Below are 71,884 nucleotides of genomic sequence, written 5' to 3'. Positions count from 1 at the left end.
GCACATTTCTTAAACTACTCTTTCAAGTTATATCTGATACCTTCATATTGCTAAGAGGAGAAAACATGAAAGTAAAATGTTTGCATATCTTTTCTTCGATTATGACATCTTGTTTTTTTTTAGCATGCGGCAAGAAACCATATTTTTGAAAACACATAGCTACGGTTACCTAGTCTGTCGTTAAATTTTTCTCAGAGATATAAAGACTTTCGACAACAGCCTGTGCAACTATTCTATTGAGCCACTTCTTTACTTTTATCCAAAAACGTACTTAACGACTTCTCTCAAATAATAATCGTGACTTAGGGATTCTGCTTTCAAAGTCTGAGGAACAACTCGAGGAATACCTAACTCAGCAAAGTGCTTCTCTAATTGTCTGCTTCACTGCCTCTCTCACTTCACTAATCTTCCAGCAGTAAAGGAACGGGTTTAACGTCGAGTTGAAGCAAAGTAAAATAAATGCTACTTCCCAGATGACGACTAGGAGAAATGAATATTTTTTGGTATGAGCGATCACAATATTCACTGTACACATTGGTGCATAACAAACAACTAATGCTAACTGCACCCACAGTGCACTGTATACTGCCTTTCTGAATCGCGCCGTGTTCAGTGTATTTGTTTGGCTCAGCTGTTGTTGATCTCGTACTTGTACTTGGTGATTTCTGAGAGTGCAAAAAATTTTTGTGTACGATGCGAATGATATTACCAGGCAAAGTAATATAACTAGGGAGCTGTACATAAAGATTATACCGTGATAAAAAAATCCACTTAATGAAGCGACAAGGGCAAAAACCCAAAAGGTAGTTACAATAATATACGTGCGCTTCAAAGTTACAATTTGCTTGTATCGCAGTCCCAACAACAGGGCGAGAAGTCTGTCCAAGCTTATGGCCGTCATCGTCATCAAAGACACTGAAAACAATACACAGGCTGTGATGTTGGCTGCGTCTCTTGCGTATCGACAAAGGCTCCAGTGTTCTTGAAACACGGACATCCAATATAGAGCACAGAGAGGCAGGGAAACAAGACCAACTAACAGATCAGTTGTTGCCAGACAACAATACAGGAGTTTGGACGGCGGATGCAGGGAAGATTTCTTGCGAAGTGCCACAAGGATAAGAAAATTTCCAGCAAATGCTGTGATGGAGAGGAGAATGTCAACCGCTAAGAAGCAAATTGATTGTTGTTGAAGCCCACCCACCAAAGAGGGAGAGCATAGCAGTTCTTCATATGATTTCGTGTGACTTCTACCGCTACTGAAATTTGTTGTCGACATAATTCTGTCTTCAGTGTTTCCCTTTTCTCATAGGTTTCTGTTCTTGCAACGAAAAATGACAGCAAGGATTACTGTAGCTTTACTTCCTAACTAACAATCGCATGCTGACTTACTCATTTAAAATGCATCAGGAAATTTTCGATTGGATCAAAAAAAAAATTTTTCCCGGGAACCTTTGGGTGCCTCTGTTATGAAATAGCAATAAAAGGCAATTATAGAAACATCTGTTATTTCAGTGTTTTTGCAGGGCGGCAAAGAGTCGCTCTTTATCAGAATTAAATTTCATTATAATGGGATGCAAATCAAGGGTCCATTCCTTTCGTGTGAAGTTGAGACTTGAATCATTATCAGCTACGGAAAGCTAAAAATGCAAAAGCTCACTCTGGTGATGTCAATTGTACTAGGAGAAAACTTGAATTTGTGACAATCACCCAATGTACTAGGTAGAAAACACAATTATTCAACTATGCAAACTTGTTTCAAAATATTTGAAATTAACTGTGTATCTACCTTCGCTTTGTGGGTTTTTTTTTTCTCTCCGTTTCGTATCCGACTAGAATTAACAATAAAACAGTAACAGGATCAAGTTATCCCTTTGGCAAAACATTTTCTGCAACTGTAAAAGGAAAGTTATTCAATTTTTGTCCCTGCGATTCTCTTGAGCAATTAACGATTCTACTTTGGTGATAACAGTTAGTTTCCAATTATGAAGTAGACAGGATAATTTATTAATCGAGATGGAAAATGAAGGGATGGGCGCTCAAAGCTTAACAACAGTCGATGAAAAATTTACAATTGTTCTAGGAGAGGCTTCGTCTTTACCAACTCTGACCCATATTTCAAACTCTCTAAGATTGTCTCGTGCTTTATATCGCACACTGAGGAACGAATAAATTGTTAAGATGACACCTGCTTGCCACGACAGATTCGGACTTGCATTAGGCCTAGTTTACATGATTACGTTTGTTTCGACGTTATACATATAAGTAAATACCCGTTTTTAAAAACCTTTCAAATTTGAAAATAAATATCAAATAAATTTATCTTTTCTTTTCTCATCAAAAAAAGACACCGTGATGAGAAAAGAAAATACACACACACACACACACACACACACACACACACACACACATATATATATATATATATATATATATATATATATATATATATATATATACATAGACCATTTAATATATTTTTTTCAAATAGCAGCATTTTCGAATATATAAACCTTTTTTTCGAAAATGCTGCTATTTGAAAAGATATATTAAGTGGTAAATGTTTATATTTATATATTAACTTTAGATCCATTGTTTTGTTTTCGGACGGGAAAATTGCTGATAGACAAACCAACAACTCATCCAAATCTTTTATATAGAGTAAGTGTTTATCCAGAAAATTTTCAATTTCTGCAGCTGATCAAACTACTAAAAGCGTTTGTGTGGGTTGCGACAAGTTTTTAGTCTCAAAGGTATTCAGTTTTAACAAATTAGCACTAAAAGGTAATTTCGTTGACAAATAAATAGACATCGGCTATACTACTGTTTGACAATACTATAGAAGAAATTTTTTTTCACCTTTTGAAATGATGAAATACGCAGTACATTAAGATAAGATCTCATATAGGTGTCCATTATTAAATTGAAATATTCTCCCTTTATTGAAGACAGTACTAAACAATAACGAGGATAAGTTAGCCTATGTGACCCTATGATGTAGTTTTCTTTCTTCCTACGTCTACGTTAGTGAGATAACAAAAGTGTTTTTGTATCAAGAAAGCTCTCATGTAAACGGCAGGTAATTTTGCGATGCTCTGGGGCAATTGTCAAAATTCTCCTTTTAGTCACAACGGTTACATCTTAATACTGAAGTGAAGAAAACAATTTATAAGTGGTGGTCGAAAATCAATGGACGTATTCTAAGGAATTATCAAAACTCGCCGCACAGTTCTTCAATTCTGCCTTCATCAGCAACATTTACTTCAAACTCCCTCACTAGCGTTTACTCTTTGAAAAGACTACTGACAAAAGCTCGACATACAACGATTCTGCTGAACTTCTTATTTCCTCCTCTTAAGTAATAATATCTTTGACGAGCGCTCCCTAATAATAATCGTGACTTAATGAAAGTCTTACAAGACCAAACCGAGGAGGAGGTAACGCTACGGACAGCAAAGTGCTTCTCTGATTGTCTGTTTTACTGTTTGTCTTACTTCACTAATTTTCCAGCAGTAAAGAACGGATATAACTTCAAGTTAGAGTAAAGTAAGACAACTGATGTTCTCCATATAACGACTAGGTGTGACTGATATGTTTTACTATAGATTGGTGCGCAACAAACAACTAACGTTAACTGCACCCGCAGTGCACTATACACGGCCCCTCTGTATCGCGCCGACCGACTAGCGACTGCATCTGAACCAGTAAACAGTGTGTGTCAACCCTTTAACTCCCAGATCAAATTTGTAAGTCTCCTTAGTATCAGTCATACAATTCTTATAATGTTAGTCCAGAGAATATAGTATTGGATCAAATAATTTAAAATTAATGTACAGCCACACATACAAACTTGTTTCAAAATATTTGAAATTAAATGTTTATCTAATTGCCCTGTGTGGCTTTTTTTCTGTCCGTTTCGTATCCGACTAGAACTAAAAACAAAATAGTAACAAGATCAAGTTATTACGCCAGCAAACAATTTTCTGCAATTTCCTCTTTCTCTTCAACTGTTGTCCTTCTTCTTTGGCCAGCAAATTTATATTGATTATCCCGGATAATGACGAACGAAAGATGGCCTTCTAGAACCTATCTGCAATTTGTTTGTTTCTAATGTCTTGTTCAAATTATGACGAGAAAATAATTTATTTCCATATCAAGTAAGTTTACATGTAAAGGGAAGTTATTCGGTTGTTGTTCAGGCGATACTCTTGAGCAATTAACAATTCTCCTTTGGTCATGACAATTAGTTTCCAATAATAAAGTAAACAGGGTAATTTTGTTATCGAGATGGAGAATAAGAGAATTGCCGGTTTATTTAGATATAATGTCATTATTTTGGGATGATGATCACTTGGAGAAATATTCCCTGTATGGTGGTAGATTATGAATTCCAAAAAACTCGGTCGACTTTATTCTGTTTTCGTTTCCCGTTTCTTGTCATGATTGCAGCGAGAAAAATATTTAGTTAAGGCAGCAATTGTACAACGACGATCACTTAAACCCTATTTGCTACATAGCAATCATGTAAAAGCTTCCTCACTATTATTTAATCGTTAAAATACGTCAGATGATCGTCTGCTGTGTCAAAAAAGTCTTTTTTTGTGCCTAACTTGTCATATAAATCACCTATGAAATAAGAATAAGAGACAAATATTTAAACACATCTTTAAGATAATTTTTTTTCATGTTGCAACAAACAATCCGCTTTATTTAGCCTGCGAGAAGGCACTCACTATAAAGGCTTCAATACGAGTTACTTTGCCCGTGAATAAGTTTGAGGCTTCGAGTAACACGACTCGGGGGCGAAGGAACGCCGTGCCGCAGTGCTGATAATGAAACCTGAAACCATCGAAGGGCGATGTTTATACAACCTTGTTTTATTAATATAGGCTGTCAATCAAATTTCAATATCATTTGTGTAAGGTTGAGCCTTGAATCGTTATCGGCCTCAGCAAGCTGAAAATAAAAGTTTAAGCTAAGGATGTCAAACCTATGACAATCAGTCCAGTAATTTGAATTTGTACAACGATTCAAAATTAATGCACGGCTACAGATGATTTATTTAGGACATTTGAATGCAACTGTGTAATTAGTAACGTTTTGTGGCTCTTTTACCTCCATTTCGTCTCCGACAAAAGAAGAACGAAACTAAAAAAAAGCAAGAAATTACGTGTTCAAACAATTTTTCGCCGTTTATCTTACATTCTTTATTTGTTCTCCCCCTTTCGCCAAACACATTTAAGTGATTCTCCTGGAAAAATTATAAAACAAAGTTCGTCTAAATTTTTCTTTGCTAACGTCTCGTCTGCGTAAAGAGAAGAAAAATAGCTTGGTTTCAAGCAAGCTTTCATGTATACAGCAGTGACTGAATTCTTCATGTCGTAATTCCCCTGGGCGACTAGTCATTCTCCTCCAGTAACCAGAGTTATATGGCTATGCTTAAGGGAAAATGATTATCTATTGATCGAGAACGAAAATGAAGGAATGGATACTTAAAAACTATCAACACTCGATAAAAATATTTAACAATTATTTGCCAAAGATGAAGTGAATATTGTTGAATAATTCCCAAGAGGAAGTCGAGGTTAAAACCTACACCTAGTTAAACGTACGTTAACAGCATTTATTATTTGTGAACCTAAGATCACTCTTGGTTGCTTGTTCAGCAACTCCAGCGTATCTTTCCAGCTCTCCAAACTTCCTGCGTGCATCGTATATTAATGACCGCACACTGACGCACGAAGCAATTGTTAAAATACCCGGTCAAAGATTAGGGAAAATTAGTTAACCACCACAGATACGCCGCCTCGTTTTAAGTTGGAAAAATTTTCGTTGTTTCAAAATAATTACTCTCTATAGATTAAACATTTTATTCCGGCTTCAAATCAGTCATTTCATTTATCAACGGAGGATTAGCTGAAAAAAAAGCCAGAGGAAAGATTTAATCGTTAAAAGATGCGTCAATCCCTCCTTTAACAAGAGTTCTTTCCCAGATAACTTTCTCTCTGATCCTCTCTGATAATTTAGTACCTTAAAAATTTAACAAGAACATGTTCGTCGCAGCCAGCTGTTGATTTCAGTAAATAACGTTTCAGTTTAATTTCAAATTAGCACTGAAAGAGAATTCCCTTGACAAACACAAAGACGTGAACTATATTTTTTGTTTTACAATATGATATGGGCCTCCTAAGTCTTAAAAATCTATTTTACCACTTCTTCAATGGGTACATATACATGTTTTTAGGGCGATAATTAGATGGTATGGCATTGAAGCAAATTCTGAGCTCATACAAAAGCTTTGAAAACGAATTTAAAAAAAAACGTTTGAGGAACCTTTGGACAACAGTTAATCGCTCGGAAATGGAGGAAATAAAATCCGTAAAACTCAGAGACAACCTAAAGATACACCAGCAACAAACTGAACATATGGTGACCTCTACACAATGATGCGAAACTTGTTTTCGCCGTTGTCATTATAACTTCAGCACATCGATCGATCTGTAAAAAAATTCCGTAACGAACAGAGATGGTCAATTTTATTTCATACACTTTCGTAACCTTCAGTTAAATGAACAAGTGACAGAAACTTCTTCACATAAGCTTCACGGATAATTTTCTAATCACAAAACAAACAAATTCAAGACTAAAACTGGACTGTCTCTTTTGGCAATATGGCGTCAACATCAACGTCAAGCACTTTCTTTTAATTATAGAAAAAATGAGTCAAATAATTTTCTCGTAATACATAACATCGGCCTCAAACACATTTCTTAAACTACTCTTCTGAGTTTTATCTGATGCCTTCATATTACCAAAAGGAGAAAACATGAAAGAAAATTGTTTGCATATCTTTTCTTCGACCATGACATCTTGTATTTAGCATAGCGGAAAGAAACTTTATTTTTTAAAACACATAGCTGTGGTTACCTAGTCTGTCGTTAAATTATTTTCAGAGATATAAAGACTATCGACAACAGCCTGCGCAACTATTTTATTGAGCCACTTATTTGGTTTTATCCAATAACTTATTTAACGACTGCGCTCTAACGATAATCGTGACTTAATGAGTCTGCTTTGAAAGTCTGAAGAACAACTCAAGAAAGACCTAACTCAGCAAAGTGCTTCTCTAATTGTCTGCTTCACTGCTTGTCTCACTTCACTAATCTTCCAGCAGTATAGGAACGGGTTTAACGTCGAGTTAAAGCAAAGTAAAATAACTGCTACTTTCCGTGTGACGACTGAGAGTAATGAATATTTTTTAGTATGAGCGATCACAATTGACACTGTACATACTGGTGCATAACAAACAACTAATGCTAACTGCACCCACAGTGGACTGTATACTGCCTTTCGGAATCGCGCCATATTCAGTGCATTTGTTTGGCTCGGCTGTTGTTGATCTAGTACTTGTGCTTGGTGATTTTTGAGAGTGTGAAAAATCTTTGAGTACGATGCGAGTAATATTACCAGGCAAACTGATATAACTAGGGTGCTGTACAAAACGATTATACGGTGATCAAAAAATCCACATAAAGAGGCGACAAGGTTAAAAACCCAAAAGGTAGTTGCAATAATATACGTGCGTTTCAAAGTTACAATCTGTTTGTATCTCAGTCCCAACAAAAGGGCGAGAAGTCTGTCCACGCTTACGGCTGTCATCGTCATCAAAGACACTAAAATAAATACATAGCCCGTGATGTTGGCTGTGTTCCTTGCGTATTGACAAAGGCTCCAGTGTTCTTGAAACACGGACATCCAACGTAGAGCCATGTGAGGCTGGGCAACAAGACCAACCAACAGATCAGTGGTTGCCAGACAACGATACAGGAGTTTGGACGGCGGATGCAGGGAAGATTCTTTGTAAAGGGCAACAAGGATGAGAGAATTTCCAGCAAATGCTGTAATGGAGAGGAGAATGTCAACCGCAACGAAGCAAATTGGTAGTTGTTGTTGAAGCCCACCCACCAAAGAGGGAGAGCATAGCAGTTCATAAAATGATTTTAAGTGACTTCTATCGCTACTGAAATTTGTTGTCGACATAATTCTGTCTTCGGCGTTTCTCTTGCGTCCTAGCTGACAGTCGCATAACAAATTTTCTGTTGAGTAAAAAGAATCAATTTTCCCGAGAACCTTTGGGTGCCTCTGTTATGAAATAGCAATTAAAAGCAAATATAGAAACATCTGTTATTTCAGTGTTTTTACAGTGCGGCAAAGATTCGCTCTTTATCAGAATTAAATTCCATTATAATGGATGCTAATCAACGGTCCATATCTTTTGCGTTATGTTAAGACTTGAATTAGTATCAGTGATGGAAAGCTAAAACTGCAAAAGCTCAAGCTGGCGATGGCAATTGTTGTAGGAGAAAAATTGAATTCGTGACAATCACCGAATGTACTACGTAGACTACACAACTATTTAAAATTAATGTACAGCCACACATACAAACTTGTTTCAAAATATTTGAAATTAAATGTTTATCTAATTGCCCTGTGTGGCTTTTTTTCTGTCCGTTTCGTATCCGACTAGAACTAAAAACAAAATAGTAACAAGATCAAGTTATTACGCCAGCAAACAATTTTCTGCAATTTCCTCTTTCACTTCAACTGTTGTCCTTCTTCTTTGGCCAGCAAATTTATATTGATTATCACGGATAATGACGAACGAAAGATGGCCTTCTAAAACCTATCTGCAATTTGTTTGTTTCTAATGTCTTGTTCAAATTATGACGAGAAAATAATTTATTTCCATATCAAGTAAGTTTACATGTAAAGGGAAGTTATTCGGTTGTTGTTCAAGCGATACTCTTGAGCAATTAACAATTCTCCTTTGGTCATGACAATTAGTTTCCGATAATAAAGTAAACAGGGTAATTTTGTTATCGAGATGGAGAATAAGAGAATTGCTACGACAGATTCGGACTTGTATTAGGCCTCGTTTACGTGCCGGATTATGTTTCTTTCGACGTTCTACATATATGTAAATACCCGCAGTAGAATAAGTCTAATTTAAATTCAAATTAGTGTTAAAAGTTAATTCCCTTAACAAACACAAAGACGTCGGGTATATTTTTTTTGACGATATAATAAGGAAACTCTCTTTTGTCAGTTTGTGAGAGACATAATAAGCAGCCTATTTAGATATAATGTCATTATTTTGGGATGATGATCACTTGGAGAAATATTCCCTGTATGGTGGTAGATTATGAATTCCAAAAAGCTCGGTCGACTTTATTCTGTTTTCGTTTCCTGTTTCTTGTCATGATTGCAGCGAGAAAAATATTTCGTTAAGGCAGCAATTGTACAACGATGATAACTTAAACTCTATTTGCTAGATAGCAATCATCTAAAAGCTTCCTCACTATTATTTAATCGTTTAAATTACGTCAGATGATCGTCTGCTGTGTCAGAAAAGCCTTTTTTTGTGCCTAACTTGTCATATACACACGTATGAAATAAGAATAAGAGACAAATATTTAAAGACATCTTTAAGATAATTTTTTTTCATGTTGCAACAAACAATCCGCTTTATTTAGCCTGCGAGAAGGCACTCACTATAAAGGCTTCAATACGAGTTACTTCGCCTGTGAATAAGTTTGAGGCTTTGAGTAACACGACTCGGGGGCGAAGGAACGCCGTGCCGCAGTGCTGATAATGGAACCTGAAACCATCGAAGGCCGATGTTTATACAACCTTGTTTTATTAATATAGGCTGTCAATCAAATTTCAATAACATTTGTGTAAGGTTGAGCCTTGAATCGTTATCGGCCTCAGCAAGCTGAAAATAAAAGTTTATGCTAAGGATGTCAAACCTATGACAATCAGTCCAGTAATTTGAATTTGTACAACGATTCAAAATTAATGCATGGCAACAGATGATTTATTTAGGACATTTGAATGCAACTGTGTAATTAGTAACGTTTTGTGACTCTTTTACCTCCATTTCGTCTCCGACAAAAGAAGAAACGAAACAAAAAAAAAGCAAGAAATTACGTGTTCAAACAATTTTTCGCCGTTTATTTTACATTCTTTATTTGTTCTCCCCCTTTCGCCAAACACATTTAAGTGATTGTCCTGGAAAAATTATAAAACAAAGTTCGTCTAAATTTTTCTTTGCTAACGTCTCGTCTGCGTAAAGAGAAGAAAAATAGTTTGGTTTCTAGCAAGCTTTCATGTCTACAGCAGTGACTGAATTCTTCATGTCGTAATTCCCCTGGGCGACTAGTCATTCTCCTCTAGTAACCAGAGTTATATGGCTATGCTTAAGGGAAAATGATTATCTATTGATCGAGAACGAAAATGAAGGAATGGATACTTAAAAACTATCAATACTCGATAAAAATATTTAATAATTATTTGCCGAAGATGAAGTGAATATTGTTGAATAATTCATGAGAGGAAGTCGAGATTAAAACCTACACCTAGTTAAACCTACATTAACAGCATTTATTATTTGTGAACCTAAGATCACTCTTGGTTGCTTGTTGAGCAACTCCAGTGTATCTTTCAAGCTCTCTAAACTTCCTGCGTGCATCGTATATTAATGACCGCACACCGACGCATGAAGCAATTGTTAAAAATACCCTGTCAAAGATTAGGAAAAATTAGTTAACCACTACAGATACGCCGCCTCGTTTTAAGTTGAAAAAAATTTCGTTTTTGCAAAATAATTACTCTCTATAGATTAAACATTTTATTCCGGCTTCAAATTAGTCATTTCATTTACCAATGGAGGATTAGCTGACAAAAAAGCCAGAGGAAAGATTTAATCGTTAAAAGATGCGTCAATCCCTCCTTTAACAAGAGTTCTTTCCCAGGGAATTTTCTTTCTGATCCTCTCTGATAATTTAGTACCTTGTAAATTTAATAAGAACATGTTCATCGCAACCAGCTGTTGATTTCAGTAAATAGAGTTTCAGTTTAATTTCAAATTAGCACCGAAAGGGAATTCCCTTGACAAACACAAAGACGTGAACTATATTTTTTGTTTTACAATATGATATGGGACTCCTAAGTCTTAAAAAATCTATTTTATAACTTCTTCAATGGGTACATATGCATGTTTTTAGGGCGATAATTAGATGGTATGGCATTGAAGCAAATTCTGAGCTCATACAAAAGCTTTGAAAACGAATTTAAAAAAAAAAACGTTTGAGGAACTTTTGGACAGCAGTTAATCGCTCTGAAATGGAGGAAATAAAATCCGTAAAACTCAGAGACAACCTAAAGATACACCAGCAACAAACTGAACATATGGTGACCTCTACACAATGATGCGAAACTTGTTTTCGCCGTTTTCATTATAACTTCAGCACATCGATCGATCTGTAAAAAAATTCCGTAACGAACAGAGATGGTCAATTTTATCTTATACACTTTCGTAACCTTCAGTTAAATGAACAAGTAACAGAAACTTTTTCACATAAGCTTCACAGATAATTTTCTGATCACAAAACAAACAAATTCAAGACTAAAATTGGACTGTCTCTTTTGGCAATATGGCGTCAACATCAACGTCAAGCGCTTTCTTTTAATTATAGAAAAAATGAGTCGAAATAATCTTCTCGTAATACACAACATCGGCTTCAAACACATTTCTTAGACTACTTCTCTAAGTTTTCTCTGATGCCTTCATATTACCAAGAGGAGAAAACATGAAAGAAAATTGTTTGCATATCTTTTCTTCGACCATGACATCTTGTATTTTAGCATAGCAGCAAGAAACTTTATTTTTTAAAACACATAGCTGGGGTTACCTAGTCTGTCGTTAAATTATTTTCAGAGATATAAAGACTATCGACAACAGCCTGCGCAACTATTTTATTGAGCCACTTATTTGGTTTTATCCAATAACTTATTTAACGACTGCGCTCTAACAATAATGGTGACTTAATGAGTCTGCTTTGAAAGTCTGAGGAACAACTCGAGGACTCCTAACTCAGCAAAGTGCTTCTCTAATTGTCTGCTTCACTGCTTGTCTCACTTCACTAATCTTCCAGCAATAAAGAAACGGGTTTAACGTCGAGTTAAAGCAAAGTAAAATAACTGCTACTTTCCAGATGACGACTGAGAGTAATGAATACTTTTTAGTATGAGCGATCACAATATCAACTGTCCATATTGGTGCATAACAAACAACTAATGCTAACTGCACCCACAGTGCACTGTACACTGCCTTTCGGAATCGCGCCATGTTCGGTGCATTTGTTTGGCTCGGCTGTTGTTGATCTAGTACTTGTGCTTGGTGATATTTGAGAGTGTGAAAAATCTTTGTGTACGATGCGAGAGATATTACCAGGCAAACTGATATAACTAGGCTGCTGTACAAAACGATTATACGGTGATCAAACAATCCACATAAAGAGGCGACAAGGTTAAAAACCCAAAAGGTAGTTACAATTATATACGCGCGTTTCAAAGTTACAATCTGTTTGTATCTCAGTCCCAGCAACAGGGCGAGAAGTCTGTCCACGCTTACGGCTGTCATCGTCATCAAAGACACTAAAATAAATGCATAGCCCGTGATGTCGGCTGCGTCCCTTGCGTATTGACAAAGGCTCCAGTGTTCTTGAAACACGGACATCCAACGTAGAGCCATGTGAGGCTGGGCAACAAGACCAACCTACAGATCAGTGGTTGCCAGACAACGATACAGGAGTTTGGACGGCGGATGCAGGGAAGAATCTTTGTAAAGGGCAACAAGGATGAGAGAATTCCCAACAAATGCTGAGATGGAGAGGAGAATGTCAACCGCTACGAAGCAAATTGGTAGTTGTTGTTGAAGCCCACCCACCAAAGAGGGAGAGCATAGCAGTTCATAAAATGATTTCGTGTGACTTCTATCGCTACTGAAATTTGTTGTCGACATAATTCTGTCTTCGGCATTTCTCTTGCGTCCTAGCTGACAGTCGCATAACAATTTTCTATTGAGTAAAAAGAATCAATTTTCCCGAGAACCTTTGGGTACCTCTGTTCTGAAATAGCAATTAAAAGCAAATATAGAAACATCTGTTATTTCAGTGATTTACAGCGCGGCAAAGAGTCGCTCTTTACCAGAATCAAATTCCATTGTAATGAGATTCTTATCAACGGTCCATATCTTTTACGTTAAGTTAAGCTTGAATCATTATCAGCTACGGACAGCAAAGTGCTGCTCTTATTGTCTGTTTTACTGCTTGCCTTACTTCCCCAATTTTCCAGCAATAAAAGACGGATATAACTTCAAGTTAAAGTAAAATAAGACAACTGATACTCTCTATATAACGACAAAAAGCGATTAATATGTGTTACTAGTGATTGGTGCGCAACAAGCAACTAACGCTAAGTGAACCCGCAGTGCACTGTACACAGCCTCTCTGTGTCGCGCCAACCGAATAGCGACTGCATCGTAACCAGTAAACAGTGTGTGTTAACCCTTTAACTCCCAGACCAAATTTGTAATTCTCCTTAGTATCAGTCATACAATTCTCATAATGTTAGTCCAGAGAATATATTATTGGATCAAATAATTATCCCCAAATGGAGATTTATCTTGATTCTCACCTCTTATCTGGTTAATTTTGTATTGATTTTGTAAGGAGAAATTCTGTCTTGGTCACTCATGGGAGTTAAAGGGTTAATTAAGATATGAAGCTCGCAGGAAGCTGAGGAGACATCATCAAGCCATGACACCCTCGGCCTCGTTTTGAGTACGAAATTTAATCAAATACTTAATTATTCATTTCGTAACATATTTACTTTTCTTTCGACTGTACGTCATTTGTTTTAACTTTTAATCCGTTATTTTATTCATCGATGATGAAATAGCTGAGAAGCAAACCACACGAGTGCCTTCATTGTTAAATAAATGCAACAACTTATTTGATTCTTGTGTAAAGTTCTTTTTCCGCCAATTCTTCTTCGCATTTATCTCTTCTTTAATTATTCCGAATAGCGACTGCAGCTTGACTAGTAAACAGTAATAAATGGACAACACAGCGGTCAAATGATTACGCATGCGCTTTAAGATGGATAATTTGCTATTGTAAACATTGAGAATCTAAATGATTTGTAGTTTTTCGCAGTTCCTTGAAAGTTCAAAGTTTCTAAGGCCCAGACTAATACACATTGTTGTTCTAGACTTAACCCATGCTGTGATAGTTTACACTATCGTACTTTCTTGTACACTTTCCTTGGAGGCGTGATGGAGTCGTAAGCTTGGCCGTGCTGGCGAGGGTAAAAGAAAAGTTCTGTCTTTTGCCTTTATCGCCGTAATAAAGCGTCTGCGTTAAAAATAAGTTGGGATATATATAAAATAAGACCAAGATTTAAGCTTTCTCGGAAATCCCTCTTTCCATTGTTTTACGCATTCAATTTGAAATAGTTAGGAGTTTAACCTCTCCTTCTTCACTTTACGCATTAAACGCGTTTGAAAATCCTTCGTATTCTTTTCAAAACGCGTGCATGCGCAGTGTTTGACCGCTGTGTTTAAATTGGCCGCTATTAGCTGTTTACCTCAATCAGTAAAATTTACTTCGAGTACAAATTAATTAGCACTAAGGTCAAATCCCTTGGCGAACATGAAGACTAAGCTAAATTGCTGTTTTTAATACAACAAAGGAACTCAACTGCCATTTTTTTAAGTAGCGAAATAAGCAGTATGTATGTACTTTAGTGTTAACAACTGAGTTGAAAACGCTCTGACGAAGGGCTAACGCTCGAAACGTCAGCTTTTTTACCTTTTACGGTGGCTAATTTACGTTTTCAACTCAGTTGTTAACACTAAATTACCTGCTATACTCTCCCACCGACGCAGTACCACGATTTCTTTAGAGATTTACCCCTTCATTCAGTATGTATGCGCTGCTATTTCTATGCCCGATAATCAATTGGAAACATTCTCGCTGTATTTTGGTTAATTCTGAATTCAATAAAACTTCATGAAACGACTTGAAAGAAATGTAAGGGAAAGTTTGGGACAGTTAATCGCTCGGAAATGTTAAACATAGAATCAAAATCACGTGGAGACAGCTAAACAATACACCAGGAACAAACTAAATATAAAGCGACCCTTTCGATCGAATATTTTTAAAAGTCGATAATTTCTTTCATTCAATATTCCCTTTTCCCCTTCAGCATATAATTTCAGCAAAAAGATGAATATGAAAGAGAACTTTGTAATAATTGTTCTTTCTTCAATTTTGTTCCTTACGCTTTCCTATAATAACAAACCTGAGAGTATGATCATGCGCGCGCATATCTTTCCTTAAATTATGAATTGATCTATTCATGATAATTTGTGGTAGCATTAAAAACATTTTTAAAAGTTTATGGTTACCGTTTCCATTGTCTTCCCCGGCTTTAGCTATTAAGGTGCGAAAAATTCAAATGTAAGACCTCGAGCAAACATATACATATCTGATTGACGAGCTTCCTTATCAGTCAGTTTTGACTGAAAGTACCAGTACGATCGGGTAAAACTCGAGATGGTCTAACCCCAAGGACAGCAAAGTGCTTGTCTGATTGTCTGCTTCATTTCTTGTCTTACTTCCCTTATCTTCCAGCAGTAAAGAAACGGGTTTAACGTCGAGTTAAAGTAAACCAAGACAATGGTTATTCCCCTTAGGATGACCAAGTGCGATGAATGTGTTTTACTATGTGCAATCGCGGTTACCACGATAAAGAATGGTGCAAAACAAACAAACATGCTAACTTCACCCACAGTGCACTCTACACTGCTTTTCTGTATTGAGCTATGTTCAGTACATTAAGTTGGCTCGGCTGTTGTTAAACGGGATCTGCCTGAACTTGATGATATCTGAGAGTGCGAAAAATATTTGTTTATGATGCGAGTGAAATAACCAAGCAAAGTGGTACAGTTATGAGACGGTGCAAAAGAATTATACGGTCATCAAGTAAAGCGCATAAAGAAGAGACAAGAGACAAAATCCAGATGGTAGCTACAATGATATATGTGCGCTTCAAAGTTACAATTTGTTTGTACCTCAGCCCCAACAATAGGGCGAGATGTCTGTCCACCCTTATCGCCCTCATCGTCATCAAAGGCACTAAGAACAATACAGAGCCCGTGATGTAGGCTGCGTTAAATGCGTATCGACGAAGGCTCCAGTGTTCCTGAACCAAAGACATCCGATAAGTTGCATAGAGAGGCAGGGCAACAAGACCAACCAACAGGTCAGTTGTTGCCAGAGAACGGTACAAGAGTTTGGACGGTCGGTGGAGGGAAGACTCCTTGTGAAGGGCAACAATGATGAGATAATTTGTAAGGAATGCTGTGATGGAGAGGAGAATGTGCACTGCTGAGAAAAAAGTAAATATTTCATGTAATCCACCTCCAAAAGATGAGGTGCATAACAGTTCTACAAATGTTTTCGTCTGTGTTCCACTCCTAGTGAACTTTGTTGTCGACATTGTTCTGTAATCGTTTCCTTTTTCTTGTACTGAGGCAACTGGCAATGAGAAATATTTCGTTTAAACACCCCAAGCTGTGCAACGATGACTGAACCTTCCTTCAATAAACACATAGAGACTTCCTCATCAGCGTTTGCTTGTTCAAAGTGCGTAAACAAATTGTCTGTTGTGCCAAAGAGTTGATTGCTTTTTTCCGGAACCCCTCAGATTTAAGCTTCTTTTTAATATTAGAATTCATTTACATTTTAATGGTTTGATGCAAAATTTTATACAGATGATATGGACACTTGACTAGCTCTCTATCGATGAAAGATCATTAGGAAACGTGACCAAAATAGGAACAAATGAGCTTTAAGAGTCAAACGTACAGACAGACATCTTTGATACTATTAGTATTTCACAATTATTTTAAACGTCGTCTTCTCGGGTAGAAATTCACCTTTAGCTGAGTGGAGAAGATGGAGTCTTACGTTTAATCTCGGAAAATTGGAAGTTTTGGAAAGAATTAATTAAGAAAAGGAAAGTGTTTATTTAAATCCATACACCCCCTTACACAATGTTTGTTATTATCAATGACATTTTCAAACATTCATAAGCAATGTGGATATTTTTCTAATGACAAAACAAATTCAAGTTGAAAACTGTTTATAACAAGGACATGAGAATTGCCAGGAGATGCTGTGATGGGAGGAGAAAGTACACCGCAGAGAAGGAAATGGCTGATTGATGCCGGTAACTCATCAGCCAGAAAGGTTGAAAAGCCACTTTCCAAACCTGGTGTTCCTTTGTGTTACACCTCCTATATAATTAGTTGTCGCCATGCAGTTCAATATACGGTCGTTTTCTTTTCCCCGCTAGTTACCTGTATTTGAAACGACAGATATTTCCTATCAACGGCACCTGGCCGGTCACGATCACTCAGACCCTTATTTCTTAAGGCCCGGCCACACGCACGCAATATTTCAACGCAACATCTTGCAACATTATTATAAATAAAGACACTCCGCAAAATGTGTAGGTTTTTGTGAAGGTGGCGTCGCTTGCGTATCGACAAAGACTCCAGTTATCGTTAGCCAAGGACATGAAATAAGTAGCCATCATAGACTGGCTAAAAATACCAACTAACAGGTCAGTCGTTGCCAGACAACGATACAAGAGTTTGGACGGCGGATGAAGGGAAGATTCCTTGTGAAGGGCAACAAGGATAAGAGAATTCCCAAGAAATATTGTAATGGAGAGGATAATGTAAAATGTAGCTGAGAAATGGATTGATTGTGGTTGTAATCCACCTGCCAAAAAAGGGGAGCACCGAAAATCTTCAAATGCGTTCGTCTGTGCTCCATCTTTGGTTAGATTTGTTTCCGCCATCATTCTGCAGTCGTTTTGTTCTTTCCTTCAGATTACGTGTGATTCGCTCCTGTGATTGAAGGGCTACTTTACGTTGAAGATTTCACCACTAACTGATTTTTGCGTACATGACCGTACATGGAATTTATTTGCACTTGTAGTAATATAGTCAACTGAAAAATTAAATTAATATGACAAAGAAGGTTATTACACATGTCGATTTCGGTTGAAGCGACGGGAAAAATATTATACTTACAATTTGTGTTCCATATGCGGCTAGTAAGCTTCGAAGTGCGATCTGTGGTGACACTTTTGAAATGTAAGTTGCGTAACGAACTTCTAGGTTTTTAAATAATTAGTCACCTGATCTATTTTTGCCGCGTTGCGCTAAGATAATTAAATATTCACAAAAAAAATGACAAACGGCTTGAGAAATGCAAATCAACGTGTGATTGCAGCATAAAATGTTGCGTCTGGAGAGCACCTGCCAGCCTTGAAATCACTTAAACTGCTTTGATCACTGAAACTTAATAATCATATGAATAATCATATGAATCATCGTATGAAAACTTTTTCAATCGCGTTTACACGTTTGAAATGCTCGGGAATATTGTCATTTGTGTCCAAAAAAAAATGGTGAGCCATTTTTTTAAAGCCCTTCTTTTGATGAGTAGGTCTGATCATTTTGCAAAGTTTGTTTTTCACAAACGATTGATCCTTAAAAGAGAACTTTAGGAGAAACAGCAATAATCAGGTTTGATGTTAATAAAGTAAAACGTTTAATCAATGCCATTCACCACAAATTGTTGTTTGGTTAGAAATCCTTGATTTCATATTTCCCATGTCAGGATTTTTGATAAAAACGAAATCTCGAGTCAATATTTAGTTCTACCTTGGTGAGATGTTTCTTGGTTCAATCGCCATCAGGAGATGCCTGTATAATTCTCCTTTGCTATTTATGCAGCTTTCTTTGTGAAATGGTTATGATAATCTAATGTTGGGTAATGATAAACACCTTCAAAATAATAACAATCCTTTCTCATCACCTGTGTTCTAGATGATGTCTTTATTTGCACGAAAAATCTTTCCGGGTTTTCATTGATTCAAACAATGTTATCAATGAGCTTCTTACAAGTTGGTGAGTCCATTGGCACCATTTTGACTATATCTACCAAAAAATGCTCTAAATATAAGTATTCTCTACTTTTGCGAAATATTTTGCCATCAAACAAAATATTAGCTGTTCAATATTGAAGGGATTTCTTCAAGAATAAAGTGTCTGAAATGTTTACTAGCCTCACGAAAGTTCTTTAGACAAAGTTTAGTCGTTGTTTTACAAAACTGCGTTCTAAGCCATCTTCAATTTAGTTGAACCTCTTATCTTGGTATAAATTTTTGCGAATAGTATCTAGAGGGTCGAGATCTAATAAAGGAAGGACATTTATTATGTTCTATCTACCCTCTTATAGAGAACACCTGCTTTTCACTGCTTGCATAAAACCATGGTTTGGATTAGACATTGTGTTGCATAAAACCATGGTTTGGATTAGACATTGTGTAAATAACCGGCCCCTAAATTTTTTATGAAGCATACCATTTATTTTGCTACAACACTTTTCAGTATTGATAGTAAGTTTCCTTCTAACTTATCAGTGAGTTTCATATCAATATAACCCATTGAGTACACTATTAATCAAAACATGATTATGATTAATTGATGATTAATAATAAATTTTTAGAAACAAACGAAAATCGTTAAGAGAATTATCTTAGGACATTGTAATTTTACCATTAATTGGTCCTCATTAGTAATTTGATGATAAATTTTAAGCAACAAAATATTTAAGAGAATTCTCAGTAAGAGCCTGTAATGTTAAACTGTTTCTCATTCGCTTACTTACTAGCTATTTACAGTTTATAGAAGTATCATCACACATTGATAAGCATTATGGACTTTTTCGCTCAAAATTACGATTTCGTGTCTTTAACAAGCCTTACTTTGAACGGTTCACGCGGTAATATTGAGTCAAAGTCAAACGCTTTATTTCATGTAGTGAGGTTAAAAATTTGAAATTATTTCACCATCCGTTGGATAAGAACTTAAAAGTCACTCCTTCACTACCCTTTCACAATCAATTTTATCCTATACATGTACTTTCGTACCACTAAGATTGTAAAACGAGTAAGTAAAATCAAACTAGCTTCCCGTTTTTTGCCCTACCTTGCGTGGACGGTATTTTCTATGTCGATCAAATCATAATTTGTTGTATTCAAAGTAACTGCCGTCGCATAAAACTTACTTGTCCCAAGTATTGCCGTTAGTGATACGACTCTCTGGCCTTTAGCTATACGTGCACTTGGAAATAAACTTTATCCACAGAAGCCTCGATTGAAGCCACTGGTTGTTAATAAGATAAGGAATTTTTTTCGTATCAAGCCAGCTGTAGTCAAACGCCTCCCTCAGTTAAGATAAATACCATTCTTAAATTCCTACGATATCGTTAACGTGTATATTCCATGATTTTTGCTTTTTCATGCACAAAATGAGCCATGTTCATCCATGATGAGAATATCTAAACAGCTTTGTGCAGCGACTTCATTAAGCTTCTTACTTCTTCCTATTCAATGATATACCCGACAGGATGCGTTATCTAATAGCGTCGTCACGTTACATACTTGCTTGAAACAACTAGGTAAAAGTATAATGGAAGAACTAACCCCGTGGACAGCAAAGCCCTTGTCTGATTGTCCGCTTAACTGCTCTTCTTACTTCACTAATCTTCCAGCAGTAAAGAAACGGATTTAAAGTCGAGTTAAAATAAACCAGGGTATTCACTATTCCAAGAGCGACGACTAAATGTGATGAATCTCCTTTTATATGAGCCATCAAAATTCCCACTACACTCATTGGTACATAACAAGCAAGTAACGCTAACTGCACCCACAGTGCACTGTACACTGCCTTTTTGTATCGCGCCATGTTCAATGCATTTGGTTGGGTCGGCTGTTGTTGAACATGACTTTGTACCTGAGCGTGTCGACGGCGAAGGGCACAAAAAATCTTAGCATATGAAGCAATCGAGATTAATAGGCAACATGAGATGACAATTCGACCAAACCAAGGCGCTATACGAGAATCTAACACGTTGCATAGAGTAGCGACAAAAGTTATAATACAAAGAGTAGCGACAATGATATATGTGCGCTTCAAAGTTACCATTTGTTTGTATCTCAGCCCCAAAAACAGGGCGAGAAGTCTGTCCACGCTCATGGCTGCCATTGTCAACAAAGACATAAGAGATAATCCATACCCTGAAATGGAGGCTGCTACCCATGCGAATCGACAAAGTCTCCACTCTTCGAAAACAACCGACATCCAAAGAGTAGCAGTGAGAGGCTGGCTTACAAGACCAACTAACAGATCACTTGTTGCCAGACAACGGTACAAGAGTTTGGACGGCGGATGGAGGGAAGACACCTTGTGAAGTGCAACGAAGATCAGAGAATTCCCAAGAAATGCTGTCAGGGAAAAGAAAATGATGATTGCTGACAGACGCAATGAGTATTGTTCAAATTCGCCAGCCAAAGATGAGGAACATACAAGTTCTTCAAATGTGTTCACTTGCGTTCCATCTCCCATTGAGTTTGCTGCCGCACTGAGAGCACCTGCGCAGCGTTGATCACTTAAACTTTTTTTTTTTTTCAAAATAACCATATGAAAACTTTTTCAGTTGCGTGTAGTCGTTTGAAATGTTTGGAAATACAGTCATTTGTGTCCAAAAAATGGTGAACCATTTTTCTTAAAGCCTTACTTTTGCCTCAGCTATGATTTATCAAAACGCGATAAGAACAAAACATCCACGAATGTTAATATTTTATGGCGCGATGGACAATCCTTCGTTACTCAGACGAGCAAGAGCTGTCAATTTCTTCACAAGAGTCACATTAAATATAACTCTTTGTAAACTTCTTTGTAACGGGTAATTCTGTCACGTTATTCTATCGATAAACTCTAGAAGTTCCCACCAAAGATGAAATAGTTTTTTTTACAGCGACTTTTCCTTCAAATTATCTTTGGTAAATAGGAGAGGCAGGATGTTTGTCGCCTAACAGTGTTAAGCGTCACAACTACACCACATGTATATTCAACTTGTTAGGTTCAATCTTTGAATGACTTTGCGCTAAGAGGTAAAATTAAAATAAAATATTGTGCGTTTTTTTCCATCCCACAGTTTAAGGCAAAAACCAGCCTTACTAAGAAAGAGTGACGTTGATAGCCGCATAAATGAGTTAGTGTTGTTTAAATTATGATCAGCTTCTGGAAACCAAATTTGAATGGGAAGGCGAAACGTCAATCAGTTGGAAACAACTTGAATGCTGACTGTGGACTTCTAACATAAAATCAGGGGCAAAAATGATTTATTTTCTCGACACCACTGTCGTTCACTGAGTTCAAAAGCTCATGACAACAAGAGGACTCTGTAAGAACCGTTTGCAGTCAATTTCATTTCACATATGCATTGCTGAGAAAAAAGTAAATCTTTGATGTAATCCACCTCCAAAAGATGGGGCGCATAATATTTCGTTTAAACAGCACACGCCGAGCGACGATGACTGAAACTTTCTTCCATAAACACATAAAGACTTCCTCATCAGTGTTTGCTCATTCAAAGTGCGTAAGCAAATTGTCTATTGTGCCAAAGAGTTGATTTCTTTTTTCCGGAACCTGTGACGAGCCTCTTGTATGAAATAGCAGTAAGAGGCAAATAGAGAGACATCTGTGATACCATTTTTTCACAAGTCGAAAAAGAATCCTTTTTCAGCTGATCGACCGTTGGAACCTGTGGACCTGTTCAAGAAGAAAACGGCTTTGAATGGAACATGAACTCGATAGACTGGAAAAACGTAAAATAATAAAAAAATTGTAAAAACAATAAAAATAAAGTATAACTAATCAGATCGCATGAAAGTGAGAGTCATGTGAAGCGCTCGGGAAGTATTTTAGTAATGTTAGGGTATGTGTATACGAAGTATGCTGAGTTTTTGGGAGATTTCTTCTCCGAGTATATTAAGTATATTTTGGTTGCCTTTGGCCTCGCACCAGCTGCAGGCATTGTAATCAACAACGTATGAATAACTGGGTTTAGTTTCTAAGGAAATTGTGTTGCCGCGTCGATGAGGGGTACAACGAGATAATTTGGTTTTATAATCTAACTGCACAAGGTAGAGTTCAAATAATGCAAATATATGTATATACCACACGTGTACAGTTGGTTATTTTGTACTGTAAAAAAACCTGTTTAACCGGTCGGCTACGCACACTGCGCTTCTCTATCCACTTTGCTTTTCCTGCCTTATGAGAAATGAGCAGAAAGACATGGCGGAATAAAAAGCAGTTGGATCATAAATAACCTACTAGACTATTCATTGGTTTGTAGTATTGCCTAGTACTTTCACTCCTTGTTTGAATTTGACGAGCCTGTGGGGAAAGTCAAAATACGGCACAACTCATAAAAATATTCAGGTATGCCACCGCCAGGTAAAGAAAATCCGAAAAAATCCGAAAAAATCACCATGAATCTTATTTCGCAAGATGATCATCTCGCAGCTGTAGTTTGGGCTGCCTGTGGTGTGAGTTCAGACAAGGTGAAGTAACGCGATATTTTCCTCCGTTTGAAGGTCATGCTCTTTTTCTGTTACAAAAATGAAAACATTAGGTACACAAAGTGTCCCATCTCAACCCGCCCATGCAACGCATACCTATTTTCTTATAGATGATGTCATTGATCAGGGGGCTGTGCACAAAGAATAACATTAACCAGAAATCTTGGGCTCATTTGATAAGTGTGGTGGTTTGTGGTCTTCGCGAGAGCCTCGTTGATTAAGGTCGAGATTTATCGGGACATGAAAGTTTCGCATTTCACTTGTTGTGTTATTTTTAAGTCAAACGTGTTTTTACGGCTCCTTTACGCGCAACGAACACGCCTAACAACTCACGTTCCATCACGTACCATAAAAAACGTCCAAAGTCCATTAGAACATACCCAATCATTGCACTACGTTAACATTAGGCAATTTTTCACGTGCTTGAATTGTATTCCATCAACCAAATTCGCATCTACGCGCGCCCGTGTATTATTCACTATTTATGACTCATTTCCTCGGGAAAGTTCACAATGTGTCATCAACTTTTGGTTTTCCTGAGAATGTCACGCAATGGTAAAAATATCATTATGGTCGTGAAACAAAAAGTGAGTCATTTGCATCATTTTGGTGGCAGTGAGAAATTTTTAACGCTTGCCATCCCCAGCTCGAAGCGTTGCTTCTAGGTTATCGCGAGCTAAATTTCAGAGGAATAAAATCAAATATTCCTACGTCGTGAGACCACTAGGAAAAGAGTACCCTCTCGACGCCGTTCGTGTTATAAGTCACCTTCTGAAGAATTCATCAAAATATCTTCGGTCTTGCAAAATTTTACAAATTTAACAGGTTCTTAGGGACGAATTCAACGCTCCATCGCTGACGAAACGTCGTTTTAAGGTAAGCTCTGAAATAATTAATTAGACCAAGTGGATTTTTGTCTCACCCACTCGCTGTGTTCCATCAATAACATTGCCAGTTTGTATTAACAAAGAAAAACTTATTACATTGTAAAATATAGACAATCCGGTATGAGGCGTGGGGTCTTGGTTTCATATAGGTCTTTCAGCAAAGTAAGCCGGCAACAACACACTAGAATAAAGGGGTAAGTTTCTAAAGAAACTGTGGTGCTGCGTCGGTGGGAGAGTAAAGCAGGTAATTTAGTGTTAACAACTGGGTTGAAAACGTAAATTAGCCACCGTAAAGGGTAAAAAAGCTGACGTTTCGAGCGTTAGCCCTTCGTCAGAGCGATGGCGAAGGGCTAACGCTCGAAACGTCAGCTTTTTTACCCTTTACGGTGGCTAATTTACGTTTTCAACCCAGTTGTTAACACTAAATTACCAACAACACACTAGACCATATGATCGCAGACAAGAGCAAGTTATGAAAATGTTATCGATCTAAAGTGCTGTGTCCCTGCTTACTCTATTTTTTTGGAAGAATATTTAGTGAGAACCGAGAAAACTGAGTGTTACGAGATAATCTGAAGCCTTTTTCCTTTTTATTTTGATTATAAACTACCGTCTACGTGTTACATCCTGTTCGCATTATAGAAATTGAAAGAGGAAGCAGTTGTCACAAACACACGTTTCGAGGGGAAGATGTAAAACATTCCTTGCTTATTAAATGATACAAAACTTGGCAGGTATTTTCAGTCAGAGAAAAATTTAAGGCGACAAATCAAAATACGAATTCTTTAACACATCATTTGACTTCTTTTGAAAAATGTAGGTTATATTAAGAACACAGCGTAACTGAATATTCATCAGCACACCTGTAGAAAATGAAAATAGGCTGAAATCCAGCTCACACATAGATTTTGGAATTAATGATCGTCTTCTTTGCTCTTTTCTTTGTCCTACATAAATTCACGAGTGAACCACATGATCCTCGTTCTAGTTCGTCATAACTTGAGTCGGAAATTGAACGAAAATTTGAAATGAGATTGCCTAATTGCATTTGCTCGTTCCACATAAAATCATGAGTGCTACCCGTTGGTGATTTTCATTGAAGGCATTCTGGGTGGCGAATATCTATCTATTAAGTTTAGTTTGAAATAACAGAAAGAAATAGTTCAATATGAAAGAAAGAAAACATAACAATTAATCCGAGTCATTTCGTTCGTGCCATACCCCCTGACTGTGGTGTATTCAAAGTTCTAGGGAGCATGCCCGAAGGTGTGGTTGCATAAACAACATGGCGCGATCGGTAAGAAGTAAAGATCGTGTAGATAATTATTGCTTCTAAAGGGAAAAGGAAATATAAACCTGGGGTAAAATTGTATCAAGTGGAAAGACTTGTCGACAAATGGAAATGGTCGAACAAAGTTTCGCATATTATTATGATAATTTTGCAGAGTTGCAAACAGTGGACAGCTGATTTTATGACTAGCGTATTTACGTGTACACTATAATATATCACATTTAAATTACCTACCTTAGAATGCCTAACTAAATTTTCAAAGTGGCTACCAAAACAGCGAAAAAAAAGTGCCGATGCGGCGAGTGCTCTCTATATTTTTTGACTTGTTGTGATACATCACTGGTGAAAATCTTTGAAGGATCTTTAACAATCCTACAAGATCTTTATGAAAACCTTTCAAGATCTTTACAATTCTAGTTAAGAGCTTCAGGGATATTTCATTCTCTTGTCAGGATCTTCAATGATCTTCAAAGTTCTTGCCAAGATCTTCAAGGATCTTTTACTTTCCTGCCAAGATCCTGAACGATCTTGGCAGGAAAATTTTGAAGATCCGTAAAGATCTTGGCAAGAAAATTCAAGATCTTGGAAAGAAAATAAAAGACCCCTGAAGATCTTGACAAGAACTGGAAGATCCTTGAAGATTTTGAACATTTATTTTTTATCCCACACATTTCTTTATAATTGTTTCTTGGCCAAGGCCTGGAGAGGTCAAGTATGATCGATATCTCGGATTTCTGGTAATGGAAAACTACCTTGTTGTCTCAAATAGAGTGAATTAATACTTAGAAACGAAATTGCCATCATATTTTAAGATATGTATATTTCTTTTTATTTTGCTTCCCTGGCTTAGTCTACTGATTACAAATTTTATTTCAGCAATTAAATTCCATTTTGCCAAATTAAACTTCGCTCCATCACGTGTCATTTCCTTGTAAACAATCTGCATTTAATCACGTATTCTAATCGCAATGTCCAACCCCACTGGAAAAAATTCACACTAACTGCTACCGATAGTGAACTTTTAACGCAATTCTCCCGCGTTTTAACTTTTTCTACGAATAAACTCGGCTTTTAACTACCTTGAACTTAATCCAATCGCATGTTTATTCCTTGTAAACAACCTGCATTTTATAAAGTATTTCACACACAGTGGGCAAAGTCCAGATAGTCAACAACCAATCAAGGAGCCCTCCCTCAAATATTATCCTTTTCTCTTGTGAAATGTATCTTCATTGGTCGAGATCGCAATATATCTTTGGTTAGATTCTATTGAAGATACAACAGAGTTTCAGTTTGATTTTCGTAGTAGAATGACATGGAATTATATTTTTTAGGCATCTAACTGTAGAAGAATAATTTTGATTTTCTCTCTGGTAGAGAAACGGCAGTAAGCGTTTGGTCTCATCACGCTACGCGCTCTCTCTCCGTCGGGGAATAGATGGCGTTGTGTTTAGACAATAGAGAAAATAGACCAAAAGATACCTGTGTGAGTTAAGCTAAATTACCTTTTTTCTCTCTTTCTCTTAAGGTGAGGTAATGCAATATTTTCGATCTTTTATAAAGTTATGCTCTTTTTCTGTTACAAAAATAAAAACATTAGGTACACAAAGTGTCCCATCTCATCCCACCCGGTCAAAAAAAAAATAAATCTTGCATGCTGAGCATGCCTATGTCTTTACTTGGAAGCCAGAAAATTCCCAATAAACTAGTTTAGTGCAAGTGACATTAATGCATGAGTATCACCTTGCTTTCGTGAGCTGTACTGAGAAATATTGGCACGATGACATTTCTATACTGCCGTAACCTTGGGCCAATATTCCCAAGTAAAGACTCGTGCTCGAATGGTTAGTAAGAAGTTAGTACTGGCTTTCGAAAATGTGATCTACATTGTACATGTATCTAAGGCTATTCTGAATTCCAGAACAATTGATTTCCTTGTGCCTCTACATTTCTTGAAATTTTTTGTACGTGAAGACAGCCAGCAAGGATTTTATGATATTTGAAAAACAACTAGTCTGGATTATCAGGATAGTTAAAGTTAGCATCAAAGACAAATCAATTCTGAGCACTAAACAGAGTAAACATGAAATAATTGCAAAAACAATTAGTTTAATATACATATACTGGTAAACCACAAACATCAGCACCTGTACCAAATTGAAATCCATATCAACATACATTAGCATGCATTAGTGTATATATTTCATTGTTTTTCCTGTCATAAGTGTCCAGTTGAACTAACAGGGGCACACATATGGATTTCGGTTCAACTGGAGGAAATTGAATAAAAACTTACACATTTTGTAAGTTTTGACCAGTAATCCCTATTTAAAAATCAGCTAAGAGAATTTTATTTTGGTTTTGCAAAAGTTGTTTCTTATGAGAAAGGATTTACCATAAACTCTCCCCTCTTGTGGAGACATGGTGGCCTTATGATTAGTGAGGTGAAGTCAAGAGATCTGCATATGAAACCTGGCCAGGTCATGTATTTTTGTGCAAAATAATTTACTCTCATAGTACCCCTCTCCACCCAGGAGTATAAATGGGTACCAGACATTAGTCAGGGGAACCTGATGAAATGACAGGAGGGAAGAGGGAGGGGGGGGGGGTAACCATGGGGTGGACTGTCATCATGTCCGGGGAGGAGTAGTAATACCTAGTCGCTTCATGTGAGGAATCCAGGATTATAAGCTCAGGGCCTGGATGGGCCACTGCTTAAATACAGACTTTACCTAACTACCTACAACAGCCTCTGGTTTAAATAATTTCAATTGCTTCTGTTACTAATTATACGAACTTGCAACATACAGATGGTGATTTTTTGCCCAATTTATTTCAGTCAATTAGGACTGTCTTTTGTAAATCTTGAAATTTTCAAAAATCCAGACAGAGGCGGAGTTTTCTATACTAATGTCGGAGCACTTTGTAGGCTTCCCGCAATCTGGCGGGACGCGTAATTAAGTACACAGTGGTAAAGGGCCCTTCCGCAGTAGCTACAAGACGCTGACAAAACTTTTTTCTCTTGACCGAAAATCACATCAAAATTTGCCTTTGCTAAAGTTCAAGTGTGCTGCACGTATCAGCACCCCCCCGGGAACCCCTATATATAAGAGGGCAAGGATGCGCGCCGGAATTTCGAAAACGACCCCCATAAAATTGTAAAAGGTACCTGAGTCTTATCCGTGTGGGAGTGGCAACAACAGATATCTACCCCTATAAAGTATCTATTTAAACTCAAAAAAATTGAAAAATCCCAAAAATAAGAACTTCTTTATCGATGTGCTCTAGAGGCTCAAGTCAGATCATTAAAATCGTCCTAGTGCTTATTAAATGCTTATTTCAGGTATCTTATTGAGCGAAAAACATCTTAAAAGGTACCAGCTAGGTCTCTGGCAGTCCACTAAAGTTGGAGACACCATAAAAGGTACCAGATCACTGATTTTGACCCCTGAAAGGTACGACAAGCATCCTCACCCATTTCTGATCGCCTCCTCCCCCACCTCCCCCACCAACCCTGTCAGCACCTAAAAACAAAAGATGCGATTTGCCAACTACGAGCTGTCAGTCTCATATTTCGTTAAATTCACGTAAAATGGTTATTTACCTATAAAAACTTTAGGCACTGATCTGTCAGATTTTTATGCTGACAAAATCTGTCCTGCTTTGAGGCAGGACGGCTGTACTTTTTTTTGTTTTGTTCGTCTTGACATAATTTGGTAGGGATTAAAATAACTGTACGTCTGTATTTGTTAAACAGACTTTTCAAGTGCATCTGGAGCTCGATCTGTGCACTTCTAGTCAAATTTGCAGTAAACTGCTTGCGTGTCATCCTTTGTTTTCAAGGTGTCCGACCAGGTATGACTGAAAATGGCACCTCGCTTTGATAAGAATCCTTTTGTTGTTGCTTCTTACTTCCTGAAATTATCACTTGAAATTCGCTCGGTAATGTAAAAAAAACAACAACAACGCGAGTAATACTTATATATCCAAATTCTTTTATCACAGGATAAGTTGTAGGAAGACAAATCGTGCAATTGGCAAAAGACCCCCCTCCCCCCCCCCCCCCCTTTCCCGCATCAAAAATCTAATGGTCCGTCAATAAGGTACCTTTTACATTATTCCAAAATGGGTTTCATTCCGGAATGAAATGAATTTCATGCCGCGTTTACATGCAAGATTATTAAGATGATGAAAACAAGTAGTAAAAACAAGTATTTACGTCCTTTTTCTATGCTTCCCTCGCTCCTAAAGAGGATTCATACAGATATGAGTGTCGTACCGCGTTTACTTTACACAGGTACAAAAGGTCGTCCAGAATAAATGTTTCGTTCTGGAATGAAAACCTCTATAAACTCATTCACAAATGATTCGTTTCGAATAATTTTACTCTGGTATGCGACAACCGGGATGAACTCGTTCTTGAACAAAACTCATTACGATATCATGTAAAAGGCTCCAAATAATTTTTATTCCCAGAGCATCATGCTTTTTTTCCTGCCAGAACACTATAAATTTCATCGCGTTGAAGCAATAACCCGCTTTGAACTGCTACGCTGCCACTGAAACAACGATTAGTGACCACAAAAGTAATATACTGTAATATTGTCAATTCAACATATGTAATTGTTGTCGAGTTAAGTATTATTTCTGTTACGTATTAGTCTTTGTTTTTGTATTAGTGACGCTTCGATATCATATGTCAGACCTCGTGCGTTGTCGTTTGCGGTAGATAGTTTAACAAGAGAGCTTATTGCGAGTGTTTCTGCGTTCATTGCGACTCATTCAGGCGTTACAGAGAGGACAATCGGTAAGCGACCGTATTATTGTATTGATTTCCTTGTTTTCTTTTCCTGTTACCGAATGTTGCATTGTTAGCTGTGTTTGCGCTCGTGTAATTGATATGTATTCGTGTCATAAAATTGTTTATTTATCTTAGTTTCAGTCCTTTAGTATCGCTTAGACTAGGTTTTTTAATTGTATTTTAGTTTGACGGTTTTGGACATCAAGTCATAATTAGTACGAATAAACTACGTTTGGAATTATAATTGGTCTTTGGTGTCTCGAATCAGTATTTCGCTCGATGTCCTCGTATTAAATCCTGTGTATCTTTGGGACATTCCGACGTTGTTTCGACGCCTGGAGCTATAACATAAACAAAAATCTTCATACAGGATAAATATTCATTTGAGTTGGTATCAATTATTGCGTGACTAGCTTCTAATATAGCTGGGATAGGGGAAAACACAACGTAAAACCTGAGCTCCCGGCAAAAAGTAATACCCAAGCGTAATATAATGACCGAAACAGTTATTGGTCTTATAAAATCATAAATAAACTAGATAAGAGTGTTGTGTTAGATTTGTTTACAAATTGTAGTGATTTATGCCTCGATATGCCAATAAAAAGTGGCGACAAGTAGGCGCACCATGTATATTTCATAGTCGCTAGCAAGTAAATTTTGCTGGACTTTGAGTTCATCTCACAATAGAACAACACGATCGCACAAGAAAATTTTTACAATAACTTTATAACCATCCTTTTGTCTTTTAAAAGCTAGAAGCTCAGTAGATTTTGTCATATTGGTCATTGTTAAAACTGTCTTTGTTTTGATGCTACTTTTCGACATAGAAAATGTATGTCGGACAAAACTATTTACCAAAAACTAAATGTTTCTTTGCCATCCTCAATAATGTCAGGGGATTAAGTTTAGTTGATAAAACAAAGGATTATGCCGACAGAAATACCGGAGGTCAAGTAAATTCGTTACATGAGGTCACACAACTCGGGTAATATTCAGAGTGAAAATTTGCATATTTGAGCGGTCCAACGAAAAACATCATTTCTCAAAAACTAAAATGTATTTTCACAAAAATACTACACCACAATTATTAGGACATATTGGGCTACAAAATATGAAAGTAGGAGAGAAAACGAATTTGGGTGACTTGCCGCTGTTTGTCTGATGCATGTTGACATTAGCTCTTAATTGGCTTCTGATTTTGTGTCTATGTATCCCTCCCATTCTCAGAAGGGAAAAAAATATTTATTTTGCAACTGGGTAATATGTTGAGCTGATGTTTATTTTTCATTTTCAATCACCTTTTTTTCAGGCTAGGATTACATAAAAGAACAACTTTGAACGAAGCATCAGTCTTCTTACAGTTGCTATGGCTACAGGAAGAAGTTCAATTAAAGTTCCATGTGAAAATGAAGACTTACCTGACAAAGAAAATGCACCAAATTTTGACGAGGACACTTTACGAGGTGAGCTAGGTTCAACTTCGGCTTCAGTAATTGTTAGAACAATTTCTATTCGATCAGGATCAGTTTCAAGAATGCAAGCAGATGTGGAAAAGGATATATACAGTGTATGAACACTTTAAAGGATATTTGGCCAATCATGACTCTCTTCTATGATTACAATATGCTGTTCATTGAGAAGATCTATTACACAGAAACTTTTGCTATTTTCTTTTCTAACAGTTCAAAGCAATAACACAAAGTTATAATAAGTTAAGACTATTTGATCATCATATAACATCCATTGTGTACGTTTGCATCATAGGTACCATCATCATCATCACCATCATCATCATCATCATCTTGCTATTTTAATGAAACACAATCACTTTGAAACCTTCAACATTCCCTCCCTTCTCCTCGAGCAACCCACAGGCATTTGATCTTCATCCAAGCCAAAGAGGGTGGGGGGGGGGGGGGGGGAGGAGTTTAACCCTACCTGACTGGCGTTAAGGAATTTCAATAAAAACTGTCACATCTAATTTCCAGTAGAGTACAAGTGTTAATTATCATTGAATATGGAGGTGTTTAAGGTAGATAGTGTACTTTCACTAACAAATGGCTTAGAAGAAATAAGGCTTCAAGGTCTAGGTTTTAAAGCTTGGTCAATTTGTTTTTAAAGCTTGATCGACTAGTTGAAAGTCAAATTGCTAATTATTTCGCCTTTTACATAAAATTGTGTGGGGCATTTGAATGTTTTATTAATTTTGCCCAGGGAATGGGAATTTTAGGGAAACCTATCTCCAAAAATTTAAATGCCCAGGGGTTTGCCTCAAGTTGAGTGATGCTTAATTCTCATTGTTATTCTTACCCATGATGTCACCTACATCATTGGCATCATCATAACTATTGAAAATCTTGGCAGCTCTGATTATACACTAATAATTATTAACTACGACCACAGACTTTGACAGCTATTTTTAATTTTTTTTTTCGAATTATTTTATTTTTTCTTTGCAGCCACAGCTGATGTTTATAGAAATGAGGGTAATGAGGCCTTCAAGAAAGGAGATTTCATCAATGCTATTCATTTTTACACCAAAGGAATTAAAATGAACTGCAACGAGAAAGAACTGAAGGCCAAACTGCACAACAACAGGGCTATTGCACATTCTAAAATTGGTAAGATGATGAGAGCTTTAATAGGCATTTTTTTTTCTATTTTGAAGCTATTGAGTTGTCAGTAGTAGTTTTCTGAAAAGGTGATAATTTTGAATGCAAGCCCGGAAAATTTACATCTTATCTTGGCCTCTCAAATATACAAAGAAGTAACCTCTTACCCCAGATATCAACGAGCATCACAAGTTTTTCTCAAAATTGTAGTAATGGTAGTTGGTTTGCAACATGTATGGCTAATCAGAGATATTTATTTCAATAACAGGAATTCACCAGGATTCACTAAGGGATGCAGAAGCAGCCATTGAGTTAAATCCAACTTTCCTCAAGGCAATTGTGAGAGGTTAGATATGTTAGCTGTACAATAATAATAATAATAATAATAATAATAAAAGAACTGAACACTCTAAGGTTAAATGAGGTTAAATAGAGTTCAATCTTGTCTCAATTGACTTTAATTAAGAGGTCGAGACCACCCAGATGTACATTTGAATCCAGCTCTTGACTGCTACGCCATTACTTTCCATTAATCATGATGAGAATATTATTTGAACGGGATTAAGAACTCAATGCGGAATGCAAAGCAAAATTTCAGCATGAATATTTTAGTTCCTTAAGTTCAATGAGTCACAGGTGTCAGATATGTTAAGAGCGTGTCCACGAGAGCACCGGGCAGTCGTGCTACATGCCATCTCACCGATTTTAATGAAACTTTGCCAGTTTAAAGGGTCTACCCCAAAACTCAAAACGACAAACTGGTTTCTGTTTTGGTTTTTTTTCCGGGGGGAGATAGACCAACCCCCTCGGTTTTTCTTGGTTTTCACCAAGGAAATCGCTTCAAATAGGTAAAATGCATGAAGCTCTCACTGCAATGGTATTTAACTGATTACTCTGAGGATTTGCACACATATTATTACATTCTTAGTTAATGTCTGCTGCGAGTATCAGTCCGTTTGATCGACGGCTTGTCAATCAACAGAGGCAAATATACACCTGTGTTTTTAGACTTTTCGATTCATCTAAATATTTTTAAATTTTGAGGTCAAATATCTCCCGTTGCCAGAAAGCTACAACACTAATCCTAATTCCCCTTTATAACCCATCATTTCATCTCTGAAAATCATCAAAAAAATATTTGGGCACTACCGTATTTTTGTCTTGGATGCCTTTTAAAATCTGCGACTGTGACAAGTTTCTCTCAACTACACCTGTCACGCAATTCTTGCTCTAGGCGGTCACTTGACAAAATAAACCTACATTTTTTAGCTCTCTATACAAGACGATTGATCAAGAAAGGTGAAAAATGTGAAAAACTTTCGAGATTTTTTGTAGGAATGGAAAATTTCACGTTTAGAGAGATGCATGTAAACGAAAAATCAATGGGAAAATCGTAGCGTTTCTTTTTTCGGTCGTTTATTACTTTAAAGATTTGCTAAAATCAGCAGATAGGCTTTTGTACGGCACAAAACATTCATTAGTCTATAATATGGTTGTTAATCATCATCATTGCTCATTTTATTTCATGCTGCGTGTTGGTTGATATTACTAATTGTTCCAGTGTGCTACAACTTCGGCTTTTACAGACGAGAAATTCTGCGCTCTCGCTCGAGAGCAAATATCAATAGTTCTATCGGACCAAAAACTGTGCCTCGATCCCGAAAATAAAATTAAAATAGTGTTGTCGTTGTCACTTACCGCCATCGAACATTTCCATGCAGAACTCCGCTAAGCTAACATCTGTTGTGTGACCCGAAGACTTTTAGTAGGAATTATTCAAGCGCGTTGTTCATGCTGTCTGTAAATAACAATTTCAGAATAATCTGCAGATCTCTATGATTATTTGCTTGCTTCGATCGCAAAATATCTGCATATTTTTTTCAAGCACTCTATTACTACACATAAATCTTCATCTCACTAGATCGAGTGTTGCCGGCGTTTAATTGCGTGACTTGTAAAACTTTTAAATAAGAATCTGAGCCAGCGGTAATTTGACGAGTAGCCTTCCTGGAAATTTCCCTTGATGAAATCCCAAGACATAGCCAGTTGTTTTCGTGAGCAAAGACAATAAATATGAGAGAAAAGTGAGATGCAAATGTCTTCTTTTTTTTTAGCTTAATAACATATTTACCCTCTCCCGCAGTCTTCGTCTAAATTAAGGTCTCTCGTCATCTTCTGCCTTGTTCGGTCAGTTTCGAATTCTGAAGCTAGATCATTGGCATCGGCCTCTCCGTCCTCATTCATATTTACAGAGGGGGACCTCATCAATAAACCAATTTTTGTTACGGCAGATAACCGGCTGAAGTATCGAGCGATTTGCTGCTGTATCAACCGGTCAGCCTTAGACAACATTTCTGGCTGGTGTCGTCTCTTAATCTCGATATTTGGGAAATCACATTAGAGGCGGTTGTCTTACTAGTTTCCTCCCTTGTCTAGCACACGTCTAGGAGATAATTCTCTGCTTTCTGAGAAAAGGTGGCTGTTTTTTGTGTTTTCCAAAGAGCCCATCCCAAGTCCTCTTGGCTAGTTAGGGATTGTTCGTCAGAATTTTTACCTGAGGTCCGACCTCGAACGTAGCCGTCCCCTATAGAATGGCAAGCCGATCTTAGTCCATTTCCTCTTGATCTTATCCTAAGCGGAATTTTTTGTCGGCTTCACTGTGTTTGTCTTTGTCAGGATACATCCTTCTTTTAGCAAGAATATCTGGCTTTCTTGTTCCGTCTATGACGGATTGGGTATAGTTCTCGCGATGACCCGCATTCAGAAATCTGTGCACGTTGCTAATAAGCACCCGCTTCTACGACTAGTTTGCTGAAAGTTTCTAATGTGATGAGCCTAGTGAGATCCTGAGGTGCTTCAAACTGTGCCAGTTGGTCTGCGCTATAAACTTGTCGCAGTTCTTAAGTCAGAGGGAGGATTGCCCACCTCTATCTATGTGAGCGCTCCTAGCAATCATATAATATAAAGTTCATCTCAGTCACAAATCACCAGTTAGGAAAACTGATATTCAGATAAGCGCTCTTCTTGCCCTTCTCCTTATTAATTGTCGACTCTAAGGTAGTAGCTACAGTACGCGTTCTATTTAGGTTTACAGTCACCTTGCCGCCACCAGAAAGACTCGCCACCAGCTTTGATTTCTACTGCCATTTGCAGATTCATCTCTCTCTCACTTTATGTCTCCGATTTTTATGAGGAGGATACTGGCATTTACGAACCCGAAGGTCTGAATCTCACACCAAGTTGTGCACGATATTTGAGGTACATCGTGAAATTGCGGCCTTCGTAATCTCCAAATAAGCCAATACGTGCTAGAATAAGCTTCATCTCGGATGAAACGCATGTTTGGGATACATCGACGTCTCTCAAATGTTTTTTTTAAAGCTGTATACCCACGAATTTAGAGGTGTGAGCTGTTGCCGTCCCTGGCCAGCGCGAGAAAAGTAACATTTGGTTGTACATTTTGTTGCAAATGAACAAGACAACTGCACCATCTTGACTTTATCAATTCGAGTGTTAGATTGAATTGAGGGCTTTTTAGACACTCGATTTCTTATATGGCATCACTATGAAGACGTAATACAACTGATACACCTACACTACATAGGATTAACAATGTCTGTTGCGCTGTTGCGAGAAGGAGGAAAATATTACCGGAAGTGTACGCTCTTTTTAAAAAGAGTTTCATAGACGTTTCAGAGATGTCTATCTTTGATCGGCTGTCACAAAAAAATGACCCCCACTTAAATTTAATAGGAAAAATGAACTTACCAACTCCTTGAAAAAATTGGAATTCATTTGACCGATACGCCGGTTGTTTCAATTTTTCTTTTTCCTCGGGCTGCTATGAAACAGTTCATAAGTGACTCATGAATAAAGTGTTTTGAAATACCGTTCGGGATTTGCCTTTTTTTTCTGCGTGCAAATCAAGGGTAGACAAAGTTTTTAAAACATTTGACTAAAATTTCATGGAGTTCACCTCGATAATTTTCGTCGGCCAGAGCCAAGACGCGCCAAGCTAAGCGAGATCGGAATCCAGTAAAACAATTTTCCAAAGAATAAACGTGGCGAGCGTGAGGAAACGCACATTTTTTTCATCATTGTGATCAAAGTCCAATGATGTACCTAAATTGGTACTTACGGTGTCAAACCATTGATTATGACAGGGTGAGCTTAGTTTTTCTGTCGAGGTTGACGTGACTTCACATTAAAAGCATTTTTGACGGAACAAACTAGTGAGCATCACTGCACGAACCGAGAAAGTAAAAACTTGTATTTATCTCCCACGCGTTTCGTCTGACAATAGTAGACTTCATCAAGGATTTTTTCAAGCAGGGTAAATAAGCTTCCTCATATACAAATAGTAAATAAGTTATCTCTTTACTATTGAAGTCAGTGGATAGAATACGCCAGGTGCGCCTACGGTGTTATACATGCGTGACATTTTCCGGACGTTACATGTACGAGTACGTGATCCGTTTAAGAGTCACAGATTTAGTGTAAATATTTCACTCCTCAACATCACCCAATGTCTCTAGTTTACAGAGGTCTTAGAACGTGTCATTATATGGAGTTGCCTTCTGCGGGTAGAAGACTACAAGCGAATTTCTCAGGCGTAATTGCCTTTGATTTCTCAATTGATGTTATCGCAAACACAGTTTTTGGGAGTCACGAGACAAAAAAACTTATCAGGACCTAGTTTCATGTTCTAATGGAAATAAATAGCAAATAAAAACACATTTTCTTGAGAAATAAAGTCACAAATGACGGGGGTTCTCCGAAACAAATAATGATAAAAAAAGATTTCAGTTCTGGTCAATATTGACTTTTCATGGCCTAATTCCAAATCTGAGGGAACGTGCTGAGGGAATAAAAAAACATAAATGTGTGATAATGCAAGCAAGAGAATGAAAATACAAATAAAGAAAAAGGAGAAAACATAGGAACCCGTGTTGCAGCGTGCAGATATCTTTTGAACCAGACCTAGACACATAAGCCCGACACCGGCCAGAGAAACTCGAAAGAGTCCTGTATATGAACTAGCTCGCACGTGCACGCAGGAAAGGCCATGACAATCAGCGAAAATAATAGCAAACGCAGATGATATTTGCAGTAAAGAAACAACAAAATAAGATAACAGAAGGATTAGGAACTTTTTAGAAGTGTCTTCTTGAAAAAAAAAAAACAAACAATTTTTACTTCTCATAAAAGGTCACACAGTGACCCTACAAATACTATTCCTATACGTGGAATTTCTTGATGGTAGAAAGTGGAAAAAACATTTTCCACTCTTATTTTCTGGAAACACGGCGTAGTTAATGAATTTATGAGGCTATTGATATTTAACAAATAGAGAAGCCTTGACTGTGCTCTGTTCTGTTATAAAGCACGTAGGAAGCGGCTAGAGCACGAAAGAAGTGTAGGGAGAAACACGAGACGTAGTCGAGTGCTTCTTTCCACTTCTTGAGTGCTCTAGCCGCTTCTTAAGTGCTTTATAACAGAACAGAGCACAGTCAAGGCTTCTCTATTTGTTTTATAATGACCCAAGCATTACTTTCAATTTCCAAAACAAACTTTATTTCCAAAGCGAAGAACAATGTCGTCAGCATGCTCTATACTCTCATAAAGCACACTGCAATAAGCCAATCAGAATCCTTGTTAGAATGATTCAAATAACCTGATTGGCTGTACAAGACTAAAGCTGCCAAAAGTGTCAAACCATCAAAGTCCAAAAACCATCAAAGTTCACATTCTACTATAGTTTACAAACTAAAATAGTTCGGCAAGTCGAACTTGACAATTTTGCGTGAAGTTTTTGAGTCTCTAATACAGAATCTTGAAGTGAAATGTTCAGTGAACTTCAGCCGAATTATGGCTCATAAATACACGCGAGTTTTTTCCACATGACAAGGCAGAAAACAAACTATTCAAGGCGAGTGTTTTTTGAATGAACGACAGCCGAATTCACCGGAACATAAAGATCGCTCGTGATGAAAGCGCCGCAAAACTCGGTTGCAGTGGCTGATGTGAATTGCTCTAGCTCAGCTCTATGCTCTATACTCTCATAGAGCACGCTCTTTCAACCAATGACAGCGTGCGTTATATGCGAACTTTATTATAATTCGTAACAAATAAGGGGGGCAGAGTTTCCCGTCATTCGCGGTATGGAAAAGCCGAAGTTGTTACTCTCGGAACTTGTACATCAACAAGCAGGCGACATGTGACCTTAAAATCTCCTCTCCTGATTATAATGATAATAGACGATCAACGTATAGGCTAATGAATGTTTTGTTCTGTACAAGAGCCCTATGTCCTGATTTTAGCAAATCTTCAAAGTAATAAACAAACTGAAGAAAGAAACGCTACGATTTTCCCATTGATTTTCCGTCAACATGCATCTCTCTAAACGTGAAATTTTCCATTCCTACAAATTATCTCGAAAGTTTTTCACATTTTTCACCTTTCTTGACCAATCATCTTGTATAAAGAGCTAAAAAATGTAGGTTTATTTTGTCAAGTGACCGCCTAGAGCAAGAATTGCGTGACAGGTGTAGTTGAGAGAAACTTGTCACAGTCGCAGATTTTAAAAGGTATCCAAGACAAAAATACGGTAATGCCCAAAGATTTTTTTGATGATTTTCAGAGATGTAATGATGGGTTATTAAGGGTAATTAAGATTAGTGTTGTAGCTTTCTGGCAACGGGAGATATTTGACCTCAAAGTTGTCAAATATTTAGATGAATCGAAAAGTCTAAAAATACCATCGTATATTTGTCTCTGTTGATTGACAAGCCGTCGATCAAACTGACTGATACTCGCGGCAGCCATTAATTAAGGATGTTAAAATATGTGTGCAAATCTTAAAAGTAATCGGTTTAATACCATCGCAGTGAGAGCTTCATACATTTTACCTATTTGAAGCGATTTCCTTGGTGAAAACCAAGAAAAAGCGGGGGGTGGTCTATCTCCCCCCGGAAAGAAACGAAACAGAAATCAGTCTGTTTTCTGGAGTTTTGGGTTAGACCCTTTAAACTGACAAAGTTTCATTGAAATCGGTGAGATGGCATGTAGCACGACTGCCCGGTGCTCTCGTGGACACGCTCTGAAGTCACTATCTAGCTGTTTTAAAAAGAAGGATCAGGACTTACCTAACTTTTAGTGTTTTTGTGGCAGTTGTTGATCCCAATTTAAGTGTTCTTAGAAGTTTCAGTTGTCTGTAAGGCTAAATAAATCTAACAAACCTAATAGGGCCTGTTTATTCTTTTCCGTTTAGTTTTTTTGTATTGTTTTGTTTTGTTTTGTTTTTTTCTTCTGGTCTGTAATGATTTCAATGGTTTCAGGTTCTTTTCTCAGCATTGAGCTACAGTAATAGTATGCTTCTTTGTGTTGTTGCCTACAGGAGCCACTGCTTGTGTTGAATTGAAGAGATTTGAAGAAGCAACCACTTGGTGTGATAAGGGACTAGCTGTATCCTTTGAAGGAATCTTTCATTTTTAACCGTGGGTATAATGGAAAAAATTTTCCATAATTTGATGTTTCAAGGGAGAAAATACAAAGAAGGGTATTAATTATGATGGGAACTTGTCAGCTCATATACTTTAAGTGTGTGTGATTAAAAACAAAGGAGAAGTTATTACCTCATGACTTATTAATGAAATTACTCCTTTTAACCAATTTGACTTAGTTCTACTATCCATGCCAATAACTGGTACATTAGTTTTGATAACCCTTTAATTCACAGACCAAATTTGTAATTGTCCTTACTGTCAACTATACAATTCTTGTAATGTTAGTACAGAGAATTCAGTATTGCATCAACTAACTATTTTTAAATTGATATATTTTTTTTTACTCTCAACACTTATCTGATTGATATTGTATTGCTATTGTAAGGAGAAATTCTCTTTTGGTCACTCACGGGAGTTAAAGGGTTAGAAGACTAATATTCATCCAGTTTATACATAGTACTTGGGTAGATGATCTCTCTAAAACAAGCCAGAACAAAAAGCTCTTTAATGTTTACATATCTTATGCAGACTTTCTGCCTTCGACCTTTTGCCTCTACTTAGAGACTCAGAAACTTTCGTTGTGCATTCCTATGGACAAATAAAAATTTTAAAGATATGTATTTATTTTATGTATTTTTGTTTTTTCCACATTTTTAACCCTTAACATAAAAAAGATTGACAAAAACAATGGGATCTTGTCGTCATTAAGACTTCAGTCTGTCAGTGAAGTGGGAGATAAGTCCATGGAGGAAAAAGATCCTATTAGTCATGACCACGGTAGTGCAAGTTCAGGTGATGTCAAGAAAGTCATAGATCAGGGAAAAGAAGCCATAGAGTACCACAACCTACATCTTAAAATAGCTAAAGAAGTAGGAGACAAGCATGGGGAGGGTACTGCTTATGGCAATCTTGGCAATGCTTATTTTAGTCTGGGTGATTTCAAAAAAGGCATAGAGTACCACAACCTACATCTTAAAATAGCTAAAGAAGTAGGAGACAAGCATGGGGAGGGTGCTCCTTATGGCAATCTTGGCAGTGCTTATGGCCGTCTGGGTGATTTCAAAAAAGCCATAGAGTACCACAACCTAATTCTTAAAATCGCTAGAGAAGTAGGAGACAAGCGTGGGGAGGGTGCTGCTTATGGCAATCTTGGCAATGCTTATTTTAGTCTGGGTGATTTCAAAAAAGCCATAGAGTACCACAACCTACATCTTAAAATAGCTAAAGAAGTAGGAGACAAGCATGGGGAGGGTGCTGCTTATGGCAATCTTGGCAATGCTTATCACAGTCTGGGTGATTTCAAAAAAGCCATAGAGTACCACAACCTACATCTTAAAATAGCTAAAGAAGTAGGAGACAAGCATGGGGAGGGTCGTGCTTATGGCAATCTTGGCAATCCTTATCTTATTCTGGGTGATTTAAAAAAAGCCATAGACAACTACAACCTACATCTTAAAATAGCTAAAGAAGTAGGAAACAAGCATGGGGAGGGTAACGCTTATTGCAATCTTGGCAATTCTTATCACCGTCTGGGTGATTTCAAAAAAGGCATAGAGTACCACAACCTACATCTTAAAATAGCTAAAGAAGTAGGAGACAAGCGTGGGGAGGGTAACGCTTATGGCAATCTTGGCAATGCTTATCACCGTCTGGGTGATTTCAAAAAAGCCATAGAGTACCACAACCTAAATCTTAAAATCGCTAGAGAAGTAGAAGACAAGCGTGGGGAGGGTAACGCTTATGGCAATCTTGGCATTGCTCATGGCAGTCTGGGTGATTTCAAAAAAGCCATAGAGTACCACAACCTACATTTTAAAATAGCTAAAGAAGTAGGAGACAAGCATGGGGAGGGTGCTGCTTATGGCAATCTTGGCAATGCTTATTTTAGTCTGGGTGATTTCAAAAAAGGCATAGAGTACCACAACCTACATCTTAAAATAGCTAAAGAAGTAGGAGACAAGCATGGGGAGGGTGCTGCTTATGGCAATCTTGGCAATGCTTATCACAGTCTGGGTGATTTCAAAAAAGCCATAGAGTACCACAACCTACATCTTAAAATAGCTAACGAAGTAGGAGACAAGCATGGGGAGGGTCGTGCTTATGGCAATCTTGGCAATCCTTATCTTATTCTGGGTGATTTCAAAAAAGCCATAGACAACTACAACCTACATCTTAAAATAGCTAAAGAAGTAGGAAACAAGCATGGGGAGGGTAACGCTTATTGCAATCTTGGCAATTCTTATCACCGTCTGGGTGATTTCAAAAAAGGCATAGAGTACCACAACCTACATCTTAAAATAGCTAAAGAAGTAGGAGACAAGCGTGGGGAGGGTAACGCTTATGGCAATCTTGGCAATGCTTATCACCGTCTGGGTGATTTCAAAAAAGCCATAGAGTACCACAACCTAAATCTTAAAATCGCTAGAGAAGTAGAAGACAAGCGTGGGGAGGGTAACGCTTATGGCAATCTTGGCATTGCTCATGGCAGTCTGGGTGATTTCAAAAAAGCCATAGAGTACCACAACCTACATTTTAAAATAGCTAAAGAAGTAGGAGACAAGCATGGGGAGGGTGCTGCTTATGGCAATCTTGGCAATGCTTATGACAGTCTGGGTGATTTTAAAAAAGCCATAGAGTACCACAACCTACATCTTATAATAGCTCAAGAATTAGGAGACAAATCCTGGGAGGCAATTACCTACTCTTCATTAGGATTGGTTTTTGAGTTACAAGGTAGACTGCCAAAAGCCGTTGAATATTATCAAGCTAGCATAAACTTATTCAATTCCTTGAGAGCACTTCTAATATCTAAAGATGAGTGGAAAGTTAATTTTCGAAATCAGCATCAAGTGGCGTATACGGGTTTGTGGAGAGTTCTCGTAGAACAAGGTAATGTAGATGAAGCCTTATTTGTTGCTGAGAAAGGACGAGCTCAAGCTCTGACCGACCTAATGGAATCCAGTTTTTGTGGTGGAACAAGTCACCACAAGGGAGAAGATGAAGATTGCGCAGTTTTAAAAAACGTTCCATCAAACACTGTCTTTCAGGCAGTGGACAAAGCTAACGTCAATCTTTGGGTTGTGTCCGAAGGAAAACAAGTTCAGTTAAGACAAAGTAAACTCAAAGGTTTTGTTTCAGATAATAGTGGATCTAGCCTGTCCTTTGAGGCGTTCATGCTCGGTGTCTATACACAACTTGGTGTTCGTTCTAATGTGAGATGCGAGAATCGATCTTTAGATGCTTTGAGGGAGGGCCGTTCAAAAGTGGATGAGAAAACCAAAGAAGCCAAGCCTCAACCTCACATCCAACAAGACGGATGCTTGAGCACTTTGTATGATATCGTTAGGAAGCCGTTGACTGACTTGATTGAAGGGGATGAGCTACTCATTATTCCTGATGGACCCCTGTGGATCGCTCCTTACGCTGCATTGAAGGATGGTAATTCTAAATACCTGTGTGAATCGTTCACAATCCGAGTCGCTCCATCGTTAGAAAGTCTTAGACTCATTGCTGATTGCCCAGATGATTATCACAAAAGCAGCGGTGCGTTACTTGTAGGAGATCCGTGGGTATCCGAGGTTACTAGCAGCGAGGGAGAGAAAGTTCTCAAGCAGCTTCCGTGAAGAAGTAGAAATGATCGGAAAAATTCTGAATATCACACCAATCATTGGCAGTCAGGCCACGAAACAAGAGGTGTTGAAAAGACTCAGTTCCGTTTCCCTAGTTCACTTTGCGGCACACGGATGTATGGAAACTGGCGAAATTGCTCTTACACCTGACCCACACCGAATGTCTACTGTGCCAACGGAGGAGGATTACATTTTAACAATTGGAGATGTGTTGAATGCTCAACTTCGGGCCAAACTTGTTGTGCTTAGTTGCTGCCACAGCGGCCGGGGCGAGATCAAGGCTGAAGGTGTGGTTGGCATTGCACGCGCTTTTCTGGGGGCTGGTGCTCGATCTATTGTGGTGTCCCTGTGGGCGATTGATGACGAGGCTACTCTTGAGTTCATGAAACACTTTTATCAACAACTTGCATGAGGTAAACCAGCAAGCGAGTCACTGAACCTGGCCATGAAAAGCCTCAGAGAATCAGACACGTTCCGCGACATCAAATACTGGGCGCCCTTTTTGCTGATTGGAGATGACGTCACTCTGGACTTCTTGGCAAAGGAAAGAGAAAATTTAATTTGAATATGAAATCACATAAATGAAAACTTTTTATTTCATCTCAAATGAATGACACAGGAATTTGGAAGGTTTAAATGCTTCTCTATTTTGGCGCTTTTTGGCTATTTTTCATTACTTTTCACTTTTTTGTTAAATGGAACTTGAGATGTGTGACTTTACTTTGGTGAAGAAATAAAACAGACTATTTCAGTATATTTTGTTCAGTGAAATTGCTATTTTTTTACCTTTACAAATTTAGATGCTTCCGAAGAGAACAAGATGCACCAAGGCTTCTGCTGTTAATGCCTGAAGTTGTTGAAAACGACTACGAGGTTTTCGTTTCGCCAAAATGACACTCAGATCTATTCCTTTATTGCAATCAGTTATGTGTAAAATAATTTAAAGGTTTCTTTTCTTGTACACAACCAGGAGCTTGTCCACCGGGTTTTGATTACGTTGAAACTCTAAGCTTTTGATAAGCAAAGAAACAGTTTGTCATTTGCAAAAGGTGGTGAAATTTTAATTTCAAAAATCTGATTTGCAAAATTAGCAGCCATATGTGAATTGATCTTAATGGTTTTTCTACGTCATAAATTACTTTGTTGCAATTTGCAATTATCTTTACAAAAAAATTGATTATCATTTTCAATTTTTTTTCAATCCATTTTAATGCAATCTAATTCCATCAGTGCCAAGATTGCCATTCTAAGCTTAATTTGAAGAAGTAATCATCAGAGATGATGTTGTTGAATTTACTGACCATATGTTAGAGACATTAGACCTACTCTCAGGGGTGTGGCCAGCCTCTAGTCCCGTGGGCCCGGCCTATAATTGTTTTCCGCCCGCTTGACTTTTCTAATATGACTCTTACAAATGTTGAAACAAAAATTGAAATTTCTCAGGAAAAAGGCCTACAACAAGTCAAAGAGCTGGCTACAACGGCCTGCTTTCAATCAAACGAGTTTGATCAATTTTAGTGCGTTTTATCAAACGCTCATCAGTTTGTTTTAGAGAACGACGACAGAGACAACTTGTCTATGCAATCTAAACAAGGAAATAGCGAAGCAGAGTTTACTTTAACTGAAGTTTCCATTGCTGTGACTTTTAATGTAGGTGACATGGAATTTGCTGTTTTCATTTGGAAAATATTTACGCCAATAAATTAGGGAAATACTTGAAGTAAGCTATGTAGTCCTCAATGGGAATTATTTTGGTGAAAATGTTCATGAATAAATGTAAATCTAGGCCGTAGTTAAAAAGGTTCAGGGCTTCAGGATAAAACTTGCATTTTTTGGAAAATTTCCTGTTCAAATTTTTTTCAGGGCTTTAAATTTACTTTAGTATAATTTGGAGATGTCTGATGATATTTTTCTTAGATCTAAGAATTTATACTTAGGTATGCAGAGCACGCTTTGTAATTAGAACCCCTTATGTGGTCAAAAGTTTAAGGTATGCTGTACCACAGCTGTTTTAAAAGAATTTTTTGTCAAATCAATGTTAATTTTTGACAGATTTTCATAACTGCCATTGGTATATGCTGATATAAAATGTAATAGTTAACCTTGCACATGGTTGAATATGATGTAACGTAGGATTTTAAAAACAAGCTGGGACAATTTCGACTAAACATTCTTTTTATGATATCAGTGTATTTGGTGTGAATTGTTTTGATGCTATTTGTATTTAAAGTTGAAGCTATTTGTTCATTTACCTAAGTTTTTATTCATTGACTCATTAACTCCCAAGTTGTGAAGAAAAATTCTCCCAACTGATAAGAATGTGTTTCTTTGTTGCTTCATTCTGAGAATTCGATGAAACATAACGTTTCTAGTGAAAAATAATCCGCTGGTTTAGATTTTCTCTAATTCTTATTGACACCATGTTTGTCGGTGCATTAATTTTGTGAGGAGAATTTAAGTTATGATCAATCTTGGGAATAAATGGGTTCATTTTAGTGTCTCCGTTTAGCGCGTACTTTACTTAATGCCTTGAACAATTTAATGCAGTTTGTATTGTACTTTTTTTTACTCTTTTGTGTAAGAGAAATAGAGAGTGTATAAAATACAAAAACTGCGTTTGTTTTCATTGTCTGTCTCCATATTCTAAGGATTCGCGTGAGATGCAGGGAGAACATCCTACGAGGACTTCAATGCTTGTTTTGAATTGCGCGCGCCAAGTTGCAGCTGACAGTGTACTGACATTACATGTTTCAAGCCCCCACCCACTTAACAAACGCTCGTCGACTCTTCGATTGTGTCTCTTTCACTGTCTACCGTTCTCCATATTGTCACACGATTTTGAATGCCGACGGACGTGTTCTTACTGTTACCTGTGTGCGCTCTTTTAACCTTTTTACACCTTTTCACATTTGTGCATCTGTTTTTTCTCCTTCCTTTTCTTCCTTCCCGTTTTTTCATCTTACTTTTCCTTTATTCCCATTTTTACGCGCACTTCTTTCATCGCCCTCAACTTTATTCTTCTACGCGCTTCATTAGACGCGACTTTCTCCTTGTCTGTTTCAGTTTTCATTCGTCTCAATCCCCGCGGAACGTCAGGTCTCTTACAACTCATATACCTCCTTACTTCCCCAGAGTAGTTGTTATTATGCTTATTTTGTTCACTTTAGGATGGTGTCCTCTTAACATCATGTCTAGTAAAATCTTAGTTTTCCTTTCGACTCATTCTCAGTCTCACTTGCCAGTGTTTGCTCTCCTCGGTCCTCTCATCACAGTAGCAGCTATAAAAGTCTAAGTCTCTGCGACATAATCGATGCATTTTGTTGGAAACGAGTCCTTCAATGTCCAAATTAAGGCTTCTTCTATCATCTGATTGGGAATGGACCAAACTCTCGCCCAGGGTCCACTTACATCGCGAGTCCAAGATGGCAGCAGGCCAATCCACAGACTTCTCCGAGTCGGTAGCCGTCATCTAGGATGTAGACGCAGAGAGGACCTTGAAAAAGTGTTTTGACAAGACAATAATCAAGAAAGGTTAAGTTATTGTAATGCTTCCTAAGAGGTAGTCGATAACAGCCCGAGAGATTCATTAGGAGCAAACACGTTCCGTCGATTATTGGACTCCATGTCTCCTTACGTTGTAGAAAAAACTCCTCGAATACGTACGCTTATATGCCCCTCTCCTCCTTCCCTAAATAGCACTATACATCCCTTTATTGCAACTTTTAAAATTATACAGCACAATATAACATTATACCCCTGAGTAGCACTGTAAATCCGTAAAATGAAGTAACTGTGCAGCGCATCACAACAATATGAACCCCTAAATAGTACTATGCTTCCCTCTACTGAATTTTTTCCACCATACAGCGCTCTATAATCTATTGCTCCAATTTGGCACGAAAATAATTGTGGATATTTGTCCGCGGACATTACCTATTCCAAGATGCCAAAACTGTGAGCTTCGAGGGACAATGTCCAAGGACAAATATTCGAACATATTTTCGTGCATAATAGAGGCTATTGTGATTTTTATCCTTCAATTATTTTGCAACGCTCGTGAAAGAATCTTTATGAACAGCTCACTGAATTGAATTAAATTTGAAACGAAGACTTATCGAGGTGGACGTAAGGTTTGCGAATTGGGGAATATCGCTTGCATGATATTCTCGGATATCACTGGTACCCAGTATTAGCTGGGGGATATTTAGTCACTTACTGCGTTTACACCAATTTCGCGCGAGAAAAAATATTTCATGGATCATAAAAGCAACAAGTACCCCTAGATAGCACTATACTTCCCTCTTCCACAGTTTACACCCCAATACAGCGCTATAAAACAACATGTACCCTTAAATAGTACTATACTTCTCTCTTCTGCAGTTTACATCACTATACAGCGCTATACAACAATATGTGCCCTTAGATACCACTATACTTCACTCTCCTGCACTCTACATTACGATACAGCGCTATACAACAATATCTACCCCTAAATAGCATTATACTTCTCGCTACTGCAGTTTACATCACTATACAGCACTATACAACAATATGTACCCTTAGATACCACTATACTTCACTCTTCTGCACTCTTCATCACGATACAGCGCTATACAACAATATCTACCCCTAGATAGCATTATACCTCTCGCTACTGCAGTTTACATTACTATACAGCTCTATACAACAATATTTACCTCTCTAAGTAACCTTGATCGGCATAACAGAATACATACATCGAAATGTTCCATGCTTTGTGTCTTTCTCCAAGGTTCATTAAATACTCGATGAAAACCTTTGCGTCGTTCAAAGAAAACGCAGCATTTTCCAGCGCAGTCGTGTCTCGTTTGGCGTGAAGACACAGAGATGGCGAGTTGATTGAGGCTTTAAATTTCAAACTCTTAAAGGTGGGAAATATTTCTGAAACAAAATCATTCACGAACATCACTATTGATTCTGAATAATGTAAATTCGATTCACGTTTACTTTAGATAATAAATTTTACTCCCATTTTGCCAATCATACAAAGAAATCAATACACTAAGTAATGCCTCCAACAAGACACAGCTACACAGTTGTAAATCTCCATCCTCATCCTCAGTAGAACTATGCTATCACAAAGGTGGAATAATCGCGGAAGAATAACTGCGCTTAAGACCTTCCTATATACCAAGGAATTCGTGCCACTGGATTCGACATGTGCCAGTAACCTACTTTCACATTTAACGTGACGTTCAGCTAAGATCAGTAAACTGTTTCTTTTTTTCTTCATTTTAAACGGTTCCAATCCTAATAGTGGTATCATATTTGCATAAGAAAGCTAATGTCAAGTCGAGACTCTGCATTAATTTTTTTTGATGAAATGAAACACAACAAACCAGAGATACCACGTACTTAAAACACTAACCGCTTAAACATTTTCTTCCACATGACGCTCTTAACGGGCTCAACGAGCTGCCAAAATTCTCTTCAAATCCGTTTTCGTTCGTGTGATAGCTTGACTTCTATTTCGATTTGACAGTTCAGTTCGACAGTTTGACTGTTAAACCGTAAATGAAGATTAATAGACACCAGCTGAATAGATTTATGAATTTGCTTAACGGCGAATGAACGCAAAATTGATTTTCTTTAAGCTCAGGTCACTGAACTACAAGTCTGCTGTCAGATGATTAACGTGGACGCTATTTTAGTCCTTTAAATTTCTCATTTCTCAATGCGTCAGCAATTGAAATTATATTCATGAAACAGGGACGCATTTTGTGACACAAATCTTGGCAATGACTGGTGTAAGCCGCAAAGGTACAACGGACGATTACTGGTCATTCTGATTTTTCGGTCATTGCTAAAGTAGTACTTGTGGTCATAAGCATGATCCTAAGCAGACCCTTGCAAAAGTTTCACCAAAACTGTAGAGACCTGGAGATTTTCGCTTAAACACACGACATTGGAGTAATATCGCGATAAGAAAAAAAAATATTTTTGATTTTAATGAAGCCTTTTGAATTTTCTGAAACACACTTGCAAGTGCAATGACAGCTGAATGTTCCTAATAAAGACGAAATAACCTTGGCTTTGCTCTCTAAAATAATGACTTAATATTTAGAAAGCAATCATATGATTTGAGTGATCAGTTCCGTAATGTTTACCCTGAAACGGCATTTAAAAAATTGAAAACCATTTCTAGCTTCCGCACAGAACTCGTGTTGTGCTTCTTGTGTTGTTTCGCTGCTCGTCTGTCTTCTTCCTTTAAAATGATAAGTTTGTTTGGGACATTAGGATTAGTTTTTTTTAGCAAAATAACTGGCCCAGCTATGACTGCCCTATTTACCGGACCAGGTAGGAATTCGCATTAGCTGATCTTTTTTTATTTTTTTCTCAGTTTAACACAGAGAACTCTTACACAATAAACTTTCAGCACCTTTGCTCTGTCAAAGTTCAAAGCCTCTTACTTCATCGAGCTCGTTGGTGGTTCTTGTAGTTCCCGCAAGACCAGTGGAGAAAGTAAATGCATAGTCCTAACTAAGTGCAAAAGAGACATCCAAGGTCATCTTAAAACATATAAATGCCATGATGCTCAGCTGAAAAGTGAGTTCATTCTTCTTCTCGCCAGAGCAGGTAAATATCTCATTATCAAAGATGTCAAGAATGTTTAGCGAAGGCAAATACTGTATCACTCTTTGTCCTGCTTTTCTATTTTGCACTAAGATCAATGAGGTTATAACGTGACACAGTTCAACGCCCTTGATTTTATCTTTGCTTTAAGATTTATCTCTTGAATCCACATAAACGCTTGAATCCAAGACAACAGGATGCCAGTCAGCATTATATGTTGTCATGAAATATAAAGCATTGGTCCGTGCCTACAATTTATTTATTTATTTATTTATTCATCCATTCATTCATTTATTTAATAAGTACACATATTATATAATTTTTAAAAATAAGATTCATTATATTTACATTATTTTACGAAATGGGTCTGGGGGAGGGCTGGGGCTCGCATTGAATTGCGCACCCTCTTCACCAAACTAAGTTCCCGTGATATGAAATTTCGTTTGTTTGTTTCGTTGTCTTATGTTTTTGTTTGTGTGTGTGTGTGTGTTTGTTTGGTTTGCTTGTTTGCTTTGCTTTGTATTTCTATCATTCTGAGTGAACAAGTAAACGACTTCGCTTTTTCAGGTATATTTGAAGTCGAGGAAAGCCATAAAGAACTTTCAATTTGTCCCAGACATAGAGACGACTTCGGGACTAGATGGTTATGCAGTAAAAACAAAATGCTCCTGTCCATCGGATTGGGCTCCACATGGGAAGTCTTCTCGGAAAGGTGATCGAGGCATGAATCTGCAACAGTCTCAAAAGCTTTATGCTTTAACATCTACGCTTCATTTCCGGTGGGGGTCACGTGAGTATACATCAGAATTCCATCCTGACCGCCACCTTGATAAGAGATAGTATCAGGATAGTAGAAGAGAAAACTACCCTCATTGATAAAAGCAAAGATACTCTATGTGCCAAAGCTGACTGAAGAAACAAGCACACAACCTCAAATGGCCAGCTTTACTGTACTGATGTCAGGCTCGACAAAACTTTCGGAAGGCTGGGCACTGAGGGCGTCTAAGAAATCAAAGCATTTCAACGAAAACCAAAAGAATTATCTCGATGAAAAGTTCAAACTTGGCCAGGAGACTGGTTACAAAGAAGATCCATCCCAAGTTGCGAGTGATAAATGAAAATGAAAACGGAGAGCGTCGATTTGCTGTTGGCGAGTTTTTATCACCGCAGCAGATAAAGTCGTATTTCTCAAGGTCAGCAGCAAAGATCAAACAGGCGGGATCGGTAGCAGAGATCGATGTACCAGCCATTGATGAAGAAATGGCATACTCCTCAGCTCATGACAAGATAATTCAAGAGTGCCAGCTTAGTCATCCCATTTTGTATGACACATACCACCTCTGTCAACTGTATGCCACGAACAAGCTTACTCGTTTCATTATTTATTTCCTTCAAGATATATGCACATATTTCCACTTGGAAATTGATTCCCTTCCTGCTACACGAAAAGCGCCATACGTTGGTCTGATCAATGAACTGATAAAGTCGTGTAAGTGCAAAGAAAAATAGGAACTTTCCAGCTGGAAGTGACCATAGTCTTCGTATTCAGAAAGTAATGACTCCTGGAATAGAGGGACACCAACATTATTCCAACTGCCTTGAGAGAAATAAGTACAATAGGTGCATATGCGTCATACACAGCTACGATACGACATAATCCCTTTGTAGCTTTGTTACAAAAAAATTGGCAGTGAAAACCTCACGTTTACATACACATGTTTTAGATCGAAAGGATTTTATAAAGACTAACCTTGTTCTGTTAAAAACGTTGGTCATCTTCTGTATCATTCTCACTTAATCGACTTCCTGTGTGTGACGCAATCACATGGATAAGTTTTGAAAAGGGTGGAGCGGGCTAAAGTGCATGCTCTTGGCATGGAAACCACTTCTAAAGGTAACATTTTGTGTAATTATAGCCTGGGCAATTCCTTCTGATGTTAAAAAAGTTTTTGTTATCGTTGGGTTGGTATTAGTTGCTTAGTTGCGAATATGACCGTTGTAACAACATAAACCAGCAATTTGCATATACTAGACTATCGAAGATTGCCCAGATTGCCATGAATTTTTGGCTCCAGGAGAAAATTATGTGTATATTTAATATGAAATAGACCTGTTTCGAAGTTTTTATATGATATAAGAGGGAATTCGAGTGTTTTGGTAATGTTTTTCTTAATGTGACGTGCAAGTCACGTTGGTCACGCAACGCGCCTCTTGAGCTCAAATACGCTTATATAAATCGCTCTAAAAATTAGTGGTTTAAATAGCCCAAAAAATTTATTGCAGTTTCTAAAAGAAGAAGCCTTGTTCTTGACAATGATTATTGTCTCATGGTCAGTTTATGGAGCCATGTGACAATGGCCGATTTTAGTCGCCAAAGTTGAGCTATGTTTTGATGGATGAAATTTCACCTGAATTAGAAAATTCGTTAAAAAAAATCGTTTTTTAAGGAATCTTGGAAAAAATACTTCAGAACCTTTGAAAAACATCTCTTGTTTTAGAATTGTTATGTTGTTTCCGAATTGCTGGCGAAATAAGTTTTCTTCGGCCGTTATCTTGAGGTGCACTATTTCACCGGGAAAACACGGTTATGAACCCCCAAAACACAAAATGCCACCGTTCTCCCAACATAATTTTTTTCGGCATTTTTTATATTTTTCCATAACTAAGGCCATTTATACCTATGTTCTGGCAAAGTCTGAAAAAATGTTAATTTTTTCATTTTCAACACCTTTTCTCGATTTTCACAGACGACCACTCTTAGACCACTTTTTAAGTTTTATCCAATGCTCTGATATTGTTTACAAAGGATTAATTCGTTTGACGGTCTTCACTGCGGACTCATTTTAGATTTTCAGTTTTTTGAAGCAAACGGTTTTGAAACATCTGTTGATGTTCGCTCAATGCAGTCTTTAAATCGGACTAAACGCTCAGCGTCTCGCTCACTTAGAAAAACCGCAGCTTTCAAACGAGCTTTAGTTTCAATAGACAATACTATTCGTTACCTAACTCTGCACTGTGTCGTTTTGGTCGACTGAACTGTTCAGAGGAAAATTGTGCGGCAGATTTCTTCAAAAACTTTCATCACATGTGCAGCATTGTCAACCGATTCGTTCAATAAAAACTCGAATTACCGGAACTCCAAGAATGCGAAACAAGAGCCCTGTTTCAATTTTTTATGTCAGGTAGGATTTTACCAAGCGTACACGTGCGTTCGAGAAGGTAGAGCCATTATTTCACGAGAAACTGAACAAATTTAGAATATTATTAACTCAGTATAGGCTATTTAAAGCTCGTTAACTTGTACTTTGTAAAATATATCGTTAATTAATTCAAAACATTTATGATAATCCGTGTAAATGTTTAATTTAATGAAGGATCGATCGGCACTGGAGCAGCAACCCTCTGAAACCGCATCCCGCGTAGTCTTAATAAAAATTGTTATAGTTAATTTTATTTCTTTCGCTTTCTTATAATAACAATCATGAGAGTATAATTTAAGTCAAGAGATTATAAGAGATTACATATCCTCTTGTGCACGTATATCTTTCCTTGGATTAATAATTTATGCAAAAAAAAGTTTAGTAGCATGAAAAATAATTTTTAAAAGTTTTGGTTTGTGTTTCCATTACCTTTCCTTTATTTTGTTTTACGTGACTATCAAAAAATACTATCAACAGACCTCGAGCAAAAATCTAAGCGACAAGCGTTCTCTATCGGTCAGCTTTGCACTGAAAGTACTTATACGATCATATATAACTCGAGGATAGTCTAACTCCATGGACAGCAAAGTGCTTGTCTGATTGTCTGCTTCATTGCTCGTCTCACCTCACTAATCTTCCAGCAGTAAAGAAACGGGTTTAACGTCGAGTTAAAGTAAACAAGGATAATTACCATTTGCCATGCGACGACTGAGTGTGATGAATATGTTGTACTATAAATGACTACAGTTCTCATTATATAGTGTGGTGTATAACAAATAACTAATACTGACTGTACCCACAATGCACTGTGCATTGCTTTTCTGTATCGCGCCATGTTCAGTGCATTTGGTTGGCTCGGCTGTTGTTGAACATATGCCTGATGATGTCTAAGAGTGCGAAATATCTTTGTGTACGAGGCGAGTGAAATAAGCAGCGAAAGTGGTATCGATATCGAGATAAACAAATTGGTTATACGCTGATCGAAAATGGTGCATAAAGAAGCGACAAGACATAAAACCCAAAAGCTAGCTATAGTGATATAGATACGCTTCAAAGTTACAATCTCTTTGTATCTCAGTCCCAACAACAGGGCAAGAAGCCTGTCCACGCTTATTACCGCCATCATCAGCAAAGAAACTCCACATAATGCTACGCTTGTAATGTAAGTTGCTTCTCTTGCGTAATGACAAAGGCTCCAGTGTTCGTGAACTGCGGACATCAAATAACTTACATGGAGAGGCTGAGCAACAAGACCAACCAACAGGTCAGTTGTTGCCAGACAGCGATACAAGAGTTTGGACGGCGGATGAAGGGAAGATTCCTTGTGGAGGGCAACAAGGATAAGAGAATTACCAAGAAATGCTGTGATGGCCAGGAAAATGTTGACTGCTGCGAAAAAACCTAATACTGATTGAAGCCCACCTATCAAAGAGGGGTAGCATCGCAGTTCTTGAAATATTTTTGTCTTTGTTCCACCTCTGGTGAAATTTGTTGTCGACATAATTCTGCATTCGTTTCCCCTGTTCTTGCAACGAGAAATATTTCGTCTAAACAGGACACGCCGAACTATGATAACTGAAACCTTTCATATAGACTTCCTCCCTCGCGTTTAATCATTTAAAATGCGTCAGAAATTTGCAGCTGTGGGATGCCTCAGGTATGAAACTGATTCTGGTTGAAGCCCAACCAACAAAGAGGAGAGCATAGCAGTTCTTCAATTGTTTTCGTCTGTGTTCCAACTCTTCTGAAATTTGTTGTAGGTTATCTAAAATTGCAACGAGTAATATGTCGTCTAAACAGCGCATATCCAGCCACGATGAATGACACCTCATACTTCAATTAATGATATTTATACACACTGAGAATTCTTCATCAGTGTTTACTCGTTTAAAATACGTCAGAAAATTGTCAGTTGTGTTCAAAAATTGAACCTTTGAAGTGCCTAAGGTACGGAATGGAAATAAGAAAAAGAAAAGTGCGATTTGAGACAATCTGCGAATGCATCAAACAATTTAAATGTAAATTTTGGTCACAGATGTAAACGTATTTTTAAATGTTTGAATCAATTTGTAATGACAGGTTTTTTCTTTCCGCTTTTCGTCCCCGGACTGATATTAAAAACAAAACCGTAACACGATGTTCTGCCGCGCGCCATCGATTTTTTCAAACTCGTTCTCTACTAGCTTTTTCACTTTCGTCAGGAAAGTTATGATGATTTTTTTTAACAAAAACTGTTTTGCCTATTTTGCCTATTTCGCCCCACGATGTTATTTCCTTTCTTCATCACTTTGGTCAACAAGATAAGAGAAATAGGCGCTAACTTAAAATAAAGGAGGTGGAGAAACCATCAGCCATGATGGCACTACGCGCTCGGTATCGTTTTAATCCCAGAGTTCCATCGGGTACCAAAAAAAAATTTCTTTTCCTTTGATGCCAATTTTTATTCCAACTTTACATTTGTCATTTTCGATCTACAATTTTTCTTCTTTTAAAGTTAATTCCTTTGGCAAGCACAAAGACATCGGTTAGTAATATTTCTGTTTGACAATATGATAAGGAAATTCTCTTTTGTCAGTTTTTGAATGACAGCATAAGCGGTTTAAACGGTATATTTAAATATACTGTCATTCTATTGGGCCGGTAATTAAGTGCAAATATTATCCCTGTATTGTGGTGAATTCTGAATTCCTAAAAAGCGTCATGGAACGAGTTCAAGGAAAAAGAAGCGAAAGTTAGGAATAATTAATCACTCGGGTTGGGAGACATAAGATCAATAAAACTTGAAGAAAACACAGACCAGCATTAAACTGGATATATCAAATATTTCAAAAGTTGACAATATTCTTGCCATGAGTTAATCTGTGATAGCATCCAGAAAAATATTTTATTTTAGTTAACTCCAATTGCACAAGAACGATCCCTGAAACCCTTTTCCTACGTAACATTTCAAATAAAAACCTTCTCACTATTGTTTAAACGTTTGAAATACGTCAGAAAATTGTTCGCTGTGTCAAAAAAGCTTTTTTTGTGCTTAACTTGTCATGTACATCACGTATGAAATAGGAATAAGAGGCAACTATTCAAAGACATCTTTGAAATTATTGTTTCATGTTGCAACAAACAACCCCGCTTTATTTAGCTTGCGAGAAGGCACTCAATTTTATGGCTTCAATGCGAATTGAATAAGTTTGAGGATGTAAGGCCAAAGATGCAAAGATTAGCTGACAGAAAAACTAGATGAATGACTTAATTAATTGCTAAGAGATGCGTCAATCCTTCCTCAGAAAGAGTTCTTTCCTAGGGAATTTTCTTTTCAGTACAGCGACGGTAGCTTTAAAACTAATCAATCAAAATAGTTATTACTAGATAACGTTTCGGTTTAATTTCAAATTAGCATTGAAAGGGAATTTCCTTGACAAACACAAAGACATGGGCAATATTTTTTGTTTTACAATGCGATATGAGACTCCTAGGTCTTAAAAGATCTATTTTATCACTTCTTTAATTGTTAATGGGTGAAGTAAACATGTCGTTTTTAGGCCGATAATTAGATGGTATGGTATTGAAGCAAATTCTGAGCTCATAATAAAGCTTTGAAAACGAATAAAAAAACATTTGAGGAACTTTGGGACAGCAGTTAATCACTCGGAAATGGAGGAAATAAAATCCGTAAAACTCAGAGACAACCTAAAGATACACCAGTAAGAAATTGAACATATGGTGACCTCTATACAATAATACGAAACTTGTTTTTCGCCGTTGCCAATATAACTTTAGCACATCGATCGATCTGTAAAAAAATTCCATAACAAACAGAGATGATCAATTTTATTTCATATACTTTCGAAACTTTCAGTTAAATATACAAGTAACAGAAACTTCTTTACATAAGCTTTACGGGTAATTTTCTGATCACTATACAAACAAATTCTAGACTTAAACTGGACTGTCTCTTTTGGCAATATGGCGTCAACATCAACGTCAGGCGCTTTCTTTTAATTACAGGAAAAATGAGTCGAAATAGTTTTCTCGAAACACACAACATCGGCCTCAAACACATCTCTTAAACTACTCTTCGAAGTTTTATCTGATGCCTTCATATTGCTAAGAGGAGAAAACATGAAAGTAAAATGTTTGCATATCTTTTCTTCGATTATGACATCTTGTATTTTAGCATAGCGGCAAGAAACCATACTTTTGAAAACACATAGTCTGTCGTTGAATTTTTCTCAGAGATATAAAGACTTTCGACAACAGCCTGTGCAACTATTCTATTGAGCCACTTATTTACTTTTATTCAAAAATCGTATTTAACGACTGCTCTCTAATAATAATCATGACTTAATAAGTTTGCTTTGAAAGTCTGAAGAACTCGAGGAAGACCTAACTCAGCAAAGTGCTTCTCTAATTGTCTGCTTCACTGCTTGTCTCACCTCACTAATCTTCCAGCAGTATAGGAACGGGTTTAACGTCGAGTTGAAGCAAAGTAAAATAGTTGCTACTTTATGTATGACGAATAAGAGAAATGAATATTTTTTGGTATGAGCGATCACAATATTCATTGTACATATTGGTGCATAACAAACAACTAATGCTAACTGCACCCACAGTGCACTGTATACTGCCTTTCTGAATCGCGCCATGTTCAGTGTATTTGTTTGGCTCAGCTGTTGTTGATCTCGTACTTGTGCTTGATGATATCTCAGAGTGCAAAAAATCTTTGTGTACGATGCGAATGATATTACCAGGCAAAATGATATAACTAGGGAGCTATACAGAAAGATTATACGGTGATAAAAAAATCCACTTAAAGAGGAGACAAGGGCAAAAACCCAAAAGGTAGTTACAATAATATACGTGCGCTTCAAAGTTACAATTTGCTTGTATCGCAGTCCCAACAACAGGGCGAGAAGTCTGTCCAAGCTTATGGCCGTCATCGTCATCAAAGACACTAAAACAAATACATAGGCTGTGATGTAGGTTGCGTCCCTTACGTATCGACAAAGGTTCCAGTGTTCTTGAACCATGGAAATCCAATATAGAGCACTGAGAGGCAGGGAAACAAGACCAACTAACAGATCAGTTGTTGCCAGACAACAATACAGGAGTTTGGACGGCGGATGCAGGGAAGATTCCTTGTGAAGTGCCACAAGGATAATAAAATTTCCAGCAAATGCTGTGATGGAGAGGAGAATGTCAACCGCTAAGAAGCAAATTGATAGTTGTTGTTGATGCTCACCCAGCAAAGAGGGAGAGCATAGCAGTTCTTCAAATAATTTCGTGTGACTTCCACCGCTACTGAAATTTATTGTCGACATAATTCTGTCTTCAGTGTTTCCCTTTTCTCATAGGTTTCTGTTCTTGCAACGAAAAATGACAGCAAGGATTACTGTAGCTTTCCTTCCTAACTAACAATCGCATGCTGACTTACTCATTTAAAATGCATCAGGAAATTTTCGATTGGATCAAAAAAAAAATATTTCCCGGGAACCTTTGGGTGCCTCTGTTATGAAATAGCAATAAAAGGCAATTATAGAAACATCTGTTATTTCAGTGTTTTTGCAGGGCGGCAAAGAGTCGCTCTTTATCAGAATTAAATTTCATTATAATAGGATGCAAATCGAGGGTCCATTCCTTTCGTGTGAAGTTGAGACTTGAATCATTATCAGCTACGGAAAGCTAAAAAATGCAAAAGCTCACTCTGGTGATGTCAATTGTACTAGGAGAAAACTTGAATTTGTGACAATCACCCAATGTACTAGGTAGAAAACACAATTATTCAACTATGCAAACTTGTTTCAAAATATTTGACATTAACTGTGTATCTACCTGCGCTTTGTAGGTTTTTTTTCACTCCGTTTCGTATCCGACTAGAATTAACAATAAAACAGTAACAGGATCAAGTTATCCCTTTGGCAAAACATTTTCTACAACTGTAAAAGGAAAGTTATTCAATTTTTGTCCCTGCGATTCTCTTGAGCAATTAACGATTCTACTTTGGTGATAACAGTTAGTTTCCAATTATGAAGTAGACAGGATAATTTATTAATCGAGATGGAAAATGAAGGGATGGGCGCTCAAAGCTTAACAACAGTCGATGAAAAATTTACAATTGTTCTAGGAGAGGCTTCGTCTTTACCAACTCTGACCCATATTTTAAACTCTCTAAGATTGTCTCGTGCTTTATATCGCACACTGAGGAACGAATAAGTTGTTAAGATGACACCTGCTTGCCACGACAGATTCGGACTTGCATTAGGCCTAGTTTACATGATTGCGTTTGTTTCGACGTTATACATATAAGTAAATACCCGTTTTTAAAAACCTTTCAAATTTGAAAATAAATATCAAATAAATTTATCTTTTCTTTTCTCATCAAAAAAAGACACCGTGATGAGAAAAGAAAATACACACACACACACACGCACACACACACACACACACACGCACACACACGCACGCACACACACACATATATATATACATAGACCATTTAATATATTTTTTTCAAATAGCAGCATTTTCGAATATATAAACCATTTTTCGAAAATGCTGCTATTTGAAAAGATATATTAAATGGTAAATGTTTATATTTATATATTAACTTTAGATCCATTGTTTTATTTTCGGACAGAGTAAGAGCTTATCCAGAAAATTTTCAATTTCTGCAGCTGATCAAACTACTAAAAGCGTTTTTGTGGGCTGCGACAAGTCTTTAATCTCAAAGGTATTCAGTTTTAGTACAAATTAGCACCAAAAGGTAATTTGGTTGACAAACAAATAGACATCGGTTGTATTACTGTTTGACAATACAATAGGAAAACTTTTTTTGTCATCTTTTTAAATGATGAAATAAGCAGTACATCAAGATAAGATGTCATCTGAGTGCCCAATTGAAATATTCTTCCTTTATTGAAGACAGTACCAAACAATAACGAGGAAAAGTTAGCCTATGTGACCCTTTGATCTAATTTTCTTTCTTCCTACGTCTGGTTATTGAGATAATAAAAGTGTTTTTGTACCAAGAAAGTTCTCGTGTAAAAGGCAGGTAATTTTGCGATGCTCTGGGGCAAATGTCAAAATTTCCCTTTCATCACAACAGTTACATCTTAATACTGAAGTGAAGAAAACAATTTATAAGTGGTGGTCGAAAATCAATGGACGTATGCTAAGGAATTATCAAAACTCGCCGCACAGTTTTTCAATTCTACCTTCATCAGCGACATTTACTTCAGAACTCCCTCACTAGCGTATACTCTTTGAAAAGATTATTGAAAAAAGATCGATGTACAACGATTCCATTGAACTTCTAATTTTCTTCGCTTAAGCAATAATATTTTTGACGAGCGCTCTCTAACAATTATCGTGACTTAATGAAAGTCTTACAAGACCAAACCGAAGAGGAGGTAACGCTACGGACAGCAAAGTACTTCTCTGATTGTCTGTTTTACTGCATGTCTTACTCCCCAAATTTTCTAACAACAAAAGACGGATATAACTTCAAGTTTAAGTAAAATGAGACAACTGATACTCTCCATACAACGACTGAGTCTGATTGATATGTTTTACTTTAGATTGGTGCGCAACAAACAACTGACGCTAACCGCAACCGCAGTGCACTGTACACAGCCTCTCTGTATCGCGTCAACCGAATAGCGACTGCATCTTAACTAGTATATAGTGTGTGTTAACCCCTTAACTCCCAGATCAAATTTGTATTTCTCCTTACTATCAGTCATACAATTCTTATAATGTTAGTCAAGAGAATATATTATTGGATCAACTAATTATCCCCAAATTGATATTTTTCTTTACTCTCACTACTTATCTGTTTGATTTTGTATTGATATTGTAAGGAGAAATTCTGTCTCGGTCACTCATGGGAGTTAAAGGGTTAATTAATTAAGATATGAAGCACACAGGAAACTGAGGAGACATCATCCAGCCATGACACCCTCGGCCTCGTTTTGAGTACGAAATTTCATCAAATACTAAATTATTCATTTCGTAACATATTTACTTTTCTTTCGACTCTACATTATTTATTTTAACTTTTAAACCGTTATTTTATTCATCGATGGGGAAATAGCTGAGAAGCAAACCACACGAGTGCCTTCATTGTCAAAAAAAATGCAACAACTTATTTGATTCTTGTGTAAAGTTCTTTTCTCGGCAATTCTCCTTCCCATTTATCTCTTATTTAATTATTCCAAATAGCGACTGCAGTTTGACCGGAAAACAGTTATAAATAAGCAACACAGCGGTCAAATGATTACGCGTGCGCCTTTAGATGGATAATTTGCTATTCTAGACATTGAGAATCCAAATGATGCGTAGTTTTTTGCCGTTTCTTAGGAAAGTTCAAATTTTCTAAGGCCTAGACTTATACACTTTGTTGCTCTAGACTTGACCCATGTGGTTCTAGTTTACACTCTCGTACTTTTTTTTGAAACTTTGCCTAGCGGCGCGATGAAATCGTAAGCCTGGACGTGCTGGCGGTGGTTATTCCTTATTGCATTTATGGTGGAGTTGCCGTCATCACCGAGGGAAATGTGTGAAAAAAGGAAGAACCAGTGCCACATAAGATATTGGTGACGATAACAGGTCTATGTTATGATAGTAGACTGTGTAGCGAGGGTAGAAGAAAGGTTCTGTAATTTGATTTAGACCAAGATTTAAGTTTTCTCCGAAATCCCTCTCTCAACTGTATTACGCATTCAATTTGGAATTGTTAGGAACTTAACCTCTCCTTCTCCTCTTTACGCAGAACACGCGTTTGAAAATCCCCCGTATTCTTTTCAAAACACGTGCATGCGCAGTGTTTGACTGCTGTGGTTGAATTGGCCGCTACTAGCTGTTTACTCCAATCAATAAAATTTAATTCGAGCACTAATTAGCGCTAAAGTCAAATCCCATGGCAAACATGAAGATATCAGCTATATTGCTGCTTTCAAAACAATAAAGGAACTTGAGTGTGACTTTTTCTAAGTAATGAAATAATCAGAATATTTAGTCCAATTTTAGTCCAATCACGAGTCCAATTTTTTTTTACATCATTCCAAGTTCTCCGCCTGATCTTCGTAATTTCAGTTTGTCGAGGCTGGTAATGATTGAAGTCCTAATTTCACACAGATGATATGGACACTTGATTAGCTCCCTATCGATGAAAGTTCATAAGGAAAAGTGACCAAAATAGCAACAAATTACCTTAATTTAAGAGTCAAACGTAAAGATAGACATCTATGATACTATTAGTATTTCGCAATTATTTTAAACTCCGTCTTCTCAGGTAGAAATTCGCCTTTAGTTGAGCGGAGGAGATGGAGTCTTACGTTTAATCTCGGAAAAATTTAAGAGCTAATGTCAACAAACATTAGACAAACAGCGGCAAGTCACCCAAAATTGTTTTCACTCATACTTTCATATTTTGTAGCCCAATATGTCCTAATAATTGTGGTGTAGATTTTTGTGAGAATATATTTTCTTTTTCGAGAAATAATTTTTTTAGCTCGACCTCTCAAATATGCAAATTTTACCGTGAATGTTACTCGAGTTGTGTGACCTCGTGTAACGAACATACTTGACCTCCGCTATTTCTGACAACATAATCTTTTGTTGTATCATCTAAACTTAATCCCCTGTCATTATTGAAGCTGGCAAAGAAATATTTATTTTTTGGTGAATATTTTTGTCCGAAATACTTTTTCTATGTCGAAAAGTAGCATCAAGACAAAGACAGTTTAAACAATGACCGATATGACAAAATCTACTGAGCTTCTAGCTTTTGAAATACAAAAGGATGGTTATGAAGTTACTGTAAAAAATTTCCTTGTGTATTTGTGTTGTTCTAACGTGAGACGAACTCAAAGTCGGACAAAATATACTTGCTAGCCACTATGAAATATACATGGTGCCTATTTGTCGCCACCGTTTACTGGCATACATCACTACAATTTACGAAAAAAGTTTTGCAAGTTTTCAGATGCTGAAAATGAAGTTGATCTGATTTTGTCGCGAGCCGGCATCTTCAAGACGCCGAAAGATATCGATGATTTGACAATTTGCCCCACTCATAGATCAAATCTCGGTGTTGGGTGGAGTCGTGGTTCCAATAGCAGATGTAGAGTGCCAAAAGAAGTGTTCGGCCATGGTGAAGGCAGGGTAAAGTCCAAAAGGCGATAGGGGAATTGGCAAGCGTGTTTCACGGATAATACCCAAGGTATCCGGAAAATTCTTACAACCTGGCTTAAGTCTCGACTGGGAATTGGTCAGTAGGCTACCAAAAATCCAGACAGAGGCGGAGTTTTCTATACTTATGTCTGAACACTTTATTGGCTTTCCGCCGTCTGGTGGGACGCGTAATTATGTACACAGTAGTAAAGGGCCCTCCCGTACTAGCTATTAGACGCTGACAAAACTTGTTTCTCTTCACCAAAAATCACATCAAATTTGTCCTTGCTAAATTTGAAGCATACTGCACGTATCAGCATCCCCCGGGGGACCCTGTACATAAGACAAAATCTTCCTAGTAATGCATATTTCAGGACTTTTTTTTTGAGCGAAAAAACACCCTAAAAGGTACCAACTACGTCCCTGGTAGTCCACTTAAGTTTCAGACACCGTAAAAGGTACCAGATCGCTGATTTTGACCCCTAAAAGGTACGACAAGCATCCTCACCCATTTGTCATCGCCTAACCCTTCTCCCCCCACCCCCAGGTCAGCACCTAAAAAACAAAAAAATGTGATTTGCCAACTACGAGCTGTCAATTTCACCTCGTAAAATTCACGTGAACTGGTTAATCAATTATAAAAACCTTTAGGCACTTATCTGTCAGATTTTTATGGTTGACACAGGAGCTCATTACCCTAATGGGTTCCTGTTGACAAAATCTGTCCTGTTAGGAGGCAGGACGGCCGTACTTTTGAAGTTTTGTTCGTCTTGACATAATTTGGTAGGGATTAAAATAACTGTTCGTCTGCATTTGTTAAAAAGAGTTTTGTACTAATTTTTTTTTTCAAATTTTACAGAGACTTGCGTACTGCGGAAGGGCCCTAATTGTTTCAATTAAGCTCAATGTTTTTAGTTGTACAGTACGTCCATAACAACCGAGGTTATTAAACTGGAAGAGGTTAACGTCGGAAATGTTGCACGCACGTTTGAAAACCTTCATTTGGTAAGTGTACGTTAGTCTGCGTAGCCAGTCATCCAAAGGGAGGGGAGGGTAGTCTCCTCTCCTCTCCTCTTCAGAGCCTTTTACGCAGCTGGCTAAAAGAACATGTATCACGCAGCATAAACGCCCACCTATTTAATACTCGCTTTCCACGGTAAATTTTGTTAAAATTTATTTCAAAGAAAGTGCATATCTTCACTTTGGATTTGACAAAGAACAAAAAATTCTGCACTACAGAATCTAAAATACTAAGCCACATGAGCTACCTTAAGTAACATAAAACGTGCGCGCAGATTGAGCGCAGAGAAAGTCTAAGTGATGTGTAGCTTTTTGCATTTTCTTGGAAGAGTTCAAGGTTCTCTAAGGCCTAGACTTATAAGCATTGTTGTTCTAGACTTAACCCTTGTTGTGCAAGTTTACACTCTCGTACTTTCTTTTAAACTTTGCTGGACGGTGTGAAGAAGTTGTAAGCTTGGCCGCGCTGGCGAGGGTAAAGGAAAAGTTCTGTAATTTACCTTTATCGCCGGAACAAAGCGTCTCCGTTAAAAATGAGTTGAGATATCTCACTATAAAATAAGGCCAAGCTTAAAGCTTTCTCCGAAAACCCTCTTTCAACTGCATTACGCATTCAATTTGGAATAGTTAGGAGTTTAACTTTTCCTTCTTCACTTCACGTAATACACGCGTTTGAAAATCCCTCGTATTCTTTTAAAAACATGTGCATGCGCAGTGTTTGACCGCTGTGTTTAAATTGGCTGCTATTAGCTGTTTACCTCAATCAGTAAAATTTACTTCAAGTACAAATTAGCACTAAAGTCATATCCCTTGGCAAACATGAAGACATCAGCTATATTACTGTTTTCAAATCAATAAAGGAACTCAACTGCGACTTTTTTTAAGTAAAGAAATAAGCAGTATATTTAGATATACTGCTATTTCTAAGCCCGATAATCAAGTGGAAATATTCTCGCTGTATTTTGGTCAATTCTGAATTCGATAAAACTTTATGAAACGACTTGAAAGAAATATAGGGGAAAGTTTAGGACAGTTAATCGCTCAGAAAATGGTAAAAATAGAATCAAATCACTTGGAGACAACTGAAAAATACACCATGAACAAACTGGAAATAAAGCGACCCTTTCTATCTGATATTTTTAAAAGTCGATATTTTTTTTTTCATTCAACATTCCTTTTTTCCTTTAGCATATAATTTCAGCGGAACGGTGAACCTGAAAGAGAACTTTGTACAAACCGTTCTTACTTCAATTTTGTTCCGTAAACTTTCTTACAATAACAAACGTGAGAGCATGATCATACGCGCGCATATCTTTTCTTAGATTATGAATTGATTCATTCATGATGTGAGGTAGTTTTAAAAATACTTTCATAAATTTATGGTTAGTTTTTCCATTGCCTTCCCTTTCGTTGTTTAGGTGCGAAAAATACAATCGAGAGACCTCGAGCAAAGATATGTATCATGGTGTAGCTGATTGATAAGCGTTCCCCATCAGTCAGTTTTGAACTGAAAGTACCAGTACGATCGGGTAAAAGTCGAGATGGTCTAACTCCATGGACAGAAAAGTGCTTGTCTGATTGTCTGCTTCATTGCTTGTCTTACTTCATTTATCTTCCATCAGTAAAGAAACGGGGTTAACGTCGAGTTAAAGTAACCAAGACAACGGTTATTCCCCTTAGGATGACCAAATGCGATGAATGTGTTTTACTATGTGTAATCGCGGTTACCACGATAGAGAATGGTGCAAAACAAACAACTAATGCTAACTTCACCCACAGTGCACTATACACTGCAGCTGCTTTTCTGTATTGAGCTATGTTCACTACATTTAGTTGGCACGGCTGATGTTGAACGGGATCTTCTGCCTGAACCTGATGATATCTGAGAGTGGGAAAAATCTTTGTATATGATGCGAGAGAAATAATCAAGCAAAGTGGTATAGTTATGATACGATGCAAAAAAAGTTATACGGTCATCAATATTTGAACTCGCCCCGCTAATTATGGATATTTATAACTGCTCACTCAGGGTGGGATATGTTCCTGATCTGCTGAAGCGATCCATAATCAACCCCCTGCCCAAGGTTTCTCCGCCTCAAGAAATTCAATGACTTGAGACGTAATATATCAAGCACGAGGAAGAGTGTTTTATCCGATATCTAAACACCGAGAAGTGGTTGAAAAAACGAGGCGCAGCCGAGTTTTTCTTAACCAACTTCAAGGTGTTTGGATATCGGACGAAACACCCTCTCGAATGTTTGATATAGCTTCTCAGACCATCAATAATTCTTGGAGAAAATCAAAGGAAAAGTTCACCAAATTTTAGGATAATTAATATCACATGTTCAAACCTCCTTCACGGTTGTAATTTCCTCTGTTTTCTCAGCATGAATTATTAATGAGTTTGGGAACTATCTCTCTGACATGCACCCTTGCCAAAGTCATGGAAGGGTTTGCGCGCAGCAGGCTCGTGGCACAAATTTCGGAAAAACTTTGATCCACGCCAGTACGCAAGGGAGGGGCACTCCACCACGGACGTCTTGATTTATATCTTACAGACGATTGACGAAGCAACTGATGGTGGGAATTGTGGGAATTGCCGATGTCTCTAAGGGTTTTGACCTGATTGACCATTGAATTCTTCTCAGGGAGTTGGCGTCTTTCCATATAGACACTGTCTTTATTAACTGGATTAGTGCCTTCCTGACTGGAGATCGCAAGCTGTAAGGATTGGTAACTCTCTGTCTGATTGGAAGTCACCCAGGGGAGGTATCCCACAAGGGACGAAACTGGGTGTGATTTTGTTTGCTGTAATGACCAACAATCTTTTGCGTGAATGGCATTTGAGGATTAAATTCGTTGATGATACCATTAGAAATCCTACCAAGAAACGGTATTTAGCTTACTAAATGTAGTTGTCAATGATATTCACAAGTTTCTATCGAACAATATGAAATTAAACCCGAAAAATGCAAAGAAATGTTAATTAACTTCATGCAAAATGATAGTTTACTACAAGACCAATTGTCCCAGGTAACAACACCGTTGAATGCGTAACAACTTATAAATTACTCGGTATTATAATCAGTAATGATTTAAAGTGGAACGAGCATATTTATTACATATCGAAAAAAGCTTCGAAACGCCTGTATTCTCTGAGGATTCTTAAAAAACCGGGTGTTAATACAGAGTATTTGACAACAATAAAACCTAAACTAGAATATGGCGTACAATTCTGGCAAGATATTCCTGAATTTCTTTCAAATAAGCTGAAGTCAATTCAAAAAAGGGCACTACATATCACCTATGCATGCCATAGTAACTTAGATGCCCTTAATACTACCAGCCTTAGCAGCTTGAAAGAAAGACGAACTCAGCTCTGCTGTAAATATATTCAGAAGACGACTCAAAAAGACCACCCCATTAACTTCCTCAAGTCGAGAACAGCATCTAGTGGTCATAGTTACAACTTGCGGGCCAGCGACAACAATAGAAATATTGTTTACGCCGATAGGAGTTGTTGTCGGACCCAGCGTTCAGGTCCCTTTATTTCATTTGCCAGTAAATATGTGAATATGTAAATAATTATTTATTATATTTTTATTTTCTTTATAGTAATAGTAGTGTTAATTATTTGCTGATTGTTAATTCATAGCCCTTTAATTCAGTTAATATATTTATATATATATTTTATATATATATTATTATATATATATATTATTTATTATTATATATATATATTATATATATATATATTATATATATATTATATATATATATATATTATATATATATATATTATTATATATATATTATTATATATATATATATATATATATATATATATATCGGGTCTTGAATAAAGCGTTGAAAACGGAAGCACATTCTCCATAGTGCAAATTATATATATATATATATATATATATATATATATATATATATATATATATCAAGAAAAGCGCAAAAAGAAGAGACAAGAGATCGAATCCAGATGGTAGCTACAATGATATATGTGCGCCTCAAAGTTACAATTTGTTTGTACCTCCGTCCCGACAACAGGGCGAGAAGTCTGTCCATGCCTATGGCCGCCATCGTCATCAAAGACGCTAAAAACGATGCAGAGCCCGTGATGTAGGCTGCGTCAAATGCATATCGACAATGGCTCCAGTGTTCCTGAACCAAGGATATCCAATAAATAGCATAGAGAGGCTGGGCAACAAGACCAACCAACAAATCAGTTGTTGCCAGAGAACGGTACAGGAGTTTGGACGGCGGATGCAAGGAAGATTCTTTTTGAAGGGCAACAAGGATGAGAGAATTCGTAAGGAATGCTGTGATGGAGAGGAGAATGTGCACTGCTGAGAAAAAAAGTAAATATCTCATGTAATCCACCTCCAAAAGATGGGGTGCATAACAGTTCTTCAAATGTTTTCGTCTGTGTTCTACCGCCAGTGAACTTTGTAGTCGACATTGTTCTGTATTGGTTTCCTTTTTCTTGTTCTGAGGCAACTGGCAACGAAAAATAATTCGTTTAAACAGAACACGCCGAGCGACGATGACTGAAACTTCCTTCAATAAACACATAAAGACTTCCTCATCAAAATAGGAACAAATGAGCTTTAAGAGTCAAACGTACAGACAGACATCTTTGATACTATTAGTATTTCACAATTATTTTAAACTCCGTCTTCTCAGGTAAAAATTCGCCTTTGGCTGAGCAGAGAAGACGGAGTCTTACGTTTAATCTTCGAAAAATTTAAGTGGCAAGCGTTCTCTATCGGTCAGCTTTGCACTAAAAGTACTTATATTATTATGTATAACTGGAGGAAGGTCTAACTCCATGGACAGCAAAGTGCTTGTCGGATTGTCTGCTTCATTGCTCGTCTCACTTCACTAATCTTCCAGCAGTATAGGAACGGGTTTAACGTCGAGTTAAAGTGAACTAAGATAGTTGCCATTGCCAATGCGACGCCGAAGTGTGATGAATATGTTGTAGTATAAGTGACTACAATTCCCACAACAAGGTATGGTGTATAACAGACAACTAATACTGACTGTATCCACAGTGCACTGTGCACTGCTTTTCTGTATCGCGCCATGTTGAGTACACTTGGTTGGCTCGGTTGTAGTTGATCATGTTCTTCTCCCTGACGATTTCTAAGAGTGCGAAAAATCTTTGTGTACGAGACGAGTGAAATAAGCAGCGAAAGTGGTATCAATATGCGAGTATACAAAGCGGTTATACGCTGATCGAAAATGGTGCATAAAGAGGCAACAAGACATAAAACCCAAAAGCTAGCTATAATATATAAACACTCTTCAAAGTTACAATCTCTTTGTATCTCAGCCCCGACAACAGGGCGAGAAGTCTGTCCACGCTTATTGCCGCCATCGTCAACAGAGAAACTCCACATAATGCTGAGCCTATGATGTAGGTTGCTCTCACTGCGTAATGACAAAGAGTCCAGTGTTCGTGAACCACGGACATCCAGTAGGTAACGTAGAGAGGCTGAGCAGCAAGACCAACCAACAGATCAGTTGTTGCCAGACAGCGATACAAAAGTTTGGACGGCGCATGGAGGGCAGATTCCTTGTGAAGGGCAACAATTATAAGAGAATTGCCAAGAAATGTTGTGATGGAGAGGAGAATGGTGACTGTTGCGAAAGATGCTGGTTGAAGCCCACCCACCAAAGAGGGGGAGCATACCAGTTCTTCAATTGTTTTTGTCAGTGTTCCACCTCTACTGAACTTTGTTGTCGACATAATTCTGCATTTGTTTCGACGAGAAATATTTCGTCCAACTGAAACCTTCCTTTAATAACACATAAAGACTACCTCCCTCGCGTTTAATCATTTAAAATGCGTCAGAAATTCGCAGCTGTGGCATGCCTCATGTATGAAACTGATGCTGCTTGATGCCCGCCCACTAAAGAGGGAGAGCATAGTAGTTCTTCAATTGTTTCCGTCTGTGTTCCAACTCTTCTGAAATTTTTTGTAGGTTTTCTAAGATTGCAAGGAGTAATATATCGTCTAAACAGCCCACATCCAGCCACGATCAATGACACCTCATACTTCAGTTAATGATATTTATACACGTACCTCATACTTCAGGAAATTGACAGTTGCGTCCAATAATTAAACCTTTGAAGTGCCTCAGGTATGAAATGGCAACAAGTAGAAAATGGAGAGACGTCTGTGTATCATTCTTTTAAAAGAATGACGAACGATCTTCTTTTACCTGGATCAACTTTCAATGATAGGGTGTTAACCTGGTGTTCATATCATTCGTGTGAATTTCAGACTTGTATCATTAGTAGCCATGAAAAATTAGAAATGAAAATTTCAAGCTGGCGATTTTACTTCGTCTTAGAAGAGTTGGATTTGAGACAATTTGCGAATACATCAAACAATAGAAATTAAAATTTTGGTCACAGATGCAAAAGTATTTTTAAATGTTTGAATCAATTATAATGACTGGCTTTTTCTTTCCATTTTTCGTCACCGGACTGATATTAAAAACAAAACCGTAACAAGATGTTGTGCCGCGCTCCAACGATTTTTTCAAACTCGTTCTCTACCAGCTTTTTCACTTTCGTCAGGAAAGTTATGATGATTTTTTTTAACAAAAACTGTTTTGCTTATTTTGCCTATTTCGTCCCATGATGTAATTTCTTTTCTTCATCGCTTTGGTCAACAAGATAAGAAAAATGGGCGCTAACTGAAAATAGAGGAGGCGGAGAA

General features: G+C 37.4%; 8 protein-coding genes and 2 pseudogenes across 9 annotated transcripts; 2 read left to right on the top strand and 8 right to left on the bottom strand.

The window, feature by feature from the left end:
• Window positions 1-132: 132 nt before the first annotated feature.
• LOC149038267 (melanocyte-stimulating hormone receptor-like) lies at window positions 133-1,279 on the bottom strand. Its single transcript, XM_089187214.1, has one exon. The coding sequence runs from the start codon at window positions 1,277-1,279 to the stop codon at window positions 353-355; it is 927 nt and encodes a 308-aa protein (XP_089043340.1). The 3' UTR covers window positions 133-352.
• Window positions 1,280-6,876: 5,597 nt separating this feature from the next.
• Window positions 6,877-8,073, bottom strand: LOC149038266 (adrenocorticotropic hormone receptor-like). Its single transcript, XM_089187725.1, has one exon. The coding sequence runs from the start codon at window positions 8,038-8,040 to the stop codon at window positions 7,111-7,113; it is 930 nt and encodes a 309-aa protein (XP_089043851.1). The 5' UTR covers window positions 8,041-8,073; the 3' UTR covers window positions 6,877-7,110.
• A 3,729-nt stretch (window positions 8,074-11,802) lies between these two features.
• On the bottom strand, window positions 11,803-12,865 carry LOC149038265 (melanocyte-stimulating hormone receptor-like; annotated as a pseudogene). The gene has a single exon (XR_016181064.1). The product of XR_016181064.1 is annotated as a melanocyte-stimulating hormone receptor-like (transcript).
• Window positions 12,866-15,466: 2,601 nt separating this feature from the next.
• Window positions 15,467-16,500, bottom strand: LOC149038264 (melanocyte-stimulating hormone receptor-like; annotated as a pseudogene).
• A 3,967-nt stretch (window positions 16,501-20,467) lies between these two features.
• LOC149038263 (melanocyte-stimulating hormone receptor-like) lies at window positions 20,468-21,409 on the bottom strand. Its single transcript, XM_089187993.1, has one exon. The coding sequence runs from the start codon at window positions 21,392-21,394 to the stop codon at window positions 20,468-20,470; it is 927 nt and encodes a 308-aa protein (XP_089044119.1). The 5' UTR covers window positions 21,395-21,409.
• Window positions 21,410-31,699: 10,290 nt separating this feature from the next.
• LOC149038262 (hsp70/Hsp90 co-chaperone CNS1 homolog) lies at window positions 31,700-33,083 on the top strand. Its single transcript, XM_089186447.1, has 2 exons — window positions 31,700-31,860; window positions 32,857-33,083. Exons 1-2 carry the CDS (start codon window positions 31,764-31,766, stop codon window positions 33,081-33,083), a joined length of 324 nt encoding a protein of 107 aa, XP_089042573.1. The 5' UTR covers window positions 31,700-31,763.
• A 7,000-nt stretch (window positions 33,084-40,083) lies between these two features.
• Window positions 40,084-46,756, top strand: LOC149038261 (uncharacterized). The gene is made up of 2 exons (XM_089187186.1): window positions 40,084-40,473; window positions 41,189-46,756. Exon 2 carries the CDS (start codon window positions 41,258-41,260, stop codon window positions 44,135-44,137), a length of 2,880 nt encoding a protein of 959 aa, XP_089043312.1. The 5' UTR covers window positions 40,084-40,473; window positions 41,189-41,257; the 3' UTR covers window positions 44,138-46,756.
• Window positions 46,757-54,186: 7,430 nt separating this feature from the next.
• Window positions 54,187-55,859, bottom strand: LOC149038260 (melanocyte-stimulating hormone receptor-like). The gene has a single exon (XM_089187204.1). The coding sequence runs from the start codon at window positions 55,454-55,456 to the stop codon at window positions 54,524-54,526; it is 933 nt and encodes a 310-aa protein (XP_089043330.1). The 5' UTR covers window positions 55,457-55,859; the 3' UTR covers window positions 54,187-54,523.
• A 1,908-nt stretch (window positions 55,860-57,767) lies between these two features.
• Window positions 57,768-59,405, bottom strand: LOC149038259 (melanocyte-stimulating hormone receptor-like). The gene has a single exon (XM_089187209.1). The coding sequence runs from the start codon at window positions 59,271-59,273 to the stop codon at window positions 58,344-58,346; it is 930 nt and encodes a 309-aa protein (XP_089043335.1). The 5' UTR covers window positions 59,274-59,405; the 3' UTR covers window positions 57,768-58,343.
• A 10,569-nt stretch (window positions 59,406-69,974) lies between these two features.
• Window positions 69,975-70,915, bottom strand: LOC113685662 (melanocortin receptor 4). Its single transcript, XM_027203230.2, is given in 2 exon segments — window positions 69,975-70,450; window positions 70,453-70,915. Coding segments are annotated over 2 exon segments (930 nt in total). The 5' UTR covers window positions 70,907-70,915.
• Between the last annotated feature and the right edge of the window lie 969 nt (window positions 70,916-71,884).

This window comes from Pocillopora damicornis, chromosome 11, assembly GCF_964200805.1.
Source record: "Pocillopora damicornis chromosome 11, jaPocDami1.2, whole genome shotgun sequence".
In the NCBI taxonomy this organism is placed as follows: Eukaryota; Metazoa; Cnidaria; class Anthozoa; order Scleractinia; family Pocilloporidae; genus Pocillopora; species Pocillopora damicornis.
This window is presented reverse-complemented; position numbering and strand designations above follow the sequence as displayed.

Bases quoted from the DNA above. Each gene is read 5' to 3' on its own strand.
- LOC149038267 (XM_089187214.1), bottom strand. From the start codon at position 1,279: ATGTCGACAACAAATTTCAGTAGCGGTAGAAGTCACACGAAATCATAT.
- LOC149038266 (XM_089187725.1), bottom strand. From the start codon at position 8,040: ATGTCGACAACAAATTTCAGTAGCGATAGAAGTCACTTAAAATCATTT.
- LOC149038263 (XM_089187993.1), bottom strand. From the start codon at position 21,394: ATGGGAGATGGAACGCAAGTGAACACATTTGAAGAACTTGTATGTTCC.
- LOC149038262 (XM_089186447.1), top strand. From the start codon at position 31,764: ATGGCTACAGGAAGAAGTTCAATTAAAGTTCCATGTGAAAATGAAGAC. The intron at 31,861-32,856 runs GTGAGCTAGGTT...TTTTCTTTGCAG, and splicing joins TGACGAGGACACTTTACGAG to CCACAGCTGATGTTTATAGA.
- LOC149038261 (XM_089187186.1), top strand. From the start codon at position 41,258: ATGGAGGAAAAAGATCCTATTAGTCATGACCACGGTAGTGCAAGTTCA.
- LOC149038260 (XM_089187204.1), bottom strand. From the start codon at position 55,456: ATGTCGACAACAAATTTCACCAGAGGTGGAACAAAGACAAAAATATTT.
- LOC149038259 (XM_089187209.1), bottom strand. From the start codon at position 59,273: ATGTCGACAATAAATTTCAGTAGCGGTGGAAGTCACACGAAATTATTT.